This window comes from Gambusia affinis, linkage group LG05 (assembly GCF_019740435.1).
Source record: "Gambusia affinis linkage group LG05, SWU_Gaff_1.0, whole genome shotgun sequence".
Classification (NCBI taxonomy): domain Eukaryota; kingdom Metazoa; phylum Chordata; class Actinopteri; order Cyprinodontiformes; family Poeciliidae; genus Gambusia; species Gambusia affinis.
The window spans coordinates 1,605,551-1,677,639 of record NC_057872.1 but is presented as its reverse complement, the minus strand read 5'-3'; the positions used below and the strand labels follow the sequence as shown (position 1 = coordinate 1,677,639).

Below are 72,089 nucleotides of genomic sequence, written 5' to 3'. Positions count from 1 at the left end.
CGTATTTGTAGTCTTCAGCAGCTCTCCCTGCTCTGGGTTCCGTTGCCATGGTAAATAATCCTCTCTGCCAGCTGTGAGTGAGACATCCAGGGGGAGACAATTCTCTGTTTGAGCCAGCCAGTTTGACTAAAAAAAGCATTGCAAAAAACTGTTTCCCTGCTCGGGAACCGTAATACATATTCGAAAAACGCTTTGAAGCATATGAGAGGGCTATTTGTCGTCTCACATAGTCCCGCCATTCATATCTCTACCTCACTCACAGTATTAACAGCGATGAGATAAAAAAAAGTGTGTGCCAAGGTCTGTAATTTTTCAGAAATACATGGAAGTGAATCAGTGAGATCTGTCTGCTACCCTGGCGCATGACTTTGCTCTGAAGCACCTGGAGAGAAAACTGTAAGCGCTAGATAATTTTTGAAAACATTTGACCGGAGCAGGCACGCGTATCAATGTCATGACCAAGTTTGATACCAATCATGCAATATTTGTGAGCGTGAGGGCGAGTTAAAAAATGATTTGGGGTCAAAATGTCGCTCTGACTCTCACTCTAGCAGAGCGGCCTTCACACTCTGATTTTTCCAAAAATCAAAAACTTTGGGTCGCTTAGAAAGAAGTTGTGGACAAACCATAATACATATTGACGTGCTGTCTTCACTTTAAAAGAGATCACGGACGTATCTACAAAATGAAGTTTGAATGGCGTTTCTACATAAAGTTATGACAACAGAGAAAATCCTCAAAAATAGGGTATTTTCAGGATTTACTGGTTGCCTCATCCCCTTGACGAGAGATGCAGCCTGGTGAGCTCGTTAGTGATTTTGGGGTCGTTTTTTGCTTTTTACGTCGCCATGGTAACTCCAAATCCCACCAAAAGTAATAGCTCCAATGCCGGGTTCGAGCCGCACGTTTTGATACCACTTTTATGGGTGGGCTCGCAGCGGTACGAGCCGCATTAACGGTAACGGAAGAATAAAATATAATATACTAGAAAATTCCTGAAGAAATTTAACTGGGGCCTGCCAAAGTGTGCCCGTCGGTTTGGACCCAGCGTTCTGATGCTAAGAATTAGCATCAATGCTAAAGAAAGCTGCAATGTAATCAATAGCATGTGGAGAATCACAAGAATGTTAAGTAAGCTGGACATGCAACATTCAGTATGATAAAGCAAGTGCATTAGCTAAAATGAGCAAATATGCTAATGTAAGCATAAATACTTTCAGTAGCATGTGGGGTATCATTAGAATGTTTACTGTCATTTACTTACTCCATTAAGTATACTAAACATGGCTAATAAGTCTGAAAATAGAAAATAGCTTATTTAAGCTAAAAGGTTAATCAATCAACTGCCTTGCTGTGCAAGGCAGTTCCCTAACCTCGGATAAACAGACAATGCAGAATGATATCACTGCACCGCCTCCGGCGGTGCACTGTCCAGAGGGGCATTTTGAGGCTTTTATTTTGAAATTTGCAGTAAGCTTCATATTAAATGCCCACACTAATCCAATGTGTAAGAGTGCTTTGGATAAACCAGTCACATAAAGCCAAAAAGAGCAATTGCATGATGTAAAAATTCCCAAGGCTTTTATTTTGAAATTTTTGTTAAGCTTCATTTGAAAGGGTCAAAGTCATCCCATGTGTAACAGTCATTGGATTAAATCAGTCATATAATGCTCAAAAAAGCAATGACCTGATGTAAAAATTTTCAAGGGCTTTTATTTTGAAATTTTCAGTAAGCTTCATTTCAAAGGGCTAGACTCATCCCATGTGTAACAGTGACAGGGTTAAATAAGTTATATACAGCCCATAGCAGCAAGTTGTTCTAAAGGCCAGCTCAGTCCTCCTCTGTTTGAACTGAACTACTAGTTCGAACTACAGTGATGCGTATTTGTAGTCCTCAGCAGCTCTCACTGCTCTGGGTTCCGTTGCCATGGTAAATAATCCTCTCTGCCAGCTGTGAGTGAGACATCCAGGGGGAGACAATTCTCTGTTTGAGCCAGCCAGTTTGACTAAAAAAGCATTGCAAAAAACTGTTTCCTGCTCGGGAACCGTAATACATATTCGAAACCGCTTGAAGCATATGAGAGGGCTATTTGTCGCCTCACATAGTCCCGCCATTCATATCTCTACCTCACTCACAGTATTAACAGCATGATAAAAAAAAAGTGTGTGCCAAGGTCTGACATTTTCAGAAATACATGGAAGTGAATCAGTGAGATCTGTCTGCTACCCTGGCGCATGACTTTGCTCTGAAGCACCTGGAGAGAAAACTGTAAGCTTAGATAATTTTTGAAAACATTTGACCGGAGCAGGCACGCCAGATCAATGTCATGACCAAGTTTGATACCAATCATGCAATATTTGTGAGCGTGAGGGCGAAGTTAAAAAATGATTTGGGGTCAAAATGTCGCTCTGACTCTCACTCTAGCAGAGCGGTTTTCACACTCTGATTTTTCCAAAATCAAAAACTTTGGGTCGCTTAGAAAGAAGTTGTGGACAAACCATAATTCATATCGACGTGTTGTCTTCACTTTAAAAGAGATCACGGACATATCTACAAAATGAAGTTTGAATGCTTTCTACATAAAGTTATGATTTACACAGAAAATCCTCAAAAATAGGGTATTTTCAGGATTTACTGGTTGCCTCATCCCCTTGACGACGAGAGATGCACCTGGTGAGCTCGTTAGTGATTTTGGGGTCGTTTTTTGCTTTTTAAGTCGCCATGGTAACACCAAAAACCACCCAAAATAATATCTCCCCACCCCGGAACGAGCCGCCCGGTTTGATAACACATTTTTGGGTGGGCTCAAGAGCGGCACGAAATGCCGCATTAACGGTAACGGAAGAATAATAATATGACTAGAAAATTCCTGAAGAAATTTAACTGGGGCCTGCCAAAGTGTGCCCGTCGGTTTGGACCCTGCGTTATGATGCTAAGAATTTGCATCAATGCTAAAGAAAGCTGCAATGTAATCAATAGAATCAGTAGAATGTTCAGTAAACTGGACATGCACCATTCAGTATGATAAAGTAAGTGTATTAGCTAAATTGAGCAAAAATGCTAATGTTAGCGTGAATGCTCTCAGTAGCATGTGGGATATTATTAGAATGTTCTCTGTAATTTACTTAATTCCTTCAGAATACTAAACATGGCAGATAAGTAAGAAAAATAGGTAATAGCTTATTTAAGCTAAAAGGTTAATGTTAATGAACTGCTTGCTGCGCAAGGCAGCCCCTAACCTGAGAGAACCAGATAATGCAGAATGATATCATTGCACCGCCACGACGGTGCACTATTCAGAGGGGCATATTGAGGCTTTTATTTTGAAATTGCAGTAAGCTTCATATTAAATGCCCACACTAATCCAGTGTCTAAGAGTGCTTTGGATAAACCAATCACGTCAAGCAAAAATTACTAAATATTTGATGTAAAATTGCCAAGGCTTTTATTTTGAAATTTTCAGTAAGCATCATAAGAAATGGTCAAACTCATCCCATGTGTAACAGTGAATGTGTTAAATCGCTTTCTATAATGCTCAAAACACAAGTAGTTCTAAAGGCCAGCTCAGTCCTCCTCTGTAGTAACTGACAGTTCCACCATGTTGTAGTTCTAACCTTCAGTCTTTGTAGTTCTAAAGAGCAGCTCAACTGTCATGACAATGAAACACAGGAGAGATGGAATACTAATAGTTTGAAGCAGTTAGTTTTTCTGATCAAAGCAGGCCAAACATATCTTTACCTAAGTGTTGCCAATAGCATGTGGGTATCATTAGAATGTTTTCTGTAATTGATTTACTCAATTCAGTATATTTAAAATGACTAATAAGTAAAATAGCTAATAGTTTATTTAAGGTAAAAGTCTTGTATCGATGATCTGCCTTGCTGCTAAGGCAGTTCCCTAACCTGAGAGAAGAATATAAAGCATTCTATTTTATTGCATCGCTTACGGGCGATGCATTAACCTGAGGGAAATAAGAAGGCTTTTCTTTGAAATATATTCATAAGCTTCATATTAAATGCTCACACTAATCCAATGCCTAACAGTGTTTGGGTTAAATTTCTTATTTACTGGCCTAAACAGCCAGTAGTTCTAAATGGAAGCTCTGTTTTAACTGAGTGTTAGTTAGAACTACAGATATGGTGTTCTGATAGTCCTATTTATTATCATTAGGTCAAAGGTTAATGTTATTGCACTGGCTTGCTGAAGCCAGTGCCATAACCTGAGAGGAAAAGATTATATAGGCAGAGACCTAGGCACTGACCTGACAGAGATATTGGGGCTTTTATTGGGAAATTTCCATTGCTTTTATTTAAAATTGACAAATTAATCCTGTTTGTTAAAATGGTTTGTAAAAATCAGTTATAAAATGCCCAAAACACAAGTAGTTCTAAAGGCCAGCTCATTCCAGAATAAATCAATCAGCTCTGGCCTCATGTGTTCCGCTGCCACATGGTAAATAATCCTCTCTGCCAGCTGTGAGTGAGACATCCAGGGGAGACAATTCTCTGTTTGAGCCAGCCAGTTTGACTAAAAAAGCATTGCAAAAAACTGTTTCCCTGCTCGGGAACCGTAATACATATTCAAAAAACCGCTTTGAAGCATATGAGAGGCTATTTGTCGCCCTCACATAGTCCCGCCATTCATATCTCTACCTCACTCACAGTATTAACAGCGATGAGATAAAAAAAGTGTGTGCCAAGGTCTGTAATTTTTCAGAAATACATGGAAGTGAATCAGTGAGATCTGTCTGCTACCCTGGCGCATGACTTTGCTCTGAAGCACCTGGAGAGAAAACTGTAAGCGCTAGATAATTTTTGAAAACATTTGACCGGAGCAGGCACGCGTATCAATGTCATGACCAAGTTTGATACCAATCATGCAATATTTGTGAGCGTGAGGGCGAAGTTAAAAATGATTTGGGGTCAAAATGTCGCCTGACTCTCACTCTAGCGGAGCTGCCTTCACACTCTGATTTTTCCAAAATCAAAAACTTTGGGTCGCTTAGAAAGAAGTTGTGGACAAACCATAATACATATTGAGTTGTCTTCACTTTAAAAGAGATCACGGAATCTACAAAATGAAGTTTGAATGCTTTCTACATAAGTTATGATTTACACAGAAAATCCTCAAAAATAGGGTATTTTAGATTTAGAGGTTGCTTCATCCCCTTGACGCACCAGAGATTTCACCTGGTGAGCTCGTTAGTGATTTTGGGGTCGTTTTTTGCTTTTTACGTCGCCATGGTAACTCCAAATCCCACCAGAAGTAATAGCACACCTCCCGGGATCGAGCCGCACGTTTTGATACCACTTTTGTGGGTGGGCTCGCAGCGGTACGAGCCGCATTAACGGTGACGGAAGAATAATAAATAACTAGAAAATTCCTGAAGAAATTTAACTGGGGCCTGCCAAAGTGTGCCCGTCGGTTTGGACCCAGCGTTGTGATGCTAAGAATTAGCATCAATGCTAAAGAAAGCTGCAATGTAATCAATAGCATGTGGAGAATCACAAGAATGTTAAGTAAGCTGGACATGCAACATTCAGTATGATAAAGTAAGTGTATTAGCTAAAATGAGCAAATATGCTAATGTAAGCATAAATACTTTCAGTAGCATGTGGGTATCATTAGAATGTTTACTGTCATTTACTTACTCCATTAAGTATACTAAACATGGCTAATAAGTCTGAAAATAGAAAATAGCTTATTTAAGCTAAAAGGTTATCGTTAATCAACTGCTTGCTGTGCAAGGCAGTTCCTCAACCTCGGATAAACAGATAATGCAGAATGATATCACTGTACGCCCGGCGGTGTGCACTGTCCAGAGGGGCATTTTGAGGCTTTTATTTTGAAATTTGCATAAGCTTCATATTAAATGCCCACACTAATCCAATGTGTAAGAGTGCTTTGGATAAACCAGTCACATAAAGCCAAAAGAGCAATTACATGATGTAAATTCCCAAGGCTTTTATTTTGAAATTTTGTTAAGCTTCATTTGAAAGGGTCAAAGTCCCATGTGTAACAGTCATTGGATTAAATCAGTCATAATGCTCAAAAAAGCAATGACCTGATGTAAAAATTTTCAAGGGCTTTTATTTTGAAATTTTCAGTAAGCTTCATTTCAAAGGGCCAAACTCATCCCATGTGTAACAGTGACAGGGTTAAATTAGTTATATACAGCCCATCAAGTTTTTCTAAAGGCCAGCTCAGTCCTCCTCTGTTTTAACTGAACTAGTTCGAACTACAGTGATGCGATTTAGTCCTCAGCACCTCCCTGCTCTGGGTTCCGCTGCCATGGTAAATAATCCTCTGCCAGCTGTGAGTGAGACATCCAGGGGAGACAATTCTGTTTGAGCCAGCCAGTTTGACTGCACAAAAACTGTTTCCTGCTCGGGAACCGTAATACATATTCAAAACCGCTTGAAGCATATGAGGGCTATCGTCTCACATAGTCCCGATTCATATCTCTACCTCACTCACAGTATTAACAGCATGAGATAAAAAGTGCAAGGTCTGAAATTTTTCAGAAATACATGGAAGTGAATCAGTGAGATCTGTCTGCTACCCTGGCGCATGACTTTGCTCTGAAGCACCTGGAGAGAAAACTGTAAGCGCTAGATAATTTTTGAAAACATTTGACCGAGCAGGCACGCGATCAATGTCATGACCAAGTTTGATACCAATCATGCAATATTTGTGAGCAGGGCGAGTTAAAAATGATTTGGGGTCAAAATGTCGCTGACTCTCACTAAAGTGCCTTTCACACTCTGATTTTTCCAAAAATCAAAAACTTTGGGTCGCTTAGAAAGAAGTTGTGGACAAACCATAATCATATTGACGTTGTCACTTTAAAAGAGATCAGCATATCTACAAAATGAAGTTTGAATGATGCTTCTACATAAAGTTATGATTACACAGAAAATCCTCATAGGGTATTTTCAGGATTTACTGGTTGCCTCATCCCCTTGACGAAGATGCATGGTGAGCGTTAGTGATTTTGGGGTCGTTTTTTGCTTTACGCCGCCATGGTAACCCAAATCCCACCAAAAGTAATAGCTAATCCGGGTTCGAGACGCTTTTGATACCACTTTATGTGGGCTCAGAGCAATGCCGCATTAACGGTAACGGAAGAATAAAAATATAATAATAAATAAAGAGACATTCTATTGGGTGTCAATAGAATGCATGTATGAGGTAGTGACTGACTTGCTTCAAGTCAGTCACTGCTCTCCTGCATGTTATGGGCAGGAACTAGAAAAATTCCTGAAGAAATTTAACTAAATGTGCAAACACGGTTTGGACCCAGCGCTCTGATGCTAACAATTTGCATCAATGCTAAAGAAAGCTGCAATGTAATCAATAGCATGTGGAGAATCACAAGAATGTTAAGTAAGCTGGACATGCAACATTCAGTATGATAAAGTGCATTAGCTAAATGAGCAAATATGCTAATATAAGCATAAATACTTTCAGTAGCATGTGGGTATCATTAGAATGTTTACTGTCATTTACTCCATTAAGTATACTAAACATGGCTAATAAGTCTGAAAATAGAAAATAGCTTATTTGTAAAACTGCTTTGCAAGGCAGTTCCCTAACCTGATAAACAGATAATGCAGAATGATATACTGTACGGCGGTGCACTGTCCAGAGGGCATGAGGCTTTTATTTTGAAATTTGCAGTAAGCTTCATATTAAATGCCCACACTAATCCAATGTGTAAGAGTGCTTATAAACCAGTCACATAAAGCCAAAAGAGCTTACATGATGTAAAAATTCAAGGCTTTTATTTTGAAATTTTGTTAAGCTTCATTTGAAAGGGTCAAAGTCATCCCATGTGTAACAGTCATTGGATTAAATCAGTCATATAACGCCAAAAAAGCAATGACCTGATGTAAAATTTTCAATTTTTATTTTGAAATTTTCAGTAAGCTTCATTTCAAAGGCTAGACTATCCCATGTAACAGTGACAGGGTTAAATTAGTTATACAGCCCATAGCAGCAAGTTCTAAAGGCCAGCTCAGTCCTCCTCTGTTTTAACTGAACTAGTGAACTACAGTGATGCGATTTGAAGTCCTCAGCAGCTCTCCCTGCTCTGTTCCGCATGGTAAATAATCCTCTCTGCCAGCTGTGAGTGAGACATCCAGGGGAGACATCTGTTTGAGCCAGCCAGTTTGACTAAAAAAGCATCAAAAAACTGTTTCTGCTCAAACCGTAATACATATTTGAAAACCGCTTGAAGCATATGAGAGGGCTATTTGTCGCCTCATAGTCCCGCCATTCATATCTCTACCTCACTCACAGTATTAACAGCGGAGATAAAAAAATGTGCCAAGGTCTGAAATTTTCAGAAATACATGGAAGTGAATCAGTGAGATCTGTTACCCTCGCATGACTTTTTCTGAAGCACCTGGAGAAAAACTGTAAGCGCTAGATAATTTTTGAAAACATTTGACCGGAGCAGGCACGCGATCAATGTCATGACCAAGTTTGATACCAATCATGCAATATTTGTGAGCGTGAGGGCGAAGTTAAAAAATGATTTGGGTCAATCACTCTGACTTCATTAGCGGAGCTGTTCACACTCTGATTTTTCCAAAATCAAAAACTTTGGGTCAGAAAGAAGTTGTGGACAAACCATAATACATATTGACGTGTTGTCTTCACTTTAAAAGAGATCACGGACGATCTACAAAATGAAGTTTGAATGCCTCATAAGTTATGATTTACACAGAAAATCAAAATAGGGTATTTTCAGGATTTACTGGTTGCCTGCCCTGATATTAGATTGCACCTGGTGAGCTCAGTGATTTTGCTTTTTTTTGCTTTTACGCCGCCATGGTAACTCCAAATCCCACCAAAAGTAATAGCTTTGAACGAGCCAACGCTTTGATACCACTTTTGTGGGTGGGCTCAAGAGCGTAATGAGCCGCATTAACGTAACGGAAGAATAATATAATACTAGAAAATTCCTGAAGAAATTTAACTGGGGCCTGCCAAAGTGTGCCTCGGTTTGGACCCAGTTCTGATGCTAAGAATTCATCAATGCTAAAGAGCTGCAATGTAATCACAGCATGTGAGAATCACAAGAATGTTAAGTAAGCTGGACATGCAATTCAGTATGATAAAGCAAGTGATTAGCTAAATGAGCAAATATGCTAATGTAAGCATAAATACTTTCAGTAGCATGTGGGGTATCATTAGAATGTTTACTGTCATTTACTTACTCCATTAAGTATACTAAACATGGCTAATAAGTAAAAATAGAAAATAGCTTATTTAAGCTAAAAGTTATAATGAACTGCCTTGCGCAAGGCAGTTCCCTAACCGGATAAACAGATAATGCAGAATGATATTATTGCAATGTGCACTGTCCAGAGGGCATATTGAGGCTTTTATTTTGAAATTTGCAGTAAGCTTCATATTAAATGCCCACACTAATCCAATGTGTAAGAGTGCTTTGATAAACCAGTCACATAAAGCCAAAAGAGCAATTACATGATGTAAAATTCAAGGCTTTTATTTTGAAATTTTGTTAAGCTTCATTTGAAAGGGTCAAAGTCATCCCATGTGTAACAGTCATTGGATTAAATCAGTCATAACGCTCAAAAAGCAATGACCTGATGTAAAAATTAAGGGCTTTTATTTTGAAATTTTCAGTAAGCTTCATTTCAAAGGGCTAGACTCATGTAACAGTGACAGGTTAAATGAGTTATATGCCCATAGCAGCAAGTTGTTCTAAAGGCCAGCTCAGTCCTCCTCTGTTTTAACTGAACTACTAGTTAGAACTACAGTGATGCGATTTGTAGTCCTCAGCTCTCTGCTCTGGGTTCTGCCATGGTAAATAATCCTCTGCCAGCTGTGAGTGAGACATCCAGGGGAGAAATTCTGTTTGAGCCAGCCAGTTTGACTAAAAAGCATTGTAAAAAACTGTTTCCTGCTCAGGAACCGTAATACATATTCAAAACCGCTTGAAGCATATGAGAGGGCTATTTGTCGCCTCACATAGTCCCGCATTCATATCTCTACCTCACTCACAGTATTAACAGCGATGAGATAAAAAAGTGTGTGTCTGAAATTTTCAGAAATACATGGAAGTGAATCAGTGAGATCTGTCTGCTACCCTGGCGCATGACTTTGCTCTGAAGCACCTGGAGAAAAACTGTGCTAGATAATTTTTGAAAACATTTGACCGAGCAGGCACGCTGTCATGACCAAGTTTGATACCAATCATGCAATATTTGTGAGCGTGAGGGCGAAAAATGATTTGGGGTCAAAATGTCACCTGACTCTCACTCTAGCGGAGCGTTCACACTCTGATTTTTCCAAAATCAAAAACTTTGGGTCGCAGAAAGAAGTTGACAAACCATAATACATATTGACGTTGTCTTCACTTTAAAAGAGATCGGACGATCTACAAAATGAAGTTTGAATGGCTTTACATAAAGTTATGATTTACACAGAAAATCCTCAAAATAGGGTATTTTCAGGATTTACTGGTTGCTCCCCTTGACGCAGACTTGCACCTGGTGAGCTGTTAGTGATTTTTCGTTTTTGCTTTTACGCCGCCATGGTAAAAATCCCACCATAATAGCTCCCTCCCGGATCGAGCCGCACGCTTTGATACCACTTTGTGTGAGCTGGAGCTCAGCAATAAATAAAGCATTCTATTGGGTGTAGAACAATAGCATGTATGATGATAGAAGTCATCACTGCTCTCCTTATAAATAAACTAGAAAATTCCTGAAGAAATTTAACTGGGGCCTGCCAAAGTGTGCCCCGGTTTGGACCCAGCTCTGATGCTAAGAATTTGCATCAATGCTAAAGAAAGCTGCAATGTAATCAATAGAATCACAAGAATGTTAAGTAAACTGGACATGCACCATTCAGTATGATAAAGTAAGTGTATTAGCTAAATGAGCAAAAATGTTATGAATGCTCAGTAGCATGTGGGATACATTAGAATGTTTCTGTAATTTACTTAATTCCTTCAGAATACTAAACATGGCAGATAAGTAAGAAAATAGGTAATAGCTTATTTAAGGCTAATGTTAATGAACTGCCTTGCACGCAAGGCAGTTCCTAACCTGAGAACAGATAATGCAGAATGATATCATTGTATGGCGTGCACTGTCCAGAGGGCATGAGGCTTTTATTTTGAAATTTGCAGTAAGCTTCATATTAAATGCCCACACTAATCCAGTGTCTAAGAGTGCTTTGGATAAACCAATCAGCCAAAATGAGCAAATATATGATGTAAAATTGCCAAGGCTTTTATTTTGAAATTTTCAGTAAGCATCATAAGAAATGGTCAATCATCCCATGTGTAACAGTGAATGTGTTAAATCGTTTCTATAATGCTCAAAACACAAGTAGTTCTAAAGGCCAGCTCAGTCCTCCTCTGTAGTAACTGACAGTTCCACCATGTTGTAGTTCTAACCTTCAGTCTTTGTAGTTCTAAAGAGCAGCTCAACTGTCATGAGAATGAAACACAGGAGAGATGGAATCCTAATAGTTTGAAGCACTTTTTCTGATCAAAGCAGGCCAAACATATCTTTACCTAAGTGTTGCCAATAGCATGTGGGGTATCATTAGAATGTTTTCTGTAATTGATTACTCAATTCAGTATATTTAAAATGACTAATAAGTAAGAAAAATAGCTAATAGTTTATTTAAGGTAAAAGTCTTATCAATGATCTTTGCTGCGCAAGGCAGATCCCTAACCTGAGAGAAGAATATAAAGCATTCTATTATTGCATCGCCACGGCGATGCATTAACCTGAGGGCAATATGAAGGCTTTTATTTTGAAAAATAAACATAAGCTTCATATTAAATGCCCACACTAATCCAATGCTATGTTTATTATCATTAGGTCAAAGGTTAAGCCATTGTCATTAGAATGTTTTCTGAATTTTATTCAAGTATATTTAAAATGACTAATAAGTAAGAAAAATAGCTAATAGTTTATTTAAGATAAGATAATAAAGCATTAGATATTTGACGCCACGGGCGATGCATATTGTTTTATGTCATTTAATATCATTAAAATTACAAAAATAATTGCTTTAACAATGGTTTGAAAAATCTGTTATAAAATGCCCAAAACACAAGTAGTTCTAAAGGCCAGCTCATTCCAGAGTGTCCTCCCATAAATCAGCTGCTCTGGCCTCATGTGTTCCGCTGCTATGGTAATGGATCAGCTGCTAACTGTCAGTGTGTTTGAGACAGAAAGGGGAAAAATTCTATCTTTGTGAGACACCCAGCCAATTAATATGGAAAAAGCACCAACAAACCTTTGCTGCTCAGGAACCGTAATACATATTTGAAAACCGCTTTGAAGCGAGAGGGCTATTTGTCTCCGATAGTAATTCATATTTTTACCTCATTCACAGTAATTGCAGTGATGAGACAAAAATTGTGCAGAAACTTTTCAGAAATACATGGAAGTGAATGGGAGAGCGCCAGTTACCCTGTCCCATGATTTCACTCTGAAGCACCTTGACAGAAAACCGTAAATGCTAGAGAAATATCAACACATTTTACCGAGCAGGCGCGTCAATGTCATGACCAAGTTTGATACCAATCGGGCGATATTTTAGATGGACGGCGATTTCAAAATCGCTTTGGGGTCAAAAATCTGCTTAAATTCTCACTAAAAAAGCGCAGTTGGTGTCAGTTATGCTCGCTCGCAGTTGGAAATTTTTCTTTTCGCCGCCATCGTAAGTCCGATTCCTTATAAAATAATAGCACACCTCCGAACCGAGCCGCACGCTTTGATACCACTTTTGTGGTGGGCAGAGCGGTACGAGCCGCATTCGGTGACGGAAGAAGAATAAATAATAAAATTCCTGAAGAAATTTAACTGGGGCCTGCCAAAGTGTGCCCGTGGTTTGGACCCAGCGTTCTGATGCTAACAATTAGCATCAATGCTAAGCTTAAAAACTTCCAAAGAACCATGTGGAGAATCACAAGAATGTTGACTAACATGGACATGCACGATTCAGCATGTTGTCTATACTTGACTTACACCATTAAGTATACTAAACATGGCTAAAAAGACAAAAAAATACCCAATAGCTTATTTAAAATAAAATGCTAATGCTAATGAACTGCCTTGCTGCAAGGCAGCCCCTAACCTGAGAGAAGAATATAATTATTGTATCGCCACGCGATGCATTAACCTGAGGGTCATATTGAGGCTTTTATTTTGAAATTTGCAGTAAGCTTCATATTAAATGCCCACACTAATCCAGTGTCTAAGAGTGCTTTGGATAAACCAATCACGTCAAGCAAAAATGAGCAAATATATGATGTAAAAATTGCCAAGGCTTTTATTTTGAAATTTTCAGTAAGCATCATAAGAAATGGTCAAACTCATCCCATGTGTAACAGTGAATGTGTTAAATCGTTTCTATAATGCTCAAAACACAAGTAGTTCTAAAGGCCAGCTCAGTCCTCCTCTGTAGTAACTGACAGTTCCACCATGTTGTAGTTCTAACCTTCAGTCTTTGTAGTTCTAAAGAGCAGCTCAACTGTCATGAGAATGAAACACAGGGAGAGATGGAATCCTAATAGTTTGAAGCAGTTAGTTTTTCTGATCAAAGCAGGCCAAACATATCTTTACCTAAGTGTTGCCAATAGCATGTGGGGTATCATTTGAATGTTTTCTGTAATTGATTTACTCAATTCAGTATATTTAAAATGACTAATAAGTAAGAAAAATAGCTAATAGTTTATTTAAGGTAAAAGGCTTATCTAATCGACTGCTTGCTGCGCAAGGCAGATCCCTAACCTGAGAGAAGAATATAAAGCATTCTAATATTATTGCATCGCCACGGCGATGCATTAACCTGAGGGCAATATGAAGGCTTTTTTTTGAAAAATAAACATAAGCTTCATATTAAATGCCCACACTAATCCAATGCCTAACAGTGTTTGAGTTAAATTCTGTATTGATTTACTCCATTCAGTATATTTAAATGACTAATAAGTAAGGCTCTGTTTATTTAAGATGACTTAGTTCTAAGAACTACATATGGTGTTCTGATAGTCCTATTTAATATCATTAGGTCAAAGGTTAATATTTTTGCCGCGCAAGCCAGTGCCATAACCTGAGAGGAAAAGATAATATAGGCAGAGATTTTGCACTCACCTGACAGAGATATTGGGGCTTTTATTGGGAAATTTCCATTAAGCTTTATTTAAAATTACACATTAATCCTGTGTGTAACAATGGTTTGTTAAAATCAGTTATAAAATGCCCAAAACACAAGTAGTTCTAAAGGCCAGCTCATTCCAGAGTGTCCTCCCATAAATCAGCTGCTCTGGCCTCATGTGTTCTGCTATATGGTAATGGATCAGCTGCTAACTGTCAGTGTGTGTGAGACAGAAAGGGGAAAAAATTCTATCTTTGTGAGACACCCAGCCAATTAATATGGAAAAGCACAACAAACCTTTGCTGCTCAGGAACCGTAATAATACATATTCAAAACCGCTTGAAGCGTATAAGAGGGCTATTTGTCTTCTCCGATAGTATCATAATTCATATTTTTACCTCATTCACAGTAATTGCAGTGATGAGACAAAAATTGTGCAGAAACTTTTCAGAAATACATGGAAGTGAATCAGGGAGAGCGCCAGTTACCCTGTCCCATAATTTCACTCTGAAGCACCTTGACAGAAACCGTAAATGCTAGAGAAATATCGAACACATTTTACCGAGCAGGCATGCGATGTCATGACCGAGTTTGATACCAATCAATATATTTGTGACGCGATTTCAAAATCGCTTGTCAAAATCTGCTTAAATTCTCACCTAAAAAGCGGCAGTTGGTTTCAGTTATTTCATGCAGTTGGAAATTTTGTTTTTCGCTTTTACGCCATCGAGTCCGATTCTTATAAAAATACAGCACTGCCATCGAGCCGCACGCTTTGATACCACTTTTGTGGTGGGCTCAGAGCTGCAAATGATTCCGGTGAGAAGAATAATAAAGAACTAGAAAATTCCTGAAGAAATTTAACTGGGGCCTGCCAAAGTGTGCCTGCGGTTTGGACCCAGTTTGATGCTAAGAATTAGCATCAATGCTAAAGAAAGCTGCAATGTAATCAATAGAATCACAAGAATGTTAAGTAAACTGACATGCACCATTCAGTATGATAAAGCAAGTGTATTAGCTAAAATGAGCAAAATGCTAATGTTAGCGTGAATGCTCAGTAGCATGTGGGATATTATTAGAATGTTCTCTGTAATTTACTTAATTCCTTAAGTATACTAAACATGGCAGATAAGTAAGAAAAATAGGTAATAGCTTATTTAAGCTAAAAGGCTAATGTTAATGAACTGCTTGGCAAGGCAGTTCCCTAACCTGATAAAAGATAATGCAGAATGATATTGCACCGCTTCGGCGGTGCATATAGAGGCATATTGAGGCTTTTATTTTGAAATTTGCAGTAAGCTTCATATTAAATGCCCACACTAATCCAGTGTCTAAGAGTGCTTTGGATAAACCAATCACGCCAAAAAATGAGCAAATATATGATGTAAAATTGCCAAGGCTTTTATTTTGAAATTTTCAGTAAGCATCATAAGAAATGGTCAAACTCATCCCATGTGTAACAGTGAATGTTAAATCGTTTCTATAATGCTCAAAACACAAGTAGTTCTAAAGGCCAGCTCAGTCCTCCTCTGTAGTAACTGACAGTTCCACCATGTTGTAGTTCTAACCTTCAGTCTTTGTAGTTCTAAAGAGCAGCTCAACTGTCATGAGAATGAAACACACAGGAGAGATGGAATCCTAATAGTTTGAAGCAGTTAGTTTTTCTGATCAAAGCAGGCCAAACATCTTTACCTAAATGCCAATAGCATGTGGGGTATCATTAGAATGTTTCTGTAATTGACTTACTCATTCAGTATATTTAAAATGACTAATAAGTAAGAAAATAGCTAATAGTTTATTTAAGGTAAAAGTATTATCTTTGATCGCGGCGCAAGGCAGATCCCTAACCTGAGAGAAAGAATATAAAGCATTCTATTATTGTATCGCCACGGCGATGCATTAACCTGAGGGCAATATGAAGGCTTTTATTTTGAAAATAAACATAAGCTTCATATTAAATGCCCACACTCAACACAATTAATGCCAGCATCATAAGAATGTTTTCTGTAAATTGATTTACTCCATTCAGTATATTTAAAAGCCAATAAGTAAGAAAAATAGCTAAGTTTATTTAAGAAATTTAGTTCATTAGACACAGATATTGTTCTGATAGTCCATTTAATATCATTAGGTGAAAGGCAGTTATTACTGCTGCAAGCCAGTGCCATAACCTGAGAGGAAAAAAATATAGGCAGACAGAGATATTGGGGCTTTTATTGGGAAATTTCCATTAAGCTTTATTTAAAATTACACATAATCCTGTGTGTAACAATGGTTTGTTAAAATCTGTTATAAAATGCCCAAAACACAAGTAGTTCTAAAGGCCAGCTCATTCCAGAGTGTCCTCCCATAAATCAGCTGCTCTGGCCTCATGTGTTCCGATGCTATGGTAATGGATCAGCTGCTAACTGTCAGTGTGTTTGAGACAGAAAGGGGGGAAAAAAATTCTATCTATTAGAGACACCCAGCCAATTAATATGGAAAAGCACTAACAAACCTTTGCTTCAGGAACCGTAATACATATTTGAAAACCGCTTGAAGCGTATGAGAGGGCTATTTGTCGCTCCGATAGTATCATAATTCATATTTTTACCTCATTCACAGTAATTGCAGTGATGAGACAAAAATTGTGCAGAAACTTTTCAGAAATACATGGAAGTGAATCAGGAGAGCGCCAGTTACCCTGTCCCATGATTTCACTCTGAAGCACCTTGACAGAAAACCGTAAATGCTAGAGAAATATCGAACACATTTTACCGAGCAGGCGATCAATGTCATGACCGAAGTTTGATACCAATCGGGCGATATTTGTGGACGGCGATTTCAAAATCGCTTTGGGGTCAAAATCTGCTTAAATTCTCACTCTAAAAAGCGCAGTTGGTGTCAGTTATGCTCGCGCTTCGCAGTTGGAAATTTTGCTCGCTTTTCGCTTTTTACGCCGCCATCGTAAGTCCGATTCTTATAAAAATAATAGCTCTCCCGCCGAGCCGCACGCTTTTGATACCACTTTTGTGGTGGGCTCAGAGCGTACGAAATGCATTAACGGTGACGGAAGAATAATAAATAATATAACTAGAAAATTCCTGAAGAAATTTAACTGGGGCCTGCCAAAGTGTGCCCGTCGGTTTGGACCCAGCGTTCTGATGCTAAGAATTTGCATCAATGCTAAAGAAAGCTGCAATGTAATCAATAGAATCACAAGAATGTTAAGTAAACTGGACATGCACCATTCAGTATGATAAAGTAAGTGTATTAGCTAAATGAGCAAAATGCTAATGTTAGCGTGAATGCTCTCAGTAGCATGTGGGATATTATTAGAATGTTCTGTAATTTACTTAATTCCTTCAGAATACTAAACATGGCAGATAAGTAAGAAAATAGGTAATAGCTTATTTAAGCTAAAAGGTTAATTGAACTGCCTTGCTACGCAAGGCAGCCCTAACCTGAGAGAACCAGATAATGCAGAATGATGCATTGATGAGGCATATTGCCAAGGCTTTTATTTTGAAATTTTCAGTAAGCATCATAAGAAATGGTCAAACTAATCCCATGTGTAACAGTGAATGTGTTAAATCGTTTCTATAATGCTCAAAACACAAGTAGTTCTAAAGGCCAGCTCAGTCCTCCTCTGTAGTAACTGACAGTTCCACCATGTTGTAGTTCTAACCTTCAGTCTTTGTAGTTCTAAAGAGCAGCTCAACTGTCATGAGAATGAAACACAGGGAGAGATGGAATCCTAATAGTTTGAAGAAGTTAGTTTTTCTGATCAAAGCAGGCCAAACATATCTTTACCTAAGTGTTGCCAATAGCATGTGGGGTATCATTAGAATGTTTTCTGTAATTGATTTACTCAATTCAGTATATTTAAAATGACTAATAAGTAAGTAAAATAGCTAATAGTTTATTTAAGGTAAAAGTCTTATCTTGATCTGCTGCGCAAGGCAGATCCCTAACCTGAGAGAAGAATATAAAGCATTCTATTATTGTATCCTTTACGGCGATGCATTAACCTGAGGGCAATATGAAGGCTTTTATTTTGAAAAATAAACATAAGCTTCATATTAAATGCCCACACTAATCCAATGCCTAACAGTGTTTGGGTTAAATCTCTTATTTACTGGCCTAAACAGCCAGTAGTTCTAAATGGAAGCTCTGTTTTAACTGAGTGTTAGTTAGAACTACAGATATGGTGTTCTGATAGTCCTATTTATTATCATTAGGTCAAAGTTATTGCACTGGCTTGCTGCGCAAGCCAGTGCCATAACCTGAGAGGAAAAGATAATATAGGCAGAGATTTTTGCACTGACCTGACAGAAATATTGGGGCTTTTATTGGGAAATTTCCAGTAAGCTTATTTAAAATTACACTAATCCTGTGTGTAACAGTGAATGGGTTAAATTAGTTATATACAGCCCATAGCAGCAAGTAGTTCTAAAGGCCAGCTGTTTTCCAGAGTGTCCTCCCATGAATCAGCTGCTCCCCTCTGTTCCGTTGCTATGGTAAATATCCTGCTCTGCCAGTGTGAGACAGAAAGGGGGAAAAAATTCTATCTGTTTGAGCCAGCCACTAAAAAAAAGCCAAAAACTGTTTCGCTCGGAACCGTAATACATATTTGAAAACCGCTTGAAGCATAAGAGGGCTATTTGTCTCACATAGTCCATTCATATTTCTACCTCATTCACAGTATTGCAGTGATGAGACAAGGTCTGAAATTTTCAGAAATACATGGAAGTGAATCAGGAGATCTGCCACCCTGTCCCATAATTTCACTCTGAAGCACCTGGAGAAAAACTGTAAGCTAGAGAAATTGAAACATTTGACCGGAGCAGGCAGATCAATGTCATGACCAAGTTTGATACCAATCATGCAATATTTGTGAGGCGATTAAAATGCTTTGGGGTCAAAATCTGCTTAAATTTCATCTAAAAAGCCAGTTGGCCTGATTATGCTCTGCTTTCAGTTGGAAATTTTGCTTTTTCGCTTAGAAAGAAGTCCGACAAAAATAATAGAATGAATAGCTCTTTGATACCACTTTTTATGGTCTCGACGGCACAAATGTTAACGGTAAGGAAGAATATAAACCAGAAAATTCTAAGAAATTTAGTGATGTGCAGGTTTGATAGTTTGATGCTAAGAATTTGCATAAGCTTCATATTAAATGCCCACACTAATCCAGTGTAAGAGTGCTTTGGATAAACCAATCAATACAAAATGAGCAAATATATGATGTAAAAATTGCCAAGGCTTTTATTTTGAAATTTTCAGTAAGCATCATAAGAAATGGTCAAACTAATCCCATGTAACAGTGAATGTTAAATCGTTCTATAATGCTCAAAACACAAGTAGTTCTAAAGGCCAGCTCAGTCCTCCTCTGTAGTAACTGACAGTTCCACCATGTTGTAGTTCTAACCTTCAGTCTTTGTAGTTCTAAAGAGCAGCTCAACTGTCATGAGAATGAAACACACAGAGAGATGGAATCCAATAGTTTGAAGCAGTTTTTCTGATCAAAGCAGGCCAAACATATCTTTACCTAAATGTCAATAGCATGTGGGTATCATTAGAATGTTTTCTGTAATTGACTTACTCCATTCAGTATATTTAAAATGACTAATAAGTAAAATAGCTAGTTTATTTAAGGTAAAAGTCTTATAATGAACTGCTTGCTGCGCAAGGCAGTTCCCTAACCTGAGAGAAGAATATAAAGCATTCTAATATATATTGTACACGATGGCATTAACCTGAGGGGCATATGAAGGCTTTTATTTTGAAATTTGCATAAGCTTCATATTAAATGCCCACACTAATCCAATGTGTAAGAGTGTTTGATAAACCATTTACTGGCCAAACAGCCAGTAGTTCTAAATGGAAGCTCTGTTTTAACTGAGTGTTAGTTAGAACTACAGATATGGTGTTCTGATAGTCCCATTTATTATCATTAGGTCAAAGTCATCATGTGTAAGTCATAACCTGAGAGGAAAAGATTATAGGCAGAGATTTTGTAAACGCCTGCACTCACCTGACAGAGATATTGGGGCTTTTATTTTGAAATTTTCATTAAGCTTTATTTAAAATTACACTTAATCCTGTGTGTAACAATGGTTTGTTAAATCTGTTATAAAATGCCCAACAAGTAGTTCTAAAGGCCAGCTCATTCCAGAGTGTCCTCCCATAAATCAGCTGCTCTGGCCTCATGTGTTCTATGGTAATGGATCAGCTCCTGTCATGTGTGTGTGAGACAGAAAGGGGAGACAATTCTATCTGTTTGAGCCAGCCAATTAAAAAAGCAAACAAACTGCTGCTCAGGAACCGTAATACATATTTGAAAACCGCTTGAAGCGTATGAGAGGGCTATTTGTCTCCTCATAGTCCCAATTCATATTTCTACCTCACAGTAATTGCAGTGATGAGACAAAAAATTGTGCAGAAATTTTCAGAAATACATGGAAGTGAATCAGTGAGATCTGCCTACCCTGTCCATAATTTGCTCTGAAGCACCTTGACAGAAAACCAAATGCTAGAGAAATATGAACACATTTGACCGAGCAGGCACGCGATCAATGTCATGACCAAGTTTGATACCAATCATGATATTTGTGAGCGTGAGGGCGATTTCAAAATCGCTTTGGGGTCAAAATCTGCTTAAATTCTCACTCTAAAAAGCGCAGTTGGTTCAGTTATGCTCTGCTTCGCAGTTGGAAATTTTGCTCGCTTTTTTACGCCGCCATGAAGTCCGATTCCTTATAAAAATAATAGCACCCTCCCGGACCGAGCCGACGCTTTTGATACCACTTTTGTGGTGGGCTCAAGAGCGTACGAGCCGCATTAACTACGGAAGAATAAATAAATAAAGATATAAAGAGACATTCTATTGGGTGTAGAACAATAGGTGTATGTAGATAAGTGACTGACTTGCTTCGCAAGTCAGTCACTGCTCCTTATGCATTATCAGGCCCCAACTAGAAAATTCCTGAAGAAATTTAACTGGGGCCTGCCAAAGTGTGCCCGCCGGTTTGGACCCAGCGTCTGATGCTAAGAATTAGCATCAATGCTAAAGAAAGCTGCAATGTAATCAATAGAATCACAAGAATGTTAAGTAAACTGGACATGCACCATTCAGTATGATAAGTGTATTAGCTAAATGAGCAAAAATGCTAATGTTAGCATGAATGCTCTCAGTAGCATGTGGGATATATTAGAATGTTCTGTAATTTACTTAATTCTTCAGAATACTAAACATGGCAGATAAGTAAGAAAATAGGTAATAGCTTATTTAAGCTAAAGGTAATGTGAACTGCTTGCTGCAAGGCAGTCCTAACCTGAGAGAACCAGATAATGCAGAATGAGCAATATGCGGTGCATGTCCAAAGGGGCATTTTTGAGGCTTTTATTTTGAAATTTGCAGTAAGCATCATAAATGGTCAAACTAATCCCATGTGTAACAGTGAATGTGTTAAATCGTTCTATAATGCTCAAAACACAAGTAGTTCTAAAGGCCAGCTCAGTCCTCCTCTGTAGTAACTGACAGTTCCACCATGTTGTAGTTCTAACCTTCAGTCTTTGTAGTTCTAAAGAGCAGCTCAACTGTCATGAGAATGAAACACACAGGGAGAGATGGAATTAATAGTTTGAAGCAGTTACTTTTTCTGATCAAAGCAGGCCAAACATATCTTTACCTAAGTGTTGCCAATAGCATGTGGGGTATCATTAGAATGTTTTCTGTAATTGACTTACTAATTCAGTATATTTAAAATGACTAATAAGTAAGTAAAAATAGCTAATAGTTTATTTAAGGTAAAAGTCTTATTTTATGATTCGCTTGCTGCAAGGCAGATCCCTAACCTGAGAGAAGAATATAAAGCATTCTATATATTGTATCAAACATGCATTAACCTGAGGGCAATATGAAGGCTTTTATTTTGAAATAAACATAAGCTTCATATTAAATGCCCACACTAATCCAATGCCTAACAGTGTTTGGGTTAAACTTATTTACTGGCCTAAAGCCAGTAGTTCTAAATGGAAGCTCTGTTTTAACTGAGTGTTAGTTAGAACTACAGATATGGTGTTCTGATAGTCCTATTTAATATCATTAGGTCAAAGGTTAAACATTGACTGGTTTGCAAGCCAGTGCCATAACCTGAGAGGAAAAGATAATATAGGCAGAGATTTTGCACTGACCTGACAGAGATATTGGGGCTTTTATTGGGAAATTTCCATTAAGCTTTATTTAAAATTACACATAATCCTGTGTGTAACAATGGTTTGTTAAAATCAGTTATAAAATGCCCAAAACACAAGTAGTTCTAAAGGCCAGCTCATTCCAGAGTGTCCTCCCATGAATCAGCTGCTCTGGCCTCATGTGTTCCGCTATGGTAATGGATCAGCTGCTAACTGTCAGTGTGAGACAGAAAGGGGGGAAAAATTCTATCTTTGTGAGACACCCAGCCAATTAATATGGAAAAAGCATTCAACAAACCTTTGCCGCTCAGGAACCGTAATACATATTTGAAAAACCGCTTGAAGCGTAGAGAGGGCTATTTGTCTCTCCGATAGTACTGCATTCATATTTTTTACCTCTCACAGTAATTGCAGTGATGAGACAAAAATTGTGCAGAAACTTTTCAGAAATACATGGAAGTGAATCAGGAGAGCCAGTTACCCTGTCCCATAATTTCACTCTGAAGCACCTTGACAGAAAACCGTAATGCTAGAGAAATATCGAACACATTTTACCGGAGCAGGCACGCGATCAATGTCATGACCGAGTTTGATACCAATCGGGCGATATTTAGTGACGGCGATTTCAAAATCGCTAGTCAAAATCTGCTTAAATTCTCACTCTAAAAAAGCGTAGTTGGTGCAGTTATGCTCATGCTTCGCAGTTGGAAATTTTTGCTTTTTACGCCGCCATCGTAAGTCCGATTCAAAAATAATAGCTCCAATGCCGGATCGAGCCGCACGCTTTGATACCACTTTGTGGTGGGCTCAGAGCGTGCGACATTAACGGTAACGGAAGAATAATATAACTAGAAAATTCCTGAAGAAATTTAACTGGGGCCTGCCAAAGTGTGCCCGCCGGTTTGGACCCAGCGCTCTGATGCTAAGAATTTGCATCAATGCTTGCAATGTAATCAATAGCATGTGGAGAATCACAAGAATGTTAAGTAAGCTGGACATGCAACATTCAGTATGATAAAGTAAGTGTATTAGCTAAATGAGCAAATATGCTAATGTAAGCATAAATACTTTCAGTAGCATGTGGGTATCATTAGAATGTTTACTGTCATTTACTTACTCCATTAAGTATACTAAACATGGCTAATAAGTCTGAAAAATAGAAAATAGCTTATTTAAGCTAAAATGAACGTTTGCAAAGGCAGTTCCCTAACCTCGGATAAACAGATAATGCAGAATGATATCATTGTACTTGGTGCACTGTCCAGAGGGGCATATTGAGGCTTTTATTTTGAAATTTGCAGTAAGCTTCATATTAAATGCCCACACTAATCCAATGTGTAAGAGTGCTTTGAGATAAACCAGTCACATAAAAAAAAGAGCAATTACATGATGTAAAAATTCCCAAGGCTTTTATTTTGTTAAGCTTCATTTGAAAGGGTCAAAGTCATCCCATGTGTAACAGTCATTGGATTAAATCAGTCATATAACGCTCAAAAAGCAATGACCTGATGTAAAAATTTTCAAGGGCTTTTATTTTGAAATTTTCAGTAAGCTTCATTTCAAAGGGCTAGACTCATCCCATGTGTAACAGTGACAGGGTTAAATGAGTTATATACAGCCTATAGCAGCAAGTTGTTCTAAAGGCCAGCTCAGTCCTCCTCTGTTTTAACTGAACTAGTAGTTAGAACTACAGTGATGCGATTTGTAGTCCTCAGCAGCTCTCCTGCTCTGGGTTCCATGGTAAATAATCCTCTGCCAGCTGTGAGTGAGACATCCAGGGGGAGACAATTCTCTGTTTGAGCCAGCCAGTTTGACTAAAAAGCATTGCAAAAACTGTTTCCTGCTCGGGAACCGTAATACATATTCAAAACCGCTTGAAGCATATGAGAGGGCTATTTGTCGCCCCACATAGTCCCGCCTATTCATATCTCTACTCACCACAGTATTAACAGATGAGATAAAAAAGTGTGCCAAGGTCTGAAATTTTCAGAAATACATGGAAGTGAATCAGTGAGATCTGTCTACCCTGGCGCATGACTTTGCTCTGAAGCACCTGGAGAGAAACTGTAAGCGCTAGATAATTTTGAAAACATTTGACCGGCAGGCACGCCAGATCAATGTCATGACCAAGTTTGATACCAATCATGCAATATTTGAGCGTGAGGCGAGAAAAAATGATTTGGGGTCAAATGTCACCTGACTCTCATTTAGCGGAGCGGCCTTCACACTCTGATTTTTCCAAAATCAAAACTTTGGTCGCTTAGAAAGAAGTTGTGGACAAACCATAATACATATTGACTTGTCTTCACTTTAAAAGAGATCACGGAACAAAATGAAGTTTGAATGGCTTTCTACATAAGTTATGACGACACAGAAAATCCTCAAAATAGGGTATTTAGATTTACTGGTTGCTCGCCCCTTGACAGTGACTTGCACCTGGTGAGCTCGTTAGTGATTTGCTTTTTGCTTTTACGCCATGGTAACTCCAAATCCCACCAAAAGTAAGTCCGGAACGAGACGCTTTTGATACCACTTTTGTGGTGGGCTCAAGAGCCACGAGCATTGACGGAAGAATAAAATAAACTAAAAATTCTGAAATAGGTGCCTAGAATGAGCATGACTTTGAAGAGTTTGATAAGATGAAAATTCAGTAACAAATCAAAATGCAATGGTAATCAGTTGGCATGCTAGAGATTAATAATAAAGAAACATTCTATGTAGAACAATGTACATTTGTATAGTGACTGACTTGAAAGAAGCCTTATGCATTAATATGAATAAATAAGTATTAAAGAAACATTCTATTGGGTGAGAATAGGTTTGATGTAATGCTATAGTGACTGACTTGTTTCCAAGTCAGCCACTGCTCTCCTTAACATCTGCAGGTAACTAGAAAATTCCTGAAGAAATTTAACTGCCTGCCAAAGTCCGGGACCCAGCGTGATGCTAACAATTGCATCAATGAAGCTTAAAAATCAAAGCATGTGGAGAATCACAAGAATGTTATAACTGGACATGCACATTCAGCATGATAATCAGCTCACTAGCATGTGTATCATAATTTACTTACACCATTAAGTATACTAAACATGGCTAATAAGTAAAAAATAGAATAGCTTATTTAAGCTAAAAGGCTAATGCTGCTTTTGTGCAGTTCAACCTGAGAGAAACAGATAATGCAGAATGATATCATTGTACGCATGCGCACTGTCCAGAGGGGCATATTGAGGCTTTTATTTTGAAATTTGCAGTAAGCTTCATATTAAATGCCCACACTAATCCATGTGTAAGAGTGCTTTTGGATAAATCACATAAAGCCAAAAAGAGCAATTACATGATGTAAAAATTTCAAGGCTTTTATTTTGAAATTTTTGTAAGCTTCATTTGAAAGGGTCAAAGTCATCCCATGTGTAACAGCCAGATTAAATCAGTCATATAACGCCCAAAAAGAGCAGTATCAAGCTAACAGACTGAAGTTTGCTCTAACAGTTAACTCCAGCTATGAAATCCTGCAGTTTGAGTGCCATGGTACAAAACACTGTAATAAATGGAATTTCCTCCCACCTGTGAGATCAGTTCAGAGCCAATTATTCTATTCAGTTTGAGCAAGCACATCTAAAAGTTGCACTGTGCCCTTGAGACTATTTGCTCTGCTAAGCAAGAAAAATAATAATCCAGAGACCGCTGCTTAAGTGAAAAAGGGGCAATTTACTGAATGCACACACATATAAAATCAATATATAAACCAAAAATACTCTGCAGATTTTAATAATGATAAATAAAAAATTAAAAATGAGAAAAGAAAAATATCTTCCTTTTTGCTCTTTAGCGCCTAGGTTATTTTAATTAGACTAATTTGATTAAAGACAGTTTCTTTCCAGGTTGCAACTATTTTAAGATACATCCCTTGAGTTAAATTTTCCCTTTCTTTTACAGGTGCACCTTAAAAAATTACAATCAAAGTAAATACTCAAATCACATTCAGAAACATAAACATGAAATCAAAGTATGATTTTACTAAGTTCAGCTCAAATGTAAACCAGATGCTCAGTTCAATGAAAAGTTTCAGTTCGATTAGTAAAAGATAATAATTCAATAGTTCTATTCAGTTCAGTTCAATAACTAGTTCCTGATTTTATGCTGCAGCATCATAGCAGAATCCTCCTAGAATAGAAATAACAGGCTGCTGGTGCCATTTGACCCGCTGTGATGCAAAAGCAGAAATGCTAAAAAAAAGCTGTGTAACAGCACAAAAATCACAATAAATTTAAATTAAATTAGTATTAAATAAACTCTTCATAAATCAATATATTAATGATAACATTTATACTTAAGCTTTTAAAGTCAGCTTGTTTACTTATTTCTCCAAAAGAAAAAATAAAGAAAAATGCAGAAAATAAAAAAATAAAAAATGAACTGCATAAAACTCACAGTTGCAGGTAAATTATGTTTTTGTTTCAGATAATACTTTTTTTGAATTAATAAGCTATTTTTACTTCCTCTGTTTAGCTGTGATAAAAGGCAAATGTAAGATTAAAAACAGAAATTTTTTGTAAGCTTTGAAAGGGTCAAATTTATCATTTATTGGATTAAATCAGTCATCAAAAAAGCAATGACCTGATGTAAAAATTTTCAAGGGCTTTTATTTTGAAATTTTCAGTAAGCCTCATTTCAAAGGGCTAGACTCATCCCATGTGTAACAGTGACAGGGTTAAATGAGTTATATACAGCCCATAGCAGCAAGTTGTTCTAAAGGCCAGCTCAGTCCTCCTCTGTTTTAACTGAACTACTAGTTAGAACTACAGTGATGCGTATTTGTAGTCCCAGCAGCTCTCCCTGCTCTGGGTTCCGCTGCATGGTAAATAATCCTCTGCCAGCTGTGAGTGAGACATCCAGGGGAGACAATTCTCTGTTTGAGCCAGCCAGTTTGACTAAAAAGCATTGTAAAAAACTGTTTCTGCTCGGGAACCGTAATACATATTCGAAAACCGCTTGAAGCATATGAGAGGGCTATTTGTCCTCACATAGTCCCGCCATTCATATCTCTACCTCACTCACAGTATTAACAGCGATGAGATAAAAAAGTGTGTGCCAAGGTCTGAAATTTTCAGAAATACATGGAAGTGAATCAGTGAGATCTGTCTGCTACCCTGGCGCATGACTTTGCTCTGAAGCACCTGGAGAGAAAACTGTAAGCGCTAGATAATTTTGAAAACATTTGACCGGAGCAGGCACGCGTATCAATGTCATGACCAAGTTTGATACCAATCATGCAATATTTGGAGGCGAGTTAAAAATGATTTGGGGTCAAAATGTCACTCTGACTCTCATTTAGGAGCGCCTTCACACTCTGATTTTTCCAAAAATCAAAACTTTGGGTCGCTTAGAAAGAAGTTGTGGACAAACCATAATACATATTGACGTTGTTCTTCACTTTAAAAGAGATCACGGACGATCTACAAAATGAAGTTTGAATGGCGCTTTCTACATAAGTTATGACACAGAAAATCCTCAAAATAGGGTATTTTCAGATTTAGAGGTTGCCTCCTTGATTAAGATTTGCACCTGGTGAGCTCGTTAGTGATTTTGGGGTCGTTTTTTTTACGCCGCCATGGTAACTCCAAATCCCACCAAAAGTAATAGCACACCTCCCGGATCGAGCACGCTTTGATACCACTTTTGTGGTGGGCTCAAGAGCGGTACAGCCGCATTCTGTACAAGAATAATAACAACTAGAAAATTCCTGAAGAAATTTAACTGGGGCCTGCCAAAGTGTGCCCGTCGGTTTGGACCCAGCGGATGCTAAGAATTGCATCAATGCTAAAGAAAGCTGCAATGTAATCAATAGCATGTGGAGAATCACAAGAATGTTAAGTAAGCTGGACATGCAACATTCAGTATGATAAAGCAAGTGCATTAGCTAAATGAGCAAATATGCTAATGTAAGCATAAATACTTTCAGTAGCATGTGTATCATTAGAATGTTTACTGTCATTTACTTACTCCATTAAGTATACTAAACATGGCTAATAAGTCTGAAAAATAGAAAATAGCTTATTTAAGCTAAAAGGTTATCGTTAACTGCCTTGCGCAAGGCAGTTCCCTAACCTGGGATAAACAGATAATGCAGAATGATATCACTGTACGCCTGGGTGCACTGTCCAGAGGGGCATTTTGAGGCTTTTATTTTGAAATTTGCAGTAAGCTTCATATTAAATGCCCACACTAATCCAATGTGTAAGAGTGTTTTGGATAAACCAGTCACATAAAGCCAAAAGAGCAATTACATGATGTAAAAATTCCCAAGGCTTTTATTTTGAAATTTTGTTAAGCTTCATTTGAAAGGGTCAAAGTCATCCCATGTGTAACAGTCATTGGATTAAATCAGTCATATAACGCTCAAAAAGCAATGACCTGATGTAAAAATTTTCAAGGGCTTTTATTTTGAAATTTTCAGTAAGCTTCATTTCAAAGGGCTAGACTCATCCCATGTGTAACAGTGACAGGGTTAAATTAGTTATATACAGCCCATAAAGTTTTTCTAAAGGCCAGCTCAGTCCTCCTCTGTTTTAACTGAACTACTAGTTCAACTACAGTGATGCGATTTGTAGTCCTCAGCAGCTCTCCCTGCTCTGGGTTCCGCTACATGGTAAATAATCCTCTCTGCCAGCTGTGAGTGAGACATCCAGGGGAGACAATTCTCTGTTTGAGCCAGCCAGTTTGACTAAAAAGCATTGCAAAAACTGTTTCTGCTCGGGAACCGTAATACATATTCGAAAACCGTTTGAAGCATATGAGAGGGCTATTTGTCGCCTCACATAGTCCCGCCATTCATATCTCTACCTCACTCACAGTATTAACAGCGATGAGATAAAAAAGTAAAAGGTCTGAAATTTTCAGAAATACATGGAAGTGAATCAGTGAGATCTGTCTGCTACCCTGGCGCATGACTTTGCTCTGAAGCACCTGGAGAGAAAACTGTAAGCTAGATAATTTTGAAAACATTTGACCGGAGCAGGCACGCCGTATCAATGTCATGACCAAGTTTGATACCAATCATGCAATATTTGTGAGGGCGAGTTAAAAATGATTTGGGGTCAAAATGTCGCTCTGACTCTCATTTAGCGGAGCGCCTTCACACTCTGATTTTTCCAAAAATCAAAAACTTTGGGTCGCTTAGAAAGAAGTTGTGGACAAACCATAATACATATTGACGTGCTGTCTTCACTTTAAAAGAGATCACGGACGATCTACAAAATGAAGTTTGAATGCTTTACATAAAGTTATGACGACACAGAAAATCCTCAAAATAGGGTATTTTCAGGATTTACTTTGCCTCATCCCTTGACGATAGAGACTTGCACCTGGTGAGCTCAAGTAGTGATTTTGGGGTTTTTTGCTTTTTACGCCATGGTAACTCCCACCAAAGTAATAGCACACCTCCCGATCGGACGCTTTTGATACCACTTTTGGGTGGGCTCAAGAGGCAAAGCATTCGACGGAAGAATAAAATAATAATAAAGAAACATTCTATTGGGTGTAGAACAATAGGAATGCATATGGATAGTGACTGACTTGCTTCGAAGTCAGTCACTGCTCTCCTTATGCATATGGGCAGGCCCCAACTAGAAAATTCCTGAAGAAATTTAACTGGGGCCTGCCAAAGTGGCCGGTTTGGACCCAGTTTGATGCTAAGAATTAGCATCAATGCTAAAGAAAGCTGCAATGTAATCAATAGCATGTGGAGAATCACAAGAATGTTAAGTAAGCTGGACATGCAACATTCAGTATGATAAAGTAAGTGTATTAGCTAAATGAGCAAATATGCTAATGTAAGCATAAATACTTTCAGTAGCATGTGGGTATCATTAGAATGTTTACTGTCATTTACTTACTCCATTAAGTATACTAAACATGGCTAATAAGTCTGAAAAATAGAAAATAGCTTATTTAAGGTTAATCGTTAATGAACTGCCTTGCTGCAAGGCAGTTCCCTAACCTCGGATAAACAGATAATGCAGAATGATATCACTGCACGCCCGGTGCACTGTCCAGAGGGGCATTTTTGAGGCTTTTATTTTGAAATTTGCAGTAAGCTTCATATTAAATGCCCACACTAATCCAATGTGTAAGAGTGCTTTGGATAAACCAGTCACATAAAGCCAAAAGAGCAATTACATGATGTAAAAATTCCCAAGGCTTTTATTTTGAAATTTTTGTTAAGCTTCATTTGAAAGGGTCAAAGTCATCCCATGTGTAACAGTCATTGGATTAAATCAGTCATATAACGCTCAAAAAGCAATGACCTGATGTAAAAATTTTCAAGGGCTTTTATTTTGAAATTTTCAGTAAGCTTCATTTCAAAGGGCTAGACTCATCCCATGTGTAACAGTGACAGGGTTAAATGAGTTATATACAGCCCATAGCAGCAAGTTGTTCTAAAGGCCAGCTCAGTCCTCCTCTGTTTTAACTGAACTACTAGTTAGAACTACAGTGATGCGATTTGTAGTCCCAGCAGCTCTCCCTGCTCTGGGTTCCGCTACATGGTAAATAATCCTCTGCCAGCTGTGAGTGAGACATCCAGGGGAGACAATTCTCTGTTTGAGCCAGCCAGTTTGACTAAAAAAGCATTGTAAAAACTGTTTCCTGCTCGGGAACCGTAATACATATTCGAAAACCGCTTGAAGCATATGAGAGGGCTATTTGTCGCCTCACATAGTCCCGCCATATTCATATCTCTACCTCACTCACAGTATTAACAGCGATGAGATAAAAAAGTGTGTGCCAAGGTCTGAAATTTTCAGAAATACATGGAAGTGAATCAGTGAGATCTGTCTGCTACCCTGGCGCATGACTTTGCTCTGAAGCACCTGGAGAGAAAACTGTAAGCGCTTAGATAATTTTTGAAAACATTTGACCGGAGCAGGCACGCGATCAATGTCATGACCAAGTTTGATACCAATCATGCAATATTTGTGAGCGTGAGGGCGAAGTTAAAAATGATTTGGGGTCAAAATGTCGCTCTGACTCTCATTTAGCGGAGCGGGCCTTCACACTCTGATTTTTCCAAAATCAAAAACTTTGGGTCGCTTAGAAAGAAGTTGTGGACAAACCATAATACATATTGACGTGTTGTCTTCACTTTAAAAGAGATCACGATCTACAAAATGAAGTTTGAATGGCGCTTTCTACATAAGTTATGATTTACAGAAAATCCTCAAAAATAGGGTATTTTCAGGATTTACTGGTTGCCTCATCCCCTTGACGATAGATGCACCTGGTGAGCTAGTGATTTTGGGGTCGCTTTTTACGCCGCCATGGTAACTCCAAATCCCACCAAAAGTAATAGCACCTCCGGATCGAGCCGACGCTTTGATACCACTTTGTGGGTGGGCTCGCAGCGTGACAAGCCATAAAGAAGAATAATAAACTAGAAAATTCCTGAAGAAATTTAACTGGGGCCTGCCAAAGTGTGCCCGTCGGTTTGGACCCAGCGGTCTGATGCTAAGAATTTGCATCAATGCTAAAGAAAGCTGCAATGTAATCAATAGCATGTGGAGACTCACAAGAATGTTAAGTAAGCTGGACATGCAACATTCAGTATGATAAAGTAAGTGTATTAGCTAAATGAGCAAATATGCTAATGTAAGCATAAATACTTTCAGTAGCATGTGGGTATCATTAGAATGTTTACTGTCATTTACTTACTCCATTAAGTATACTAAACATGGCTAATAAGTCTGAAAATAGAAAATAGCTTATTTAAGCTAAACAGCATTGAACTGCCTTGCTGCAAGGCAGTTCCCTCAACCTCGGATAAACAGATAATGCAGAATGATATCACTGCACCCGGCGTGCACTGTCCAGAGGGGCATATTGAGGCTTTTATTTTGAAATTTGCAGTAAGCTTCATATTAAATGCCCACACTAATCCAATGTGTAAGAGTGCTTTGATAAACCAGTCACATAAAGCCAAAAAGAGCAATTACATGATGTAAAAATTCCCAAGGCTTTTATTTTGAAATTTTTGTTAAGCTTCATTTGAAAGGGTCAAAGTCATCCCATGTGTAACAGTCATTGGATTAAATCAGTCATATAACGCTCAAAAAAGCAATGACCTGATGTAAAAATTTTCAAGGGCTTTTATTTTGAAATTTTCAGTAAGCTTCATTTCAAAGGGCTAGACTCATCCCATGTGTAACAGTGACAGGGTTAAATTAGTTATATACAGCCCATAGCAGCAAGTTTTTCTAAAGGCCAGCTCAGTCCTCCTCTGTTTTAACTGAACTAGTAGTTAGAACTACAGTGATGCGTATTTGTAGTCCTCAGCAGCTCTCCTGCTCTGGGTTCCGCTTGGTAAATAATCCTCTGCCAGCTGTGAGTGAGACATCCAGGGGAGACAATTCTCTGTTTGAGCCAGCCAGTTTGACTAAAAAAGCATTGCAAAAACTGTTTCCTGCTCGGGAACCGTAATACATATTCGAAAACCGCTTGAAGCATATGAGAGGGCTATTTGTCGCCTCACATAGTCCCGCCATTCATATCTCTACCTCACTACAGTATTAACAGCGATGAGATAAAAAAGTGTGTGCCAAGGTCTGAAATTTTTCAGAAATACATGGAAGTGAATCAGTGAGATCTGTCTGCTACCCTGGCGCATGACTTTGCTCTGAAGCACCTGGAGAGAAAACTGTAAGCGCTTAGATAATTTTTGAAAACATTTGACCGAGCAGGCAGATCAATGTCATGACCAAGTTTGATACCAATCATGCAATATTTGTGAGCGTGAGGGCGAAGTTAAAAATGATTTGGGGTCAAAATGTCGCTTCTGACTCTCACTCTAGCGGAGCAGCTTCACACTCTGATTTTTCCAAAAATCAAAAACTTTGGGTCGCTTAGAAAGAAGTTGTGGACAAACCATAATACATATTGAGCTGTCTTCACTTTAAAAGAGATCACGGACGTATCTACAAAATGAAGTTTGAATGGCGCTTTCTACATAAAGTTATGACGACACAGAAAATCCTCAAAATAGGGTATTTTCAGGATTTACTGGTTGCCTCGCCCTTGACGACGAGAGCACCTGGTGAGCTCGTTAGTGATTTTGGGGTCGCTTTTTGCTTTTTACGCCGCATGGTAACTCCAAATCCCACCAAAAGTAATAGCACACCTCACGGGATCGAGCCAAGACGCTTTTGATACCACTTTTGTGGGTGGGCTCAATGCTGAAAGCCGCATTAACGGTGACGGAAGAATAAGTTAAGAATAATAAAGAGACATTCTATTGGGTGTAGAACAATAGGTGCCTGCCATGCAATGCATGGAGGCAGTGACTGACTTGCTTCGCAAGTCAGTCACTGCTCTCCTTATGCATTGCTATGGGCAGGCCCCAACTAGAAAATTCCTGAAGAAATTTAACTGGGGCCTGCCAAAGTGTGCCCGTCGGTTTGGACCCAGCGTTCTGATGCTAACAATTTGCATCAATGCTAAAGAAAGCTGCAATGTAATCAATAGAATCACAAGAATGTTAAGTAAACTGGACATGCACCATTCAGTATGATAAAGTAAGTGTATAAGCTAAAATGAGAGGGCTATTTAATAATATACTTAATAATAGTGACAAAGAAAAAATTTTAATTAAATAACCCACACACACAACAGATCACAGTTTAAATATATATTGAACAATGTTAAAGATTTCTACAAGGTTTTTGCAGGTAAAGTTTACAATGAACTAAAATTACAACATTTAAAGAATATAAATAAAATAAAAAATTTTGCTATGTTTTTTATTTTACATGTGTCCTGTCTGGCCATGTGGCACTCAGGGTTGTTGCCTGAGTGTCAAGGTGAGGCCCGACAGATTTACTCTCACAAGTGAAACATCATGGCTTTGCCATGATGTTTCACTTGTTATAAATATAAAACTTATATAACTATACACATACAGGAACTATAACTATATACACATACAGGAACTGAAACTATAATCTAACATGACATGTTACAGTCTCTATAGTATAAATAAAACTATTTTAAATATATACATACATACAAGAAAAACTATTTACAATTATAAACAATGACAATAAAGAACTTGCTTCTTCAAAGGTCTTTGTCCAACTTCTTCCATCCAATCTTGAGTTACATCACAAACTGTAGTAAAAAACAGACAAAAACCAAATTAATATACATGACATTTTTAAACATCTATTTGATTTATGAATGAATAAAGTAAAATTAAACTTTGTTTAAACTAAGTTTAAGAATGGTTAACATAGATATAAACACCAATGTGACCCAAGAAAAAGGGCATATATGCACTGGATTCCTTCTATAAAACCTACATATACAACATCATCATATTTCAAGTTAAAACAAAATTTGCTTAATTTGTCATGTACCTTTCTAAAAAAACAAGAACTCCATCTTCTCATTGGGTGTGGGTCCAAGTCCATGAGGTAGGCCAGAGTGTTCTGGACTAAAAATAGACAAGTCATTCCGTCAATAAACAGATATTATCAACAACAAAAAGTAACTACTTTTAAGGCTGCTACAATTTAGATACATTTGCTACCTTTCATGGGCTGAACTTCCAGTTCTCGTTTCTCTCTCTTTCTTGGCAGCCTCCAAGGATAGCTTCTGTGTGGAACAACCTGCAAAATAACCTGCAAAAACAGACTAAACTGGAAGAAAAAAGGTTAATTCCACCAAAACAGGACAAATTCTGACTATGTGGAGGGATCCAACAGGACAAAAGTGAGTTGAACTTTTGTCCTTGTAGTGAAGTAACCACTAGGGGCTGCAGCAGTAAAACTACAGTGTTGATTGGGGAGAGATAAAACAAGGAGAGCTTTAATTGAATGCTACAAAATAAAGAACGAGTTTCGCAAATAATTAGATTAATTTGAAGGGTAACAGTTACTGTAACCGGATTAGAAAAATAAGGAAAATGCTCTGGGCCAGATTGAAGATCTATTTGAATTAATTTTGATTTCAAAATGAACAGAATATACGTGTAACTGATTGTTTTATCTGCTGCTTCCTGGTCCAATATTTCCAGCAACTACTCTTACAGAGAACCGATAAGTGTTTCAAGATCAGCCACTTTCGTATTCTCAAAGCTCAAACCTTCATGTATACATAAAAAACCTGATTATAAATTCTCCTTTCTACGGAGCTAAATAAGTATGATTCAATGATTCACAAACTGTACAAAAATATTTTTATGCCTACAACAAAATCCACAAGCTACACCATGATTCACAAATGTGTACAATGATTAAATACATATCAAACCCTCTGTAACAATGATAAAAAAATATAATCCACACTGCTTTCTGATTGCTGCATGTATGAAAGAGACCGCAGTTAGATAAATTGATATTAAGAATGACATGAGATCTTAACATTTTCTCCAACAAGAATTTCCTGTCATGAATTCGGGATTAAGATGTACAGTGCTTACAAAGTAATCATACCACTTGAACTGTTCCATATTGTCACATTACAACCACAAATATATTTGTGGGGAGTAATGCCTCCCTGGCAAGGTCTATTTGGGGGTCCTGGAGAGGAGGGTCTGTCAAATAGTCAAAAGTAGGACTCAAGAAGAGCAGTGTGATTTTCACCATGGTCATAAAACACTGGACCAGCTCTATAACCTCAGCAGAGTCCTGGAGGGTTCATGGGAGTTCACCCAACCTCTCTACATGTGTTTTGTGGACTTGGAGAAGGAATTCGACTGTGTCCCTCTGGGAACCATGCTGGGGTTCTCCAGGAGTATGGGGTATCAGGCCCTGTGATAGGGGCTGTTAGGTCCCTTTATGACCGATGTCAGAGTCTGGTGTTCATTGCCAGCAGAGTCGGGCTCGTTTTCTTGGCGGAGTCCAACTCTCAGCAGAAAAGAGTCCAACTTACTGCTAGCAATGCAGACTAGACTCTAGTACCAATCACACAGAAACCTTACAGCCCATATCAAAAGACCTTGGACACCATACTCCCAGAGAACCCGCCACCCTCCCCCCCCGCAAGGTTCCCAGAGGGAGACTGTCAAAAGCCTTCTGCGAGTACATAAAACACATGTAGATTGTTTGGATGAACTCCTATGCATTCTCCAGGGCCTTACGGACCATCTTTTCCAGGACCCCAGAATAGACTCTATTAGGGAGGCTTAAAAATATACATGACTGAATGAATTTTTTGCAAATAAACTGAAAAGTGTGTATTACTTAGTATATACCTGGAAAAATATTATATATCAAGTATATTATATACTTGATCTCTCCACTGTATTTCCACATTTGTGGTTGTAATGTGATGAAATATGGAAAATTTCAAGAAACATGACTATTTTTGCAATCCACTGTAGATGCAGCTTAGACTGAAGCCAACACACAGTATATGGGATTGTGGTAGCTGTAGTAAGCCTGCAAGACACCCGACTGGACACAGTATTCTGGATTGGAGATGTACAAGTGGTCAAGAAGAGTACGTTTTTCTGTGGTTGGATGAGAGATGAGTTGCATAAAGCCTTTGGCTCTAAACAACTCACTGATGGCTTTTTTCCCTGGAGGAATAAGGTCCTCATTGAAGTCTCCTAACACGACAATGGGCTGAATATCCATTGAATTCAGGCCATCCAAGAGGTTTGTCAGATTTCTTAAAAATGTTCTAAGATCATAACTTGGAGGCCTGTAAACTGTCGCGATGAGGGTTTTGATTGGGGTGTCCACTTTGACGACGTTAAATTCAAGATCGGTAACCTGGTTAAAGAATCTACGTTCCTGCGGTTGGAGAAGACTCCGGCAGTAAGTCGCTACTCCCCCTCCCTCTTTGGTAGCAATGTCGACTCTGTTCGAGTAGGAGACATGTCTGTTCCGTGAAAAGAAAGAATAGCCCTCTATTTGGCAAGAAGCTGGAACAGAAGATCCAAACAAATGAGTCTCCGTTAGGCATAAGACATCTGCCAACATGAGTTCATGATGTTGTTTCATGTCCTCAGAGTGACAGACAAGACCTTCGACATTGTGGTGGACAATTGTTAATGTTGCACCCTGATGACCAGACTGAAAATGCAAGAGCGGTCTGGTGTGCAAAAACGATGCTGGTCTCATTGATTCCATAGCTGCTCTGATGTTTTCGTCAGCGTAGATCTTACTTTCATCGAAATCAATGATTTTAAGTCCTTCCAGGGAAGTTGTGCGACTGAGGGCGACATATGCCATTCCAGGTTCAAAAATACGCTTCAAGGAAATGACCGCAGACTTCATAGTCATCCCTTGGACCTTGTGTGCCGATAACCAAAGGCTAACCTGATTGGAAATTGCCGTCGTACCACTCCCTTTACGCTACTCTGTTCCTCAAATCTCTCAATGTAAACGAAGCCGTCTGGTTTACCCTGAATTTTTTTTGTATGTCCAGCAAGGGGGTTGTCCAATTTGAGTCCAATTAATTTTACACTAGTCTTTCCATCTTTGGTACTAGTGACAATATCAGAAATGGTGCCAAACGTTCCATTCACAAGACCATCCTCTACATCCAAGTTTCTTATAATCATTACCCTAAAACCCAAACCAGCCTGTATGTTGTTACACAAGTCTCGCTTTGTTGCCCGCTATACAACAGCCCAAGTAAATCATGTTTCCTGTCTTTGTAACTCTTTGTAGTCCTCTGCCTCAATATCAACTGTTACTGCACCTAAAGATGCCACAACTGCTGCATTATGGGTGTCCACCTGTTTGTTTGTTGCAAAAATGTGTAGGACATCCATTGGACATTCTTCGGGGTCAGTAACAGCTTGGATCAAAAGAGTCCTGTCATCCTCACTAAGCAAATCCGCTTTACCTTTAACTCTAACTCGGTTCAGTAGCTCTGCAAACGCTCGGTCATCTTTCTGCCGCATGATTTCCGTTAAGGTGATCATCTGGAAATTCTCATTCCAGATATCAAGCATGCCATCCTCGGTGACACAAAGAGGTTTAGCTCGTCCAAGAGGTGGAAGTTGGAAGAAGTCCCCCACAGCCAAAACAGAGACCCCACCCATGAACCTGTTGTTCCCCTTGATTTGTTGAAATCTCCAGTGAACATATGCAAGCAGGTCTTTGGAGACCATGGAGATTTCATCGATGATTAAGATTTCTACATTAGAAAGAACTGCCCTCACGTCATCTAATGAATTTCCAAGACCCTTGTATGGTGGTTTTAAACTCTTGGGTAGTTTCAAGATGGAATGTAAAGTCTTCCCCGATATGTTGTACGCTGCGGTGCCAGTAAAAGCTGTGAGGAGCACGGTAGGCTTGGACATGTCACCAATTTCAAGAAGTCTAGGAAGCTGGCGCAAGAGCTTGGTTGCCTCCTGGTAAACACATTTGATGACATGAGATTTACCACAACCAGCTCCTCCCGTCAAGAAATAACAGAACGGTTCTGGGTCGTCACCCCAGACGCGCTTCAGACACCAATCGCGAATGGCATAAAACACGGACGCTTGAGTCTCATTTAAACTCCTGTACATTTGTCTGATGAAATCAGGGCTCAATTTAGGAGCTTCAATTTTTGGCATGTCTACAGTGCTGACATCAATTTCATAATCTGGAATAGGATCTTGCTCTTCATCTTCTTGCAATGGTGGTCGTTCAGCAGCGCATTCTAAACGGTCTACCTCAACCTCGGGTGCAAAAGTGTTCCACGATTAACCGGTCCCTGCTTTTTAGTTCTTCCATAATTTTGTCAATTTTTTTACCTTGCCCTTCATACCTTTTGCGATTGAAATCCACATAATGTTTAGCCCGATATCTACCACGGAACCCGTTGTTGTAAAAGGCTTCGTACGTTGTGTGTTCCTCATTTTTAAGGTCCTCATCTCGTCTATGAGGAAAATACAACTTCAGAAGCCGCCTGTAAAACTTTTCGGGGGTTTTTTTCTCAGAGAAACGAGTAAATCTAATAACTGCAGGTTTGCCCATAGTTCTTTTCTGGATGTATCCTGCATCATTAAGGAGGGAATTGCGTGCTTGGCCCTTCAATTTGTCTGCCATATAGAACCCGGTATTCTGACGCAAATTCTGCCAGGCACATGTGTTCAATTCTAACGCTTTCTGGTCTGTTGAGATATTTTTCCGCAATCCTGTCATCCACACATTTTCCTCATCTGGGGACAGGTTCATGAGTTTACTCATCGGAAGGCTCATTTTACACCGCCTTCATCTGTTTGAAGAAAAAGAACGCTGCGTGAGGACTTTTTGAGAGGTAGGCTACAAGCGCGCAAGAGATTCTTGAGCACTGACCTCTCTCTGTTTTGAATAAGCCTGCATGATCTTTTTCATCTCATCGCGTTGGCTAACATTGGCCGCCTTTTAAATCATCTACAACAGACTTGAGGAACTGCGCCATTTCATGCTCTGGCTTGGCTATGTAGGACATCATGTACTCAATGCAGCTGTACTCAAGCACATACTGAATGTCCATGTTGGCTGCTCCATGCACGGAGGAGATCGGGTTGTACGCTGCTTAACCCAGCTATCTTTAGGATCGCGTTTCATCATTACCACCATTCCAGAAGTGAGAGCATCCACATGGCCATTGTACTCTACTTTGGTCATATTACAAGCCTGGAGTAACTCTGACAAATCCCTGAAAGATGATTTGTCATCTTTCAGTAAATCCCTAATTGGTTTCAGTTTTCTCTTTGCCTCTCTTTGTAGATTTGAGACAAATGGTGATCTAGATTTTCTGGACTTTCTCCTACCTTTTTGCTTAGTTTGCTTTGGTTTTTCGGCATCATTTTCAAAATCAAAGTCAATTACTGGGACCGTGATTCTGGTGCGGTCCATTGGTAGTTTGGGGAATCCAAATCGGCATTCAACATTACCTTTTTTGCAAGATTTTGAGTGCTTTTTGCTGTGCATTTGAACCTCTGATACAATTTTGTGAAGCTCTGGATCTCTGGTTTCATCAGGCAACTGACAGGATATATAACGATCGATGAACTTTATGACTTCACCGCAAAATGAGGGGTCTTCCATTTCAGGTGCATCCTTTATCCATATCACAGCATGGATATGGGGTGAACCCCTTGCCTGAAATTCCACACGATAAAAGTAATCCTCAACTGGTCCAATGGGCTGCGCAGGGGAAAGAATGAGGTCTCTGAAAAGTGCATCCACTCTCTTTTCAAACATGCGCATGACGGTGACAGGGTTACTTCTAAGAATGTCACACTTTGCATTCCAGTCAAGCTCAGAAAAACTTACCTGCTCCCCATGTTGACCTTTGATGGCCTCAATGACTTCTGGCCATCTCATTTCAGCAGCAGAGAATGTGCAAAAGAAAGTGGGCTTTCCAAGTTGCCTCACCATGGCGTGCAAATCCCGTAATCCTTTCTCCCAATAAGCAGGAGTTCCTCTCAAGGGTTGCATGAAACGGGTGGCCTCTTTATTTTGGATCAGTTTTTCCAACTCCTCTTTGTTCTGGAGCATTTTGCTGGAAATATTTTTTCCATCTTTGGCGCTTGGTTTACCTTTTCTTGTCTGAATGGACATACTATCATTGGCAATATGAGTTTCTGTCACAAACTGAGCAAAGAAAAGGTAACTCTGGTCTTTGGCAAACCGAGAATCTATTGAGAAAAGCCGTACATTGAAATACATACTCGGTGAAAGTGCAACACGGCGGGATTCATCTAATGTATTTATCCCAGTTGGGAAATGCACAGGGTATGCCTTGGCTTCAAGTCTTGGAACACTGAAGAAGGAGATGGGCTTGTTCCCCTGAGCCGGCGCAATGCTGAAAATCCCTTCTCCATATGATAATACTTCCTGTGCTATGTCAGGAGGCTGCATGCAGGTGTCCAAGATCAGACCAGGGCGAAGTGCCTGATGCTCTGCCCCTATGTGGTCAGGCTGCTGGTCTGTTGCTGCATCCATTTCAGCCTCCTCTGCCTGTAGATCAGCGTCCTCAACTGGCTGGCCATCTTGGAAACCCTCAAATGTTGCACTTTCATTTATAGTTACATCTTTGTAATCTGGGTGACTCTCTTTAAGCTTTCTTAGTGCACCCAAGACATTTTTCATGTTGACCGTGTAAAAGTATTGGTACCCTTTTGTACTTGGTTTTCTCTTAAGCTTCACCTGTAACAGCTGGGCTTCCTCACGGGGCCTCGGAAGACTATTTACAACTGTTTCCATGTCAGAAGGAACACAAACAACAGCTCCATGTATTGCCCTTTGCTGTCCTTTTGGCAAGGAAACAATTTTTGCAAAAGGTAAAATCTTTGCAATTAATTGCCTTTCAAGTACATTCAATTCCGCAAGCTCTGTGGGAACCGAAGCCAGGTGAAGGTTATTGGCAGCAGCAATCGATGGCATTTTTCCTCTAGTTAGATGGCTGTCACATGTGTAGCAGATCCACTCCCCCAACCTCTCTTCAGGTACAGAACATGGGGAAGAGCATGCAGATTCACACACATGAACATACATACCTGTTAGACAATCAGCTACTACACGCATATTCTTGGTATATTTATCTCGTTTACAGTGCTTTACTTGATTGGGGAAAAGAGCTCTGTGACACACGGTGCAAACGTATGTGGGTCCGTTTTGAATGTTCTTATAAAAGTTTTGTATCGCAGCTTTCATTTTGTCACTCATCAGAGGGCGTGGGGTTTCAAGTTGGAAGCCTACATTTCTTTTGTACTTTCTTCTGATTCGCAAAGCATGCTGCAGTGTTAAATTTTTGGCCAGTGCTTGTCTTGATAGTCTGACTCTTCTGCTGGCAGCACATTTTTTATTATGTTTGACTCGATAACCAGGCTCACTATGATACTTGTCCTTCATATATTCATTCATCTTTTTTTTTTGTTGGCTTCTGAAATCGGGATTGTTTCTGAATCGTTGCCTTATGTATTCACGCATTTTCTTTTTGTGTTGGCTTCTGAAATCGGGATTGTTTTTGAATCGTCGTCTTATGTATTCACGCATTGACTTTTTGTGTTGGCTTCTGAAGACTGAATCGTTTCTGAAGCGATTCCTGATGTGTGATTTTTGTCTGCTTCTGAAGACAGGATCATCTCTGAACCGTTTCCTTATATACTCAGCCATGTAGACTTTACGACTGGCTCTGAAGCTGTGGACAAAGTTGAATCTGTACATAACGTAATTTATTTGTCTCTTCCGAAAAGATGCATCTGTCCTATATCTATTTTTGATCTGGTCCTTCCTCTGCGATTGATGAAGAATGTATGTTTCTTTTAAGGCCTGTAGTTTTTTGGTCCTAAATGTTGGAGATTTCAGATATTTTTCTTTTTCAGATGAACTTTGTTTCATTTTATTTAGTACATTCTGTCCCTGTTGCATTTTGACCCTGTTCTTAATTTTTCTTCTATTGGTTTTAGGAACTTTTGATACATTTGGAATAGTTGGAGCTGTTTCTTCTAATATACTTGCAACTTCCCTAAGCCAAGGAGGCATTTCCTCTTCAGAGGTGCTGTCTGGTTTAAAAGCAGTTGGACTTCTTTGTGTGGCTACAGATGAAATGTTCTGAAAGGCCAAATCCTGAGAAGGGTCGTCATTCTCCCTGACAAAACCTACTGGCACAAACTCATAGGTGGCATTGGGGCCGCGGTTTCGAAAGAGCTTCAGCAGATGGTTGACCATGTCAGACAGGTTGCAGAAAGTCATCATTACTGCAGTTCCACTGGGATGGGGCAGGCCTGCTGAATTTCTTGAGTGGGAATCAAAAACTCCAAACCGACCGCTTCTGTCCCTGAAAACTGCAATGCACTCTGGAGTCACCAAAAGAAAAGCATGGGTGACATTTTCAGACAGACATTCCAGTTGCAGGGCAAGAGGCAAACCCAATTGTCGAGATCCTTGAGGGCTCCCGCTACCAGCAAAAACATGACCTACCCTTAAACCAGTTGTGTGTACTGCATAGATGTTCCTGTCAGTCAACACATGGTCAGGCATCTCTTCAAATGTCAAGTGATTGTCACGAAACGTTCCATCACTGATCAGTTGCTGTTTAACGCCGACATAAAGTTGGTCTCCTTTTTCAATCACTCTGTCAAGCAACACTGTGTCAAACTGCAACCCCTCATTGTGGTAAGCTAAAAATGTGAGTGCCATGCATGTGCACTGGTGATTGCGGGAAAATGCAGCATACCTTTTGTCGGCTTGAGAATGTGAGGCACTTACCGACAGGACAGGTGGACCGCTGATCCTGGGTTCCAGCGCAGAAATCTGTGACATTAAAAGAAAAAAAGTCAGTATTTATACAAATGTTCACCTGATCACTATCTACCACCAATTAGGCCAGTTGTACACAAGTATTTTGTAATTGAGTAATCAATTATTCAGGTGATAAATAAATTAATTGAAATACAATTTTGATAAACATAATGGTAAATACTATTATTACAACAGTATTGGATCAGTTTTCAATATAAATACATATGTTCATATTTGTGCATCTAAAATGTATTTTTCTGTACTTCAGAAATTAATCTGTTAGCAATATTAGCTCACTTTTTTAGCCAATCTGAAAAAACAAAAATTTTGAAATTATATTCAATTTAATAAAAATAAAAAAGGCACAAATAATAAAGCAGCACACCCACAAAGTTAAAACCGAAAACACATTTTTAATATATATAAAATCACTTTGCACAGTCATTTGTAGCTTTTGTGCATGACAATCTTTGGCATCTTCACATACACAGAACCACATATGTCAACTTTCTCCACAACACATTGCCCTCTTCCACCCATTTGTTGTGACTGAGATGGTAGGAAGGAGTTACCTGGCAGCTCCCATCCCGGACATGGTCCTCCAGTGGCACGGAAGAGGACTCGGCAGGGGCCTCGACGTCCATCGGGGGAACCGGACTCCGTGCCTGGCGCGAGCTGGCGTGGTGGTCTCTCTCGGCGCCTCCTCCATCTATAAATCAACAGAAGCTATCAACTTGGTGCAAACTGAAAATATATATTTATTATCTTAAAGACTGTGATATATTTTATGAAACAGTGTCACACCTGCCGCTCCACCGATTCAGCTTGGAGGATCGGAAATTGGACGACGCCGGACTCGTCTTCTATAAAAAAAAATAGAAGAAATTATATAATTGTTAAAAACAAACTGTGGGACATCAAATTCAAATGATTATTTAAAAATAAAATAAAATACCTTCTTCCTCGTCGGAGAACATGTAGGTATCGGAGCGCAAGGCCAGACGCAGAGAACGATCCGTCCATCTCCTCCAGCAACGCTGAACCACACAGGATTCGGGGATGGAAGAATCCAGCAGGTCTCCTGTAAAATCAAAAAATAGCTTAAAATAGATTCATTTGTACACCGAGGTCACAACATGTTTTGCTTTGAGGTAAAGAAAATCATACCTGTTGGTCAACCATCCTCCCAGTGGCCTGTGGATAGCCATCACCACCTGGCCTCATGAGGCGACTGTAAACAATGAAAAATTATATTCAGTGGAAGCCGTTTTATACATATATTGTCATTTTTAACAAACTTTGATTTTACCTTTGCATTTCCTCAAAAGAAATTATCTTAGTGTTTTGTGTGGTATTTCCTCCAGCACAACCTAAATTGTCACTTTTTTCTTTTGGATAAACTGTTACTATACATACAGGAGTTACAAAAATTTCAAGTTGGAAAATGTTTATTTTTTCACTGTGAAACTCACAAAGGGTTTCTACCTTAACTCCTGAGTTTACCATGGCTGGAAGCTGCTTACTAGCTGGTGGGGAGTAGCTCTTCCTCTACCCCTGGTGATCGACTCCTTACAGCTGTACAGCCGCCATTCCTCTGCTTGGACCTCTGAGTACCTGCCTCTGACCCTACCATTACCTCATTTTACCCTTTATGCCTCAGATTATCTACATGTCTAATAAAACTGCCATCATCATCATTTTAATCTTCACTGTGCCTCACAATATGGCTCCAAGTTTCCCTCTTTGACTTCAAGTTAAAAAAATAGCAAACCTGGCTGCTGCATATTTATTAGTTACACAATTTTTCATATACAATAACCAGACTGTGAGTGTCTTTTCTCCAAGTTTTTCCTGGACTCATTTATAGATTAATATAAGTGTGCACTTGTTATTTTGTCTATTTATTTTATATTTAGTCACATTTTTAAACTACTTACAATATCACAGTTACGTATACATTTTCATAAATTATATATTACTTATGATTTCATTTGTATTAACTAATATTTACACCTTGGATGAACCACCTTTTCAGCAAATAAGCAATTTCCCCTTCGACATCAATAAAGTATATTTGATTCTACAAACTACATATAAATTATGAAGTCTGTGTGACACCAATCAATATCACTATCTCACTGTTTTTGCCATTACTCTGTTACCACTTGTCACAGTTGCTCTTTTCACCATTACTTGCACAAGTTTCCCCCATTTCTTAAAAACAAAATACAGCCCATACTTATTGTTTGAAGATGAGATTTCAAATAACAAAGGGATGTCATGTTTCATTTCATATTTTATGTTTGTAAACTAAAAATAGGTGGTTTTTGACATTTACATGATCTTCTGAAAAGTTTTACTTGCCCTCAAGACAATTAAAAAACTGCTATGTAGTTTATGATCTGTACTTTAAGGAAAAGTTGAAATGGACACTCAGGGAGGCAGACACAAAACAGACACGTTAAAAAGTCAAACATACACATTCATGGATTCTTAAAGAATTAAACATGCAAGATTTTGCTTAAATCAACTAAGCATGTATCCAGTACCTTACGGCCACCAACCACAGTCCAGGCGAAGGGGTCCGAACGACGCGGAGCAGCCACCTCGCCAACCACAACCAGCCGGGGCAGGGGACGTCTCACCGCGGGGGGGGATGCCGTCCCAGGGGGGGGAGGAGCCAACATCACAGGAGCTGGAGATTTCGGTGCACTTAACTCAAGTTGCGAAGAGACCGCCGCCTCAAGCAACTGAGAAAGGACCTCCATCCCAGGACGATCGCTCAGATGAACCTGAAGATATAAACATATTTTATAAAATACAGTACACCTAAATAACATTTTTAAAATACAATTCTAAAAATTTATTCAACTTACGCCGTCCCTGCTCCACAAGGCTAGGCTGCTCAACGGGAAGTGTTCAGTGACAGGCAAGTACCGAACACCTAGACAGAAAAAAAGAAAGTGTCATTCTTAATGTCAATCACACTAACAATGTCGTAATTTGAGAAAAGTAGATACGAAAGGAAAAATAAATAATTTTTACATACATCTGAACCCTGAAAACTATAAAATGTTAATTTGCTGAAGTTTTAGTCTAAACACAAATTGTGTATGTCACTTACTTCTCTGAGCAGCCACACGTTGAAACTCCTGCCGCAGCAGCTGTTGCACACTTTCCTTCACGCCAAGGCGTGGGGGAAAGTCCACAACGACCACCTGTAAAAATTGAGACAAATAAATTAACAAATTAACATATGCCAGGTGTTCTGATATATTTGATTATGGATAAATGCAGTGGATATTATACTTACATTAGCAGAGAGTTGCAGATTTGCGGTACGCAACAAAGCGCCAAACGCCGCCTCCGCCTCCACGAGGTCCTGCTGGCGGTCAAGTTGTTACTTGGGGCCAGAAGACAGATCACCGGGGCCGAGGCAGAACTGCATCCAGCACCTCAAGCCGCAACTCTTCAAGAGAAGCTCCAGGGGATGCAAGCATCCCTAAGGAGAAGTCGCCCTTTGGCATGGTAGAATACCCATCCACAATAGCACGCAGATGGGAATCACCAACCAAAAGAGCAAACTGAAAAATAAAAACAAACATTAAGGTTTGCTTATAGAGTTTTATCATTCAAACCAAGATTTGTGTATGAAATCGATAAAAAAGTACCTTCTTCTCCAGAGCCTCGGCAGTAGGCAGAACCAACTTGCAGCTCCGTCTGGTCACCCGGGAAGCTGGCCACGTCTCCACCAGATGGCGACGCCCCGTCCCACGGCCTGTTTACAGATGTGCAATTATCAAGATTAGGATTTAATGGCTTTGAAAATTTAACAAGAAAACAACAAAGATCTGATATACATACGCACGAGAAGTCGACTGCTCACGGGCTCCTCGTCCTGACGAACCACGGGCGACATCTGCAAAAGAATTATTTAAAAAATGTTTAGATTAAGTACAAACATAACTGGATTGCGCTATTCTACATAAAACATACTGAACTTGTCATGAACATACCTGGTAGGGCAGGCCACCCTCCAGCAGTCGGGACATCTAAAGACATAAATAAAATGAGTAAACCAAATGACTGTTATCATCCAACAATAAGTGACTAAAATATAAAAAGACAGCCTACCTTCGCCGGGCGGAGACCGAGTCGGGTTCCAAGCGCTGGGTGCGAGCGTGGTGTCCCAGGCTATAAACACAGAAATGATTATAATCATACTTAAAGTCCAAAGTACAGTAAGAACTATTGTTAGACAAAAACAATTACTGCAATGTGTAATTGATATACCTTGGCGACGACCGGCACACTCTCCAGCTTCCTCCATCTCACCTTGGCCGCCTCCGAGCGCCGTCCCCTACGGGGCATCCTGTAAGACCACAGTAGAAAAAAAGAAGACACCTGGGGGGGGGGGAAGCTGGTTATTTAAATAAGTGTGTGTGTGTGTGTGAATGTGTGTAACTGAATGTTACTATGTGCAAAAGAACTTGTCTGAATATGTAGATAAAATATGTGTCTGTAGGATAGAGGTATGAGATGATGTGGTGATGCAGAGGTGAGAATCGCAGCAGGCAGCAGTGGAAAACTTCCAAATCGGCAAGTCTCGCACAAGAGAAAAGCTGTAAATACAAGAAAAATAAATTTCAATTAATAAAGGATCGTAAAAATATATATTTTTAAAAAATAGGTTTGTTTTTTTTCTTAATATAAGGACAAAGTTCAAACTGTTCTGAGGCTTCTAAACAGGACCAATATACTTTTCACAACTGGTGTAAACATCCGTGCATTTTACAACTTGGTCAAAAATGTAATTAAAAAAACAGATTAAACAAATAAATCTAACAGGTTTTTCTTATGTAAATGGAAAAATAAACTTTAACCAAATCATTTACTATATAAGCTCTTTAAAGTAAAAGATAAAAGTTGTTAAAACATGTTAAACATCAAAATTACAAACCAATGCAAATTAAATATGGGATTCATCCTGTGTGATTTAACCTCAAATTAAACTGTAAACAATTATCCAAACACTGAAAGTCCAATCAGTATAGTACAATAACCTCTGTGGAAATGTAATTAATGCTCCTGCAGTAAAAGTACGTGCTGGACTGCATAAACCTATCAATCATGCAGCAACTTAAGCATTACATATGCAAAAAATGAAGTAAAACCCGACTAAATGTCTCACAAGTGTGAAGCTTTTCACAATGTGCAGGAAAACTGCTGATCAAATACAGGCAGGCTCAAAAAAGCCTGAAAGGCTTCAACTGCGTACCGCTAGCTTTGCAAACACGCCACACATAGACTTTGAATGTAAAGTCGACGGCCCTAACGCTCAAATCAAATTGATGTGAATTCAACATTAGTATGAAGTCGTTGAATCTATCCTCTAATGTTCTTCTGACACGCAAAATAAAAGCCACACGCTCCCAGCCGGAAAAATATCTCATCCAATCCCAATGTATGACTGTATATCACATAGAAAAATACGAACAAAATTACGAGACTTAAAAACACTGCAACATTTAATTATTTAGCTTCCTGTGGATCTAAAACATTTATCTTCACCTTTCCAAATTCCCTTTGTGTGATTTATGGGAGCGACTTCCGCAGCAAACCGGAACCATTATTTGTTTACATGTTAGCAACTCGCTAACCGGCTTTCGTCAAAGGTCTTACACACAAAATAAACCTAGATATTTTATTTTATTCATTCCTGGGCCAAACATAATGATACAATCTCAGATCATGAACTTATTTTATTAAATTCAAGCTAAAATAAAATGGCTAAGTTTGATTAGTCCATCAGAACCAGAACCGCGATGTTCTCCGTTGCTGAGTCACGCTAAAAATCAACAGATAAATGACTGCAGGTGCTGCGCTTCAGACCGTACTACACTCGAACCGAACTGAATAACACATGAACCTGTTATAGAGAGCAACTTGCGACTGGTAAGTGACATAAGATGCACTTGCGGAACTATATCATATATCATGAGGGCTAGGAATAAATTGGCTAAATCTACAAAAATCCTGTTCCATCAAGCTATCAGGTACGCTATCAGAGCCACAACAAAATATTCCAGAGCAGTCAAACTTTTAAAATTGAGCACATTTCTCAAAGAACACATTATGTCTAAGCAGTTTTAATAATACTGTAATCAAATGAAATATTGAAATAGTATATTTTATGGAGAGAACGCAAACACTTCTTACCTTGACCGAAGCAGACTCGGAAGCAGAAAGTTCCAGAAGCTTCGACGACTTGGTAGTACGTGGCAGCCAATCAGAGATGGTGCTTTTCCCGCTTCTATGACGTAACCTGCTGCTGACCAGTCAGCTTTGCATAGCAACGATTTTAAAAAATGCAAACATCACAGCTGCCTGGCAAATTCTTCACCTTACGTCACAGGCATAGATACAAGATGGTATGTGTCAACCAATCAGTGATTGACATTTTCCATGTGTATGACTTGCTTCAGCTGAGTGTCAGCTTCCACGTGTCAGCTGATGCGGGCTTCTGTTGGATTTAATTTAATTTAAATTTAATTTTAATTTAAATTTAATTCTGTTTAATTATAATATTTAATATAAATTTTTTAATGGAGGGAACACAAACCCACCTATCATAGCAGCTGGCTGGCAACTTCTGCACCATACATCACAGGCATAGATACAAGATGGTATGTGTCAACCAATCAGTGATTGACATTTTCCATGTGTATGCTTCAGCTGACGTGTCAGCTTTGAAAAAACAAAAAAATTATATGTATAGAAAATTTTTATTTTAAAAAAAAAAGGTTTATTTTTACTATATGTAAGTAAGAGAAATAGCTAATAGCTTATTTATGCTAAATGGTTAATGCAAATGAACTGCCTTTCGCAAGGTAGTTCAGTAACCTAGCAGGAAAAGATATTGCAGAATAATATTATTGCATCGCCATAGAGGGTGCAATAATATTAGTCCACAGTGAAATGCTAATCTAAAGGTAATGCACTGTCTTGCTCCATAAGACAGTGCAATAACTTGTAATAGCTTATTAATGCTAAAAGACTATCAGCATTGAACTGCTTGCGCAAGGCAGTTCCCTAACCTGAGAGAAGAATATAAAGCATTCGAATATTATTGCATCGCTTTACGGGCGATGCATTAACCTGAGGGCAATATGAAGGCTTTTATTTTGAAAAATAAACATAAGCTTCATATTAAATGCCCACACTAATCCAACAGTGTTTGGGTTAAATCTCTTATTTACTGGCCTAAACAGCCAGTAGTTCTAAATGGAAGCTCTGTTTTAACTGAGTGTTAGTTAGAACTACAGATATGGTGTTCTGATAGTCCTATTTATTATCATTAGGTCAAAGGTTAATGCCATTGCTCTGGCTGCTTGCGCAAGCCAGTGCCATAACCTGAGAGGAAAAGATAATATAGGCAGAGATTTTTGACACTAATCCTTTGTGTAACAATGGTTTGTTAAAACCAGTTATAAAATGCCCAAAACACAAGTAGTTCTAAAGGCCAGGTCATTCCAGAGTGTCCTCCCATAAATCAGCTGCTCTGGCCTCATGTGTTCCGTTGCTATGGTAATGGATCAGCTGCTAACTGTCAGTGTGTTTGAGACAGAAAGGGGGGGAAAAAATTCTATCTTTGTGAGACACCCAGCCAATTAATATGGAAAAAGCACTCCGAACAAACCTTTGCCGTTCAGGAACCGTAATACATATTTGAAAACCGTTTGAAGCGTATGAGAGGGCTATTTGTGTTCTCCGATTGTACCGCAATTCATATTTTTACCTCATTCACAGTAATTGCAGTGATGAGACAAAAAATTGTGCAGAAACTTTTCAGAAATACATGGAAGTCAACCTGGGAGAGCGTCAGTTACCCTGTCCCATGATTTCACTCTGAAGCGCCTTGACAGAAAACCGTAAATGCTAGAGAAATATCGAACACATTTTACCGGAGCAGGCATGCGTGTCAATGTCATGACCAAGTTTGATACCAATCGGGCGATATTTGTGGGCGTGACGGCGATTTCAAAATCGCTTTGGGGTCAAAAATCTGCTTAAATTCTCACTCTAAAAAAGCGGCAGTTGGTGTCAGTTATGCTCTGCGTTTCGGCAGTTGGAAATTTTGCTCTTTATTCGCTTTTTACGTCGCCATCATAAGTCCGATTCCTTATAAAAATAATAGCACACCTGCCGGGAACGAGCCGCACGTTTTGATACCACTTTTATGGGTGGGCTCGCAGCGGTGCGAGCCGCATTCCGGTTGACGGAAGAAGAAGTTAATTATAATAATAATAATAAAGAGGCATTCTATTGGGTGTAGAATAATAGGTGCCTGCCATGCAATGCATGGAGGCAGTGACTGACTTGCTTCGCAAGTCAGTCACTGCTCTCCTTATGCATTGCTATGGGGCAGGCCCCAATAACTAGAAAATTCCTGAAGAAATTTAACTGGGGCCTGCCAAAGTGTGCCCGTCGGTTTGGACCCAGCGTTCTGATGCTAAGAATTTGCATCAATGCTAAGCTAAGTTCAAAAATTCCAAAGAACTATGTGGAGAATCACAAGAATATTGACTAACATGGACTTGCACCATTCAGCATGATAAACTAAATGAATCAGCTAAAATTAGCCAAAATGCTAATGTTAGCATGAATGCTCTCAGTAGCATGTGGGATATTATTAGAATGTTCTCTGTAATTTACTTAATTCCTTCAGTATACTAAACATGGGAGATAAGTAAGAAAAATAGGTAATAGCTTATTTAAGCTAAAAGGCTAATGCAAATGAACTGCCTTGCTATGCAAGGCAGCTCCCTAACCTGAGAGAACCAGATAATGCAGAATGATATCATTGCACATTGAGGCTTTTATTTTGAAATTCGCAGTAAGCTTCATATTAAATGCCCACACTAATCCAGTGTCTAAGAGTGCTTTGGATAAACCAATCACGTCAAGCAAAAATGAGCAAATATATGATGTAAAAATTGCCAAGGCTTTTATTTTGAAATTTTCAGTAAGCATCATAAGAAATGGTCAATGTAATCCCATGTGTAACAGTGATTGTGTTGAATCGGTTCTATAATGCTCAAAACACAAGTAGTTCTAAAGGCCAGCTCAGTCCTCCTCTGTAGTAACTGACAGTTCCACCATGTTGTAGTTCTAACCTTCAGTCTTTGAAGTTCTAAAGAGCAGCTCAACTGTCATGAGAATGAAACACACAGGGAGAGATGGAATCCTAATAGTTTGAAGCAGTTAGTTTTTCTGATTAATAAGTAAGAAAAATAGCTAATAGTTTATTTATAGCATAAGACTCATTAGAATGTTTTCTAATATTGACTTACTCATTCAGTATATTTAAAATGCATTATTAAGTTCTGATAGCTATTTAATAGTTTATTTAAGGTAAAAGTTTATCTTTGCACTGGCTTGCTGCGCAAGGCAGATCCCTAACCTGAGAGAAGAATATAAAGCATTCTAATATTATTGCATCGCCTTACGGCGATGCATTAACCTGAGGGCAATATGAAGGCTTTCATTTTGAAAAATAAACATAAGCTTCATATTAAATGCTCACACTAATCCAATGGCTAACAGTGTTTGAGTTAAATCTCTTCTGTACTGGCCTAAACAGCCAGTAGTTCTAAATGGAAGCTCTGTTTTAACTGAGTGTTAGTTAGAACTACAGATATGGTGTTCTGATAGTCCTATTTATTATCATTAGGTCAAAGGTTAATGCCATTGCACTGGCTTGCTGTGCAAGCCAGTGCCATAACCTGAGAGGAAAAGATAATATAGGCAGAGATTTTTGCAACATGGTGCTCACCTGACAGAGATATTGGGGCTTTTATTGGGAAATTTCCATTAAGCTTTATTTAAAAATTACACATAATCCTGTGTGTAACAATGGTTTGTTAAAATCTGTTATAAAATGCCCAAAACACAAGTAGTTCTAAAGGCCAGCTCATTCCAGAGTGTCCTCCCATAAATCAGCTGCTCTGGCCTCATGTGTTCCGTTGCTATGGTAATGGATCAGCTGCTTACTGTCAGTGTGTGTGAGAGAGAAAGGGGGGAAAAAAATTCTATCTTTGTGAGACACCCAGCCAATTAATATGGAAAAAGCACTCCGAACAAACCTTTGCCGTTCAGGAACCGTAATACATATTCAAAAACCGTTTGAAGCGTATAAGAGGGCTATTTGTCTTCTCCGATAGTACCGCAATTCATATTTTTACCTCATTCACAGTAATTGCAGTGATGAGACAAAAAATTGTGCAGAAACTTTTCAGAAATACATGGAAGTGAATCAGGGAGAGCGTCAGTTACCCTGTCCCATAATTTCACTCTGAAGCACCTTGACAGAAAACCGTAAATGCTAGAGAAATATCGAACACATTTTACCCGAGCAGGCACGCGTATCAATGTCATGACCGAGTTTGATACCAATCGGGCGATATTTGTGGGCGTGACAGCGATTTCAAAATCGCTTTGGGGTCAAAAATCTGCTTAAATTCTCACTCTAAAAAGTGGCAGTTGGTTTCAGTTATGCTCTGCGTTTCGGCAGTTGGAAATTTTGCTCGTTTTTCGCTTTTTACTTCGCCATCGTAAGTCCGATTCCTTATAAAAATAATAGCTCCAATGCCGGGACCGAGCCGCACGTTTTGATACCACTTTTGTGGCTGGGCTCGCAGCGGTACGAGCCGCATTAACGGTAACGGAAGAAGTAATTATAATAATAATAAAGAGACATTCTATTGGGTGTAGAACAATAGGTTCCTGCCCATGCAATGCATGGAGGCAGTGACTGACTTGCTTCGCAAGTCAGTCACTGCTCTCCTTATGCATTGCTATGGGGCAGGCCCCAACTAGAAAATTCCTGAAGAAATTTAACTGGGGCCTGCCAAAGTGTGCCCGTCGGTTTGGACCCAGCGTTCTGATGCTAACAATTTGCATCAATGCTAAAGAAAGCTGCAATGTAATCAATAGCATGTGGAGAATCACAAGAATGTTAAGTAAGCTGGACATGCAACATTCAGTATGATAAAGTAAGTGTATTAGCTAAAATGAGCAAATATGCTAATATAAGCATAAATACTTTCAGTAGCATGTGGGGTATCATTATAATGTTTACTGTCATTTACTTACTCCATTAAGTATACTAAACATGGCTAATAAGTCTGAAAAATAGAAAATAGCTTATTTAAGCTAAAAGGCTAATGCTAATGAACTGCCTGCTTGCAAGGCAGTTCCCTAACCTGGATAAACAGATAATGCAGAATGATTATTGCATACCTTACGGCGATGCACATTAAGAGGGCATTTTGAGGCTTTTATTTTGAAATTTGCAGTAAGCTTCATATTAAATGCCCACACTAATCCAATGTGTAAGAGTGCTTTGGATAAACCAGTCACATAAAGCCAAAAAGAGCAATTACATGATGTAAAAATTCCCAAGGCTTTTATTTTGAAATTTTTGTTAAGCTTCATTTGAAAGGGTCAAAGTCATCCCATGTGTAACAGTCATTGGATTAAATCAGTCATATAACGCTCAAAAAGCAATGACCTGATGTAAAAATTTTCAAGGCTTTTATTTTGAAATTTTCAGTAAGCTTCATTTCAAAGGGCTAGACTCATCCCATGTGTAACAGTGACAGGGTTAAATTAGTTATATACAGCCCATAGCAGCAAGTTTTTCTAAAGGCCATCTCAGTCCTCCTCTGTTTTAACTGAACTAGTAGTTCAACTACAGTGATGCGTATTTGAAGTCCTCAGCAGCTCTCCCTGCTCTGGGTTCCGTTGCCATGGTAAATAATCCTCTCTGCCAGCTGTGAGTGAGACATCCAGGGGGAGACAATTCTCTGTTTGAGCCAGCCAGTTTGACTAAAAAAGCATTGGCAAAAACTGTTTCCGTTCGGGAACCGTAATACATATTCGAAAACCGTTTGAAGCATATGAGAGGGCTATTTGTCGTCTCACATAGTCCCGCCATTCATATCTCTACCTCACTCACAGTATTAACAGCGATGAGATAAAAAAAGTGTGTGCCAAGGTCTGAAATTTTCAGAAATACATGGAAGTGAATCAGTGAGATCTGTCTGCTACCCTGGCGCATGACTTTGCTCTGAAGCACCTGGAGAGAAAACTGTAAGCGCTAGATAATTTTGAAAACATTTGACCGAGCAGGCACGCAGCGTATCAATGTCATGACCAAGTTTGATACCAATCATGCAATATTTGTGAGCGTGAGGGCGAGTTAAAAAATGATTTGGGGTCGAAAATTTCACTCTGACTCTCACTCTAGCGGAGCTGCCTTCACACTCTGATTTTTCCAAAATCAAAAACTTTGGGTTGCTTAGAAAGAAGTTGTGGACAAACCATAATACATATTGACGTGTTGTCTTCACTTTAAAAGAGATCACGGACGTATCTACAAAATGAAGTTTGAATGGCGTCTCTACATAAGGTTATGACGACACAGAAAATCCTCAAAAATAGGGTATTTTCAGGATTTACTGGTTGCCTCGTCCCCTTGACGACGAGACTTGCACCTGGTGAGCTCGTTAGTGATTTTGGGGTCGTTTTTTGCTTTTTACGTCGCCATGGTAACTCCAAATCCCACCAAAGTAATAGCTCCTTCCGGGAACGAGCCGCACGCTTTGATACCACTTTTGTGGGTGGGCTCAGAGCGGCACGAGCATTAACGGTAACGGAAGAATAATAAATAATAATCGATTAAAGAAACATTCTATTGGGTGTAGAACAATAGGTGCCTGCCATGCAATGCATGGAGGCAGTGACTGACTTGCTTCGCAAGTCAGTCACTGCTCTCCTTATGCATTGCTATGGGCAGGCCCCAACTAGAAAATTCCTGAAGAAATTTAACTGGGGCCTGCCAAAGTGTGCCCGTCGGTTTGGACCCAGCGTTCTGATGCTAACAATTTGCATCAATGCTAAAGAAAGCTGCAATGTAATCAATAGCATGTGGAGAATCACAAGAATGTTAAGTAAGCTGGACATGCAACATTCAGTATGATAAAGCAAGTGCATTAGCTAAAATGAGCAAATATGCTAATATAAGCATAAATACTTTCAGTAGCATGTGGGGTATCATTAGAATGTTTACTGTCATTTACTTACTCCATTAAGTATACTAAACATGGCTAATAAGTCTGAAAAATGAAAATAGCTTATTTAAGCTAAAAGGCTAATGCTAATGAACTGCCTTGCTGCAAGGCAGTTCCCTAACCTCGGATAAACAGATAATGCAGAATGATATCACTGCACCGCCTCGGCGATGCACTATCAGAGGGGCATTTTGAGGCTTTTATTTTGAAATTTGCAGTAAGCTTCATATTAAATGCCCACACTAATCCAATGTGTAAGAGTGCTTTGGATAAACCAGTCACATAAAGCCAAAAAGAGCAATTACATGATGTAAAAATTCCCAAGGCTTTTATTTTGAAATTTTTGTTAAGCTTCATTTGAAAGGGTCAAAGTCATCCCATGTGTAACAGTCATTGGATTAAATCAGTCATATAACGCTCAAAAAGCAATGACCTGATGTAAAATTTTCAAGGGCTTTTATTTTGAAATTTTCAGTAAGCTTCATTTCAAAGGGCTAGACTCATCCCATGTGTAACAGTGACAGGGTTAAATTAGTTATATACAGCCCATAGCAGCAAGTTTTTCTAAAGGCCATCTCAGTCCTCCTCTGTTTTAACTGAACTAGTAGTTCAACTACAGTGATGCGATTTGAAGTCCCTCAGCAGCTCTCCCTGCTCTGGGTTCCGTTGCCATGGTAAATAATCCTCTCTGCCAGCTGTGAGTGAGACATCCAGGGGAGACAATTCTCTGTTTGAGCCAGCCAGTTTGACTAAAAAAGCATGGCAAAAACTGTTTCCGTTCGGGAACCGTAATACATATTCGAAAACCGTTTGAAGCATATGAGAGGGCTATTTGTCGTCTCACATAGTCCGCCATTCATATCTCTACCTCACTCACAGTATTAACAGCGATGAGATAAAAAAGTGTAAGGTCTGAAATTTATCAGAAATACATGGAAGTGAATCAGTGAGATCTGTCTGCTACCCTGGCGCATGACTTTGCTCTGAAGCACCTGGAGAGAAAACTGTAGATAATTTAAAACATTTGACCGGAGCAGGCACGCGCGTATCAATGTCATGACCAAGTTTGATACCAATCATGCAATATTTGTGAGCGTGAGGGCGAGTTAAAAAATGATTTGGGGTCGAAATTTCACTCTGACTCTCACTCTAGCGGAGCGCCTTCACACTCTGATTTTTCCAAAAATCAAAAACTTTGGGTCGCTTAGAAAGAAGTTGTGGACAAACCATAATACATATTGACGTGCTGTCTTCACTTTAAAAGAGATCACGGACGTATCTACAAAATGAAGTTTGAATGGCGCCTCTACATAAGGTTATGACGACACAGAAAATCCTCAAAAATAGGGTATTTTCAGGATTTACTGGTTGCCTCGTCCCTTGACGACGAGACTTGCACCTGGTGAGCTCGTTAGTGATTTTGGGGTCGTTTTTGCTTTTACGTCGCCATGGTAACTCCAAATCCCACCAAAGTAATAGCTCCTTCCCGGGAACGAGCCATGACGCTTTGATACCACTTTTGTGGGTGGGCTCGCAGCGGTACGATCCGCATTAACGGTAACGGAAGAATAATAAATAATACGATTAAAGAAACATTCTATTGGGTGTAGAACAATAGGTGCCTGCCATGCAACATGGAGGCAGTGACTGACTTGCCGCAAGTCAGTCACTGCTCCTTATGCATTGCTATGGGCAGGCCCCAATAAAGAGTTCTGATCGAGTGTAGAACAATAGGTTCCTGCCCATGCAATGCATGGAGGCAGTGACTGACTTGCTTCGCAAGTCAGTCACTGCTCTCCTTATGCATTGCTATGGGGCAGGCCCCAATAAAGAGGCGTTCTATTGGGTGTAGAACAATAGGTGCCTGCCATGCAATGCATGGAGGCAGTGACTGACTTGCTTCGCAAGTCAGTCACTGCTCTCCTTATGCATTGCTATGGGGCAGGCCCCAACTAGAAAATTCCTGAAGAAATTTAACTGGGGCCTGCCAAAGTGTGCCCGTCGGTTTGGACCCAGCGTTCTGATGCTGACAATTTGCATCAATGCTAAGCTTAAAAACTTCCAAAGAACCATGTGGAGAATCACAAGAATGTTGACTAACATGGACATGCACGATTCAGCATGATAATCAGCTCACTAGCATGTTGTCTATACTTGACTTACACCATTAAGTATACTAAACATGGCTAATAAGTCAGAAAAATAGCTAATAGCTTATTTAAGGTTAAAAGTCTAATGAAGGCTAATGCAAGGCAGTTCCTAACCTGAGAGAAGAATATAAAGCATTCTAATATTATTGCATCGTATACGGCGATGCATTAACCTGAGGGCAATATGAAGGCTTTTATTTTGAAAAATAAACATAAGCTTCATATTAAATGCTCACACTAATCCAATGCCTAACGGTGTTTGGGTTAAATTCCTTATTTACTGGCCTAAACAGCCAGTAGTTCTAAATGGAAGCTCTGTTTTAACTGAGTGTTAGTTAGAACTACAGATATGGTGTTCTGATAGTCCTATTTATTATCATTAGGTCAAGAGTTAATGTTGCACTGGCTTGCGCAAGCCAGTGCCATAACCTGAGAGGAAAAGATAATATAGGCAGAGATTTTTTCAGCAGCTGCACTCACCTGACAGAGATATTGGGGCTTTTATTGGGAAATTTCAATTAAGCTTTATTTAAAAATTACACACTAATCATTTGTGTAAGAATGGTTTGTTAAAATCAGTTATAAAATGCCCAAAACACAAGTAGTTCTGAAGGCCAGCTCATTCCAGAGTGTCCTCCCATAAATCAGCTGCTCTGGCCTCATGTGTTCCGTTGCTATGGTAATGGATCAGCTGCTTACTGTCATATGTGTGTGAGACAGAAAGGGGGGAAAAAAATTCTATCTTTGTGAGACACCCAGCCAATTAATATGGAAAAAGCATTCCGAACAAACCTTTGCCGTTCAGGAACCGTAATACATATTTGAAAACCGTTTGAAGCGTATGAGAGGGCTATTTGTCGTCTCCGATTGTACCACAATTCATATTTTTACCTCATTTACAGTAATTGCAGTGATGAGACAAAAAATAGTGTGTGAAATACATGGAAGTGAATCTGGGAGTTCTGTAATTGATTTACTCAATTCAGTATATTTAAAATGACTAAGTAAGAAAAATAGCTAATAGTTTATTCAAGGTAAAAGTCTTATCTTAATTGACTGCCTTGCTGCGCAAGGCAGATCCCTAACCTGAGAGAAGAATATAAAGCATTCTAATATTATTGCATCGCCTTACGGCGATGCATTAACCTGAGGGCAATATGAAGGCTTTTATTTTGAAAAATAAACATAAGCTTCATATTAAATGCTCACACTAATCCAATGCCTAACAGTGTTTGGGTTAAATTCCTTATTTACTGGCCTAAACAGCCAGTAGTTCTAAATGGAAGCTCTGTTTTAACTGAGTGTTAGTTAGAACTACAGATATGGTGTTCTGATAGTCCTATTTATTATCATTAGGTCAAAGGTTAATGCCATTGCACTGGCTTGCTGCGCAAGCCAGTGCCATAACCTGAGAGGAAAAGATAATATAGGCAGAGATTTTTTCAGCGCCTTACGGCGCTGCACTCACCTGACAGAGATATTGGGGCTTTTATTGGGAAATTTCCATTAAGCTTTATTTAAAAATTACACAATAATCCTGTGTGTAACAATGGTTTGTTAAAATCTGTTATAAAATGCCCAAAACACAAGTAGTTCTAAAGGCCAGCTCATTCCAAAGTGTCCTCCCATGAATCAGCTGCTCTGGCCTCATGTGTTCCGTTGCTATGGTAATGGATCAGCTGCTAACTGTCAGTGTGTTTGAGACAGAAAGAGGGGAAAAAAATTCTATCTTTGTGAGACACCCAGCCAATTAATATGGAAAAAGCACTCCGAACAAACCTTTGCCGTTCAGGAACCGTAATACATATTCGAAAACCGTTTGAAGCGTATGAGAGGGCTATTTGTCTTCTCCGATAGTACCGCAATTCATATTTTTACCTCATTTACAGTAATTGCAGTGATGAGACAAAAAATTGTGCAGAAACTTTTCAGAAATACATGGAAGTGAATCAGGGAGAGCGTCAGTTACCCTGTCCCATGATTTCACTCTGAAGCACCTTGACAGAAAACCGTAAATGCTAGAGAAATATCGAACACATTTTACCGGAGCAGGCACGCGTATCAATGTCATGACCGAGTTTGATACCAATCGGGCGATATTTGTGGGCGTGACGGCGATTTCAAAATCGCTTTGGGGTCAAAAATCTGCTTCAATTCTCACTCTACTGGAGCGTCAGTTGGTTTCAGTTATGCTCTGCGTTTCGGCAGTTGGAAATTTTGCTCTTTGTTCGCTTTTTACGTCGCCGTCATAAGTCCGATTCCTTATAAAAATAATAGCTCCCCTCCCGGGACCGAGCCGCACGTTTTGATACCACTTTTGTGGCTGGGCTCGCAGCGGTACGAGCCGCATTAACGGTGACGGAAGAATAAGTTAAGAACTAGAAAATTCCTGAAGAAATTTAACTGGGGCCTGCCAAAGTGTGCCCGTCGGTTTGGACCCAGCGTTCTGATGGTAACAATTAGCATCAATGCTAAGCTTAAAAACTTCCAAAGAACCATGTGGAGAATCACAAGAATGTTGACTAACATGGACATGCACGATTCAGCATGATAATCAGCTCACTAGCATGTTGTCTATACTTGACTTACACCATTAAGTATACTAAACATGGCTAAAAAGACAAAAAAATACCCAATAGCTTATTTAAGATAAAATGCTAATGAACTGCCTTGCTGCGCAAGGCAGAGCCCTACCCTGAGAGAAGAATATAAAGCATTCTAATATTATTGCATCGCCTTACGGCGATGCATTAACCTGAGGGTCATATTCAGGCTTTTATTTTGAAATTTGCAGTAAGCTTCATATTAAATGCCCACACTAATCCAGTGTCTAAGAGTGCTTTGGATAAACCAATCACGTCAAGCAAAAATGAGCAAATATATGATGTAAAAATTGCCAAGGCTTTTATTTTGAAATTTTCAGTAAGCATCATAAGAAATGGTCAATCTAATCCCATGTGTAACAGTGAATGTGTTAAATCGTTTCTATAATGCTCAAAACACAAATAGTTCTAAAGGCCAGCTCAGTCCTCCTCTGTAGTAACTGACAGTTCCACCATGTTGTAGTTCTAACCTTCAGTCTTTGTAGTTCTAAAGAGCAGCTCAACTGTCATGAGAATGAAACACACAGGGAGAGATGGAATCCTAATAGTTTGAAGCAGTTAGTTTTTCTGATCAAAGAAAGTGTTGCCTAAGTGTTGCCAATAGCATGTGGGGTATCATTAGAATGTTTTCTGTAATTGACTTACTCAATTCAGTATATTTAAAATGACTAATAAGTAAGAAAAATAGCTAATAGTTTATTTAAGGTAAAAGTCTTATCTTAATGAACTGCCTTGCTGCGCAAGGCAGATCCCTAACCTGAGAGAAGAATATAAAGCATTCTAATATTATTGCATCGCCTTACGGCGATGCATTAACCTGAGGGCAATATGAAGGCTTTTATTTTGAAAAATAAACATAAGCTTCATATTAAATGCCCACACTAATCCAAAGCCTAACAGTGTTTGGGTTAAATCTCTTATTTACTGGCCTAAACAGCCAGTAGTTCTAAATGGAAGCTCTGTTTTAACTGAGTGTCAGTTAGAACTACAGATATGGTGTTCTGATAGTCCTATTTAATATCATTAGGTCAAAGGTTAATGCCATTGCACTGGCTTGCTGCGCAAGCCAGTGCCATAACCTGAGAGGAAAAGATAATATAGGCAGAGATATTACGGCGCTGCACTCACCTGACAGAGATATTGGGGCTTTTATTGGGAAATTTCCATTAAGCTTTATTTAAAACTGACACATAATCCTGTGTGTAACAATGGTTTGTTAAAATCTGTTATAAAATGCCCAAAACACAAGTAGTTATAAAGGCCAGCTCATTCCAGAGTGTCCTCCCATGAATCAGCTGCTCTGGCCCCATGTGTTCCGTTGCTATGGTAATGGATCAGCTGCTAACTGTCAGTGTGTTTGAGACAGAAAGGGGGGAAAAAAATTCTATCTTTGTGAGACACCCAGCCAATTAATATGGAAAAAGCACTCCGAACAAACCTTTGCCGTTCAGGAACCGTAATACATATTCAAAAACCGTTTGAAGCGTATAAGAGGGCTATTTGTCTTCTCCGATAGTACCGCAATTCATATTTTTACCTCATTCACAGTAATTGCAGTGATGAGACAAAAAATAGTGTGTGCAGGGCTCAGAAAATTTTCAGAAATACATGGAAGTGAACCTGGGAGAGCGTCAGTTACCCTGTCCCATGATTTTGCTCTGAAGCACCTTGACAGAAAACCGTAAATGCTAGAGAAATATCGAACACATTTTACCGGAGCAGGCATGCGTATCAATGTCATGACCGAGTTTGATACCAATCGGGCGATATTTGTGGGCGTGACGGCGATTTCAAAATAGCTTTGGGGTCAAAAATCTGCTTAAATTCTCACTCTAAAAAAGCGGCAGTTGGTGTCAGTTATGCTCTGCGTTTCGGCAGTTGGAAATTTGGGTCGTTTTTCGCTTTTTACTTCGCCATCGTGAGTCCGATTCCTTATAAAAGTAATAGCTCCCTTCTCGGCATCGAGCCGCACGTTTTGATACCACTTTTGTGGGTGGGCTCGCAGCGGTACGTGATGGAAGAACAATAAATAAAGATATAAATAAAGAGACGTTCTATTGGGTGTAGAACAATAGGTGCCTGCCATGCAATGCATGGAGGCAGTGACTGACTTGCTTCGCAAGTCAGTCACTGCTCTCCTTATGCATTGCTATGGGCAGGCCCCAATAAAGAGGCGTTCTATTGGGTGTAGAACAATAGGTTCCTGCCCATGCAATGCATGGAGGCAGTGACTGACTTGCTTCGCAAGTCAGTCACTGCTCTCCTTATGCATTGCTATGGGCAGGCCCCAATAATAATAAAGAGACATTCTATTGGGTGTAGAACAATAGGTGCCTGCCATGCAATGCATGGAGGCAGTGACTGACTTGCTTCGCAAGTCAGTCACTGCTCTCCTTATGCATTGCTATGGGCAGGCCCCAATAATAAAGAAACATTCTATTGGGTGTAGAACAATAGGTGCCTGCCATGCAATGCATGGAGGCAGTGACTGACTTGCTTCGCAAGTCAGTCACTGCTCTCCTTATGCATTGCTATGGGCAGGCCCCAATAATGAGCTTTTTAAGTCAAAAATTTATAAAAATAGATTTTTTTAGAGCTCACCTTTTAAATGAGCTTCTATGAAAAAAACCCACATTGTGATTTTTCTCTGTGAAAAAACAGTGCCACACACTGACACCTGCAAAAGTACCCCACTTTTCAGTATTTTCAATATGCTGAATCATTACAATCAGACTTAGATGTATTTTGTTATTTGACAGGACAAAACAACAGAAAATCTTGCACAATTCAAAGTGGAAGAAGAACTATTCACGACCATCAAGCTTCTTCAAATTGAATCAAAAATGTCTGCAAACATTTTTTTTACCAAGTCTTGGCATAGATTAGTTCTATGTCTGGACTTTGATCTAAACAGAATACCTTATTCCGCATGTTTGATGTGTTCTCGACGTAGCTTATGAAAATCTGCACAGAGACCCTTCATGTTTTTTTTTTTTTTCAACAAATCCAACAATGCAGCTGCTCTTCCACAAACACCAGACTGTAGTCCATGACTAATACATGTTGTGCCAAAATATTTTCTCACCTTGGCTGTGGATCTCTGAGGCTTCTCTAGAGATGCCATAAGTTTTTTTTGACTTCTCCTAATAATGCTCTCTTTCCCTGACTTGTGAGTTTTGGTGAAACGCCATGTGTTGGCAGGTTTGGAATTGTGCCATATTTTTGTCATTTTCAGGAGATGGATTAGACAGTACTGAGTGAGGTGATCAAAACTTTAACAATTCATTTTTACCCTTTCTTTAGAATTCTAAAAAAAAAAAAAAAAGTTATAAATAAAGGCTCTAGTGACCTTTATTTGACAGTGGTCAGACAGGTAATGAGAGAGAGTAAAGACATTCAGCTGAGGTCATCTGGCTGGGAATTGAACCTGTGACAGCCTTGTGAAGTTTTTTCTTGCCATCAGGCTTTTTAAAAAGTGTTAACAGAGTTAAATTAAACTCCAAAGACCACTACTAGAAATGTGAAAAAAAACACCAGTTTAAGTTGGTGCTTATGCAATAAAAGGTTAATGTATTTTGATCATTTCAACAATGCTGTGCTGGTAAGAGTAGCGACTAGCCCCTCAACACCCAGCAACATTTATGGAAATATGGATGGATTAATAGCTAACATCGTGGTTGTCGGTCAAAATCATACAATGCTTTTCTTTTTCATATAGGTTATTACTATACATTTCAATGCTTAAACCTTACGAGAAGTAGTAAGTTTTTAAATATGCCCACAGTCACACACAAAAGAGAAAATAAATACTTTACTGTCTGTAACCTCTAATTAAGAACATCAATAGCGCTACACTCATATTTAGAATGATCACTTATTTGTCTACATAAAACCACTCTATATAAAAAAAGGAGGAAAGAGTATAGAGGGCACAACCCTGTAGGGAGCAGAGTGGCATGTGCTATTTTAGAGTCTGTACATATAATCAGTTCCCTCATAATAGCATATGTTCTCATTTCATAGCAACTAAATTCTCTTCAAAGACTTTACTTCAGTGTGCAAGAATTAAATTGTTGCATAAACAACACATTTGCTTTTTAGACTAACTTTCCTTTTCACCCTCAGCTCACCCAGATCCACCTTCGTCATTTAGTCTAGTCAGTGTTACCCATGACTCCGTCACTCTAGAGTGGATCCCTGGCTTTAATGGGGGTTTGCAGCAGAGATATCGCATACGGTAAGGACAAATGTCCAAAAAGACAAGTATCCTCACAGGAACAAAGGAGCCATATTTGATAGAGTGTTGTTTTCTTTGACAGATACATCTGGGACCAGTCTGTCAGCTTCCTGTATGTAGATGTCGTTCCCCCTGATACAACAACCTTCACCGTTACCGGTCTGCAGTCGCAGACCACCTACAACTTCTCAGTTAATGCCCTAAACTCCATAGGAGAGAGTGGCTATGCTGACGACGGTGCAGTACTGACCATCACCACTGAGGGTCAGTTTGGAGTTACCCCCCCAGATTAATCGTGTGAGGACTGATGTCAACAGTACATTTATGAAGATTGTGTTTCTTATGTCCTTTCTCTTTCTTCACAGTGAAGAAAGATATAGAAGAGGATCAACCGGATGATAAAACACAGCGTGAGTTTTTCCTGCTCAATGTTTGATGACAGAAGTAATATACCTGAAAGTGTTTTTAAAAGTTGAACATTTCATAAAACTCTTTAAGACTTATATTATTTAATTTTAATGGCTACATTATCATTTATTGTTACTTAAACAATTTGAAGCCAATAATTCAGTGTCAGAAAGAAAATAATGTCCTGTTTGTTGAGAACACTGAATGCTTTATATACTGTATTCATGACTTTTCTGGCTCTTTGACTATTTAAATGTTATTTTAGAAATTAGAAATTTGGCCAGGAGCTCCTGTCAAAAATTGACACCAATTTTTATTTTTTGCAAAATGTTATTTTGGTGGTGAATATCTCTCATTTCTGTTACTTTGACGATTGCTTAAAATTGTGCCATAGAAATATTGTGTCACTATTTATTTTTCAAATGTATTCATATGAATGGCATTGTTAACTTCAGTCCACACTATACAACACAAACATTTACAATTTTTCTTCTGTCTTGGTCCGTGAAATGCCTTTGTTTTTTTAAGTAAAGTATTTCCTTTCACATTTATTAAAAATGACAATAACACGGATTGAAATTTTTAAATTTGAGACGTTTTAGTCTTAAGAGTTTGAAGAAATCCAGGTTAGACAAGCAGTGGCTTTCATTTAGCTCCTCATGTTAATTCAGGCACGTTTTGTGGCTGTAACAGCGGTAGCTATTTTTGTCATCTGCTAGTTCTTAATTATTTAAAAGCTGCTGAGAGACCAGTTAGGTCTTTTTATCCTTACATGTCCTTCAGTTTAGCTTCACCTGTTCTGCACTAATCTGATATTTCTGTTTTTGCTTGCAACCAGCTCCGAGTGGCCTGCCAACCCATTTGACTGTGGCCTTCACAGTGGTGTTCGGAGTCCTGCTGGTGTTGAATTCGCTGGGCTGTTTCTTTGGGCGGAAGTGGAAAAACAGGCGTGACAAAACAAGTACCCGTGATTATCTTTTTCATCTGCGGATGGGGAAGTGTTCCTCGCTTTCTTGTCTCTGCAGTGTTCCGATCTCCCTGGCACAAGACCCTAAAGAGATTACTCTGAGCAATGATGTAATTGTCAGCTCAGCACCACCTCATTGCTCCGTGTTCCTCTTTCTGTTTGTGTGTCCTGTCTCCTCTCCTTTTGCTCACCATCTGAGCCTCTACCTCGCTCCACATTCATCCCTCAAAACTGTCACTTCCACGTTGCACTCATATCTTTTATCTCATTGGCCGGCTTCATGTCCTTCCTCTCTCTTTCTCTTGCTCTCCTTTTGTCTCTTTCTATTTGTTCATCAGTCTAACCATCAAGTCCTTCTTCTCAGTCTTTCAGGTTTTTCTTTCCTTCAGCACCTTCCTTTGCCCTCTGTTTTTTTTTACATTGAATTTCTTTCACATCTCACTAATCTTTCATTCACTCTTGCTCTCTGGCTTTTTTAGTATTTCAATAAAATTCAACATTTGATAGAGTAGCTCTCTTTGTATCTCGTTCCCCCACAGAGGCAGAAAGGGACAGTGTGGTGAATGGACAGAAGAGTGAAGAGGATGTGTAAGTCAAGGTTTTGGAGTTCACTGGAAGAAAAGGAGATACACACATTTTATGATTTTTCGCTAATGTGCTGGAGGCAGCTGAGGAGGCAAAACAAGATTAGATAAAACTCTGTTTAAATTGATGTCTTGAACCTTGCATCACACATGCAGTACTGCCAAGAAACTACAATATGATGCCACGTAAAACCATTTAAACATTATGAATATGGGCTTGAATGTATTTATTATTTTTTTCAATTTTAAGTGATAGACCAAAGCAACACAGAGTATAAAGGTGACATGGACGGAAAATGATATCTGACTTTTGATATGTAGCTTCTATGAAAACCTCAGAGGTTTGCTTGAGAATGTTAGTGAACAAAAACTATCCTGAAGACCAAGAAACACAGCACAACAGGATTAACATATGGATACATTTAAAGTTGGATAATGTTATAAAAAACAAGTTTTGTATCTCGTATTTACAGTTCATCACCCTAAAATGGTTATTGTGTGGCACAACTGGAATACATGACCAGTAATAAGACTGGCTAGGATTAATCAGAGAAGCAACCAACAGATCTGTGGAAACTTAATGAAAAGTTACAGGAAGTCACGGTTCAGTTAGGAGAATCCATTGACAACTTTGAAATCCAAGTATGTTTTTTTGGGGGGTTTTTTTTGCAATTCATCATTACACACTACTTTGTGATTTTTTACACCAGATTCTTAATAAAAACATTGATAATTGTAAATATGATGAGGCTAAATACTTTATTTCCAAAGCCCTGCAGTAATCATGAAAGGTCAAATGTTCATAAGAAATAAGTTTCTATGGCAACTGGGTGGTTAGAATATTTGTTTATACACACTTGGGATTAATTATCAGCAGTATAACCATGAAGTAGATAAGCTCTGATTTCTACATGCAGGTCAAGTCAATCAACCAGCAACTCCAATAAGTACGAGAGCAGAGAAAAAATCAACACCGGAGCCCAACGCACCCTCCTCGTTGACACTGGATCTGAAACAGAGAGCAACGTCTACGAGAGCTACACAGCGGTAAGAAAGACGGAAGAGGAGATGGGGGGGGGGTGAGAGAAAAGGGCAACAGATAATCTGCAGAGACACCAAGAAACAGATGAGTAAAGGAAAGAGGTTAGGCACAGGGTGAAGAGATCTGGCAGCAAAGGAAGTGGAGGCTTCAGCCACAACAAGGAAAAGGGATAAATAAACTAATGAAAGCTTTGGTTGTGAGCAGGGATGGAACATCGATCAATAGCCCACAATTAGTATTCAAAATACACATTGATCTTGGAGAAATTATCATTTTGTTCTTTTAAAAGGCCAACAAGGATTTAAGATGGAATAAAACAGTTTATTGAGGTAAAAGAAAACAGATCAGGCTGTGTGGTCAGAGGAGAATCAGTTCACAAATTCACATGAAGGTAGAGCTTACCTCACTTTAATTGATTTTAAGCATGTTTACCTTCAGCAATATCTGGATTTGACTTGAAACAATCTTGTATTTTATGTGGTTATGCCCTGCTGACAGTATCTCTCAATATCTTACTGCAACATTTCATTCTTTGAGCATTACCCCCCATTACTTTATATGGCGCCCTTAACATTTATTGGCACTTCTGGTAAAAGTATGTAAAAACCTTTTTTTTTTTTTTTTTTTTTTTTTTTTTTTTACTTTTTGCTGAAGCATAATACAGCTCTGAAAAATGTAGAAAACATTTTTTGGTTAAAGACAGATTTTTTGACTAAATTTGTACTAGAATTTCCATTAGAAAATTTTGACATTAACATAAAATTATAGAAAAAGAAGAAAGCAGAAAGCAAAGCAGAAATGCTCATCTTTTAAGAATTGGTTTTAATAGAAAAAGTCACTTGCATTCACGTAGACTGAGAAACATAAGAAACATCTCTGCCTAGCTAACCACTGAAGGAATTAAGAGAAGTAGTTTACAACTCATGTGTGCCATTTATTCAGAATAAACAAAGATTAACAAGTGTGTTTTTAATTTGTTTTATTGATTTTACTTTATTGGGGGTGAAAATCATTGTAGCAAGTGTGTTTAGGAGATTTCCCTTTCACATTTCTCTTGCTTTTCATTATAAGCTTAAATTTAGTATTTACGAAGATAAAGGTTTCACCAGCAGTGATGGTACATAGAGCAATTACTGGTGTTCTGTTATTATTTTGAGCAAAGTGGCTTAAAGAAACCATTTCAGGTCTGCCTTAGAAATTGTCCTTTTACCAATCTGTATCACATTATCTTGTCAATAAGTAAAGTACATCCACATTGGAGATGACCTTTCACCCCCTTTGAACTGTTGATATGTGGAAATGCTTTGCAATTCTTTATATGATGTCTTTTTGACCAGTTTCAGGAAGAGTCCCATTATTATTATCCTACTGGTGACTATAAACCCTACCATGGTCCACATCCTGAGGACAGACGTGGCCTTGGTGAGACACAACAAACACTTTTGCTTTAACAAGGCATTAGCAGACACTTTACATTCTGGCGAGAGGAGAGTGAAAAGAGGCTGTTTTTTTTAGGCAAATACTGAAAATTATAGTGATCCATATTTATGTTTTAATCCATATTTATGCTGTGATTGTGTATGGGCTGTTAAAGGTGGCGTTCCTGTGAACTTTGAAAGCCATTTGTATGAAGACGTGAGTGACAGAAGAGTGTGTCAGGACACACTGGCTTCCTCTCTTCCTGCCTACCGTCCACTTTTCTCTGATCACAGACTGAACCGGCAAGCAGAGGACTGGAGGTCACCAACCGACCCTCAGGTCTTTGAAAAAAAAACAAATAAACAAAACTCTTTAGAACACTTACGAAACAAATACCTTTGAAAGATTTAATGCATTACCGAAGTATAAAAAAAGCTTTTAAACCCTTTACATTTCTCTTGCTTTTTTAGGGCTTTTTATCATCATCAAGCAAATTTTAATATAAAAAGAACTTCTCAAGCATTTGACTTTAGAGGAAAATGTTATCAAAAGCAACCTGCTCCTACTGTAATTTTTCGGGAAGTTGAGTTTAATTTTATCTGCCAACGCCAAGCTTATGTACCATAAAACCTCGAAGAGTCATAAAATAACTTAAACAAAAGCTTTCAGATAAAGAAATGAAGTAGAAAATAAGACAAAGGCTCAAAAAGCAATGCCGCATGCTCCATTTTAAAGGAATTCAAGAATTGAAAAAGTTATTGGCATCCGTCAGTCTGGAAAGGGTTACAGAACCGTATCATTTTGTGACTCGAGTGAACCAACGGGAGAACCGTTATCTACACATAGGAAAAAAAAACATGAAGCATTAGAGAACCTTCCTGGAAGTGTCTGGGCAAATCGTCAAGGATGTCACACAAGAACCCAGAACAATTTTTAATGTGTAACCAGGTTGCTATGGATAACATTTCCCCTTAATATATTTATTCAGATTATCTTAGTCTGATATGTAGATTAGTTTTTAATGAGGATAATCATTCCCCACAGTAACTGTATATTCTCTCTTTTTACAGGGTATCAAGAGAGACGAGCAGTTCATGAATAATCAACAACCAGAGCGGGATTATGATCTACCCTTCGAGTTGCGAGGAGAATTAGTCTAGATTGAAACAATGATATCAATTAAATAATTTGACTCAACAGTAGTAAATTGCTGTAAAAAAGTATATACTCTTGTCCTTTTTGTTTTCTAGAACTTGGTTTAAATTATATTGAATGATTAGATTAGGAGCAAAAATAAATGTCAGTTTTTCAACTTTAAAGTTTTGCTTTTACTTTTTAACCATTACAATAATAAGTTGACCTAGTTCATTGACATAAATTGCAAACTGTTGCTGAGTAGAAGACAAGAAGAAAGCTACAGAAGAGGAAAGATTTGAACGCTTCGGTCCCCTTATTGCAGTCAGGAATATCAACGTGATGAATATTGTTTTTCTTTCAATAAATATCCTTACATTACACCATAAGGTTAGTTTTGACTTCTGCTCCTCTTTTTCTGCCCCCTTCTGCCTCTTTTTTAGAGCCGAGTCATCGTCATTACCCACACTCCCGCCCTGCAGGTAGACATGAATCAGTCGGTTAGAGATAGAAATGAACTGACATGTGTGCGGTTGGCACTGGAGCAGAAGCAACAGAGGCTCACGGTGCCACCCAAGCAGACATCATCCTTTTGACCCATCTGACATTAACATTTTCCAGTGTGTATCCAGATGAGAACCTGATGACAGGACCCTCTCCCTCCCCCCACCGACTACAAAGACTTTTCAGATCTGACAGCTGGTCTTACGGCGTCCCTACAATGGGATCATACTGAGCGGTATTTAGCACAGTTTCATCTTAAGACGAGAGAAGCCATATCTGTGGCCAGACTTTATAATCCTGTTTTCCCTCGGACTGGAATTCAGCTTAAAGCATTGGTGAAGGGGAAAT

At 39.0% G+C, this 72,089-nt stretch overlaps 1 protein-coding gene and 1 pseudogene across 1 annotated transcript; one reads left to right on the top strand and one right to left on the bottom strand.

The window, feature by feature from the left end:
• Window positions 1-46,002: 46,002 nt before the first annotated feature.
• Window positions 46,003-47,931, bottom strand: LOC122831054 (annotated as a pseudogene).
• A 2,057-nt stretch (window positions 47,932-49,988) lies between these two features.
• LOC122831053 (nephrin-like) lies at window positions 49,989-71,422 on the top strand. Its single transcript, XM_044116966.1, has 10 exons — window positions 49,989-50,085; window positions 65,572-65,683; window positions 65,766-65,947; window positions 66,049-66,093; window positions 66,930-67,052; window positions 67,598-67,646; window positions 68,560-68,689; window positions 70,022-70,106; window positions 70,279-70,442; window positions 71,174-71,422. Exons 1-10 carry the CDS (start codon window positions 49,989-49,991, stop codon window positions 71,261-71,263), a joined length of 1,077 nt encoding a protein of 358 aa, XP_043972901.1. The 3' UTR covers window positions 71,264-71,422.
• The last annotated feature ends 667 nt before the right edge of the window (window positions 71,423-72,089 follow it).

Coding starts and splice junctions, on each gene's coding strand:
- LOC122831053 (XM_044116966.1), top strand. CDS start 49,989: ATGGTATGTGTCAACCAATCAGTGATTGACATTTTCCATGTGTATGAC. Junction 50,086..65,571: donor GTCAGCTGATGCGGGCTTCT/GTTGGATTTAAT, acceptor TTTCACCCTCAG/CTCACCCAGATCCACCTTCG. Junction 67,647..68,559: donor CAGAAGAGTGAAGAGGATGT/GTAAGTCAAGGT, acceptor TTCTACATGCAG/GTCAAGTCAATCAACCAGCA.